Genomic DNA, 72089 nt, shown 5'->3' on the forward strand with positions numbered 1-72089 from the left:
TGCATGTGGGACCCTCTAAACCAGGTCTAACACCACATAACTCTCACAAAAAGACGCAACTTTGCGAGAACAATGCAAGTCCATCTATGACTCCATGCAAAGACCAATCAACTGAAGTAACATGATGTTGCTTTGGTTGGAATCCTAGAGTCAAATGAAAACAGGAACAAGCAATGGACAAAAGAGAATGTGTGTGATTTCCCCATGCATGCTACGTGTTATTTCCACAAAAATGAGAATGTTATGTGATTGACATTAGAGTAATTGTCTACAAGTAGAATCTTCAAAACTCAAGCTAGACACCTCTTCCTCACCTAAGCATCATTGTGCAGTTTAGTGCTGTTGTCCTAATAGAGTTTTATTTGTGCAAGTGTATCCAATGACATCATAATCCCTTTCCATGTAGCAATACGGTGCTGAGCTATTTTCAGGGAAATTGCATAACTCAGTGATGCAGATTTCTGCGCGACAGGAACCTTGGCAAATTTTCTCCTGTGCATTCTTACAGTCATTACAATAATCAAAAAAGACAGTAACCCCTTGAACACCAAGGGGACAGGGTTCAAAAGAACAGGAAAACACGACCACAGAAATGTCCCCGATGTTATGGAGGTGAGAGGTCTCTCACAAATATGGACCTATATGTGGCGGCCCCTTACTTTTGATTCCTGAGACCTTCACCACCTTGCTGGATAGCAATTCAACCCCATCAACACTCACTTCCATATTGGGAAACACAAGGACGCGACTCGCACCTTTCATGTTTAGGACCACGGAGGGTGCAAGTCACCTTCTTGTGTTTCCCAATACGTCGCTGTGGTCGAACCTTTATGATTTTGAACAGTTGGCTTGAGACCAGGTTGGCTTATATGAAACATTACATTCCCAAAATTTGAAAAGGGGAAATATTTTTTATGTGGCCGTTGTGAACACCTACATGAACAATGGTGCTTCATGTATTCATTCCTCACAGCGACTGAATATGATATGAATTGATCATTGGGGAAGTGACATTATTTTGGTCCTGAGGAAGGTGGTTCGAATTTTGAGTTACCACCGAAAGGTGCCGACGATTGACTGACGAAACAACTTACAATGCACTGGCTGTTTTATACATGTGAAATGGAAGCATAGCTAACCTGTGATTTATTAAGTAGAGGTGTCTATTCACAAAGACTAATTGTTTTGTCTACAAATATTTGTCTTGTGTATACTGTGTATACAGAGGCATTTTAATGTTTTGAATTTGTTATGATTTTATGTGAAACATTTGTTTCAAAGGGATCAATTGAGTGTAATATATTGAAAAGCCATGTATTTTCTCTAAGACCTGTGTGGTATATATATATATGCAATTGTGTTAGAACATTGTTGTTGGTTGAGTAATTGGGATTGAGAAGTCTGAGAAGTTTGCATCCTTAAAATACAGGTATCTAGGGGAATCATGTTTTCCTGACCATCATTACATCACATAGGGGCATATTATTAAGAGAGGCGATAAAATGATCGCCGCTTTAGCGTCAGAAAACTGCCGCTAAAACGGAGATAATGGGCTTGATAATATGCTCTATGGAATTCCAATTGAAGCCCATGTTAGATGTGAAGGACATCTAACATGGGCTTCAATTGGAATTCCATAGAGCATATTATCAAGCCCATTATAGCTGTTTTAGCGGCAGTTTTCTGCCGCTAAAGCGGCGACAATTTTATCGCCTGTCTTGATAATATGACCCCTAATCTCCAATAGTCTGCTATTGTGTACACAAAGTTCTGGTGTTTCTTTTTGTTCTGTACATTAAGTAGGGTTTGGACAACATGGCATGTATAAGAGCAGTGTCTGATGTAACAACAGTGAGTTTTTCTTTCTGTCTGTTGTTCAGTAACAGAAGATGGATGCCACTTTGTGCATTCTGTTTCACCTTGCCACTGTTGCTTGATGTTCTGTGTAGGACGTGCTGATTCTTTGCTGTGTGCTCCATGTGATTGGAATGTTGGATGTGATGTTCTTGTCTTTTGAGGACAGGGATTGGGCCAAATAATATCTATTACATCTGGTCAGTAATGAAGGAATATAATAATCCTACATGTGTTAGTGCTAGAGTAAAGAAATTGACATGTAACGACTGTGTTATGTCTCTTCAGTGTGCCTGAGTAAGAGGTCAGTTTCAAATGCAAAACCCTGGGTCTGTGACCGCTTTGGTCTATTGCTCCCCTGCGTACTAATTTAAACCCCAGTCCCTCTAATTTATTGCTCATGGCCTTTTGTTTCAGTGTAGGATTAAATAAATCCTAGGTCAGTGACCCATGCTGCCTATTGCTTCTGTACAGAATGAAGGTCAATGACCCGTCTCGCCTATTGATCTCTGTGAAATGTTAGAAACCCCAAGTCACTGACACCTCTGTTTCAATGCTTTGGCACAGGAATGAGAGCACACTGGTTACTGCACAGACCTGGTCCATTTTTCCAGTTCAGAAAGAAGGTAACCCCAGGTTCTTGACCTCTTCCCTCCCTCAGAGAATGCCCTCTATCAGCTTTGTCATGTTGGGTGGGGTGTGAGCACATCCACACAGCCGTGCCTGAGATAAGAGTTATTTGAACATCCCCATTCTAGTCACTTGCTCTGTGGATAAGGACTGGAAACTGCATGGCTAACAATTCTAATAATTCTACATTTGAGTAGCCTTGCAAAGAGTGAAAATTAAACACGTGTCAAACAGGTCTTTTATTTTTCTTAAATGTTTGAAATGCTGCTAGTTTGGGCTTGGACTATTTGTAGGTTTGGAGGGTAGGGACTAAAAGCAAAGACGGATTAAGTCCCTTTGTTTGCAATAATTTCCCATTCCAGAGTTGAAACAATTTCTTGGGTATTCCAGTGCTACCACCCACGGAACGCCATCTTGACGCAAATTGGTACAGAGCAACACAAAGCGCTATTTGCGCTACTATAAGGGCAACTTTACAGCAGAAACAAAGTTCTATGTGGGAAAGTAAATATTTTATCAAGCCATTGTGCCGCTGTCCCCACTTTGCTTCAGCACAAAGCCTTGAGAAATCTGCCCCATGGTTCTTCAAAATGAATGTCTATCATAAACACCTCGCAGTTTCCCCTTCCTTACTGAATCGTGGTTGATGGATAATACTGCAATATTTATATTTCTGATACAATAATAAAAATGATATGCCAAAGAAATACTGGGGGATATTACCAACAAATGGCGATATTTATCGCATTCCGCGTTCAGCTTGAGTTTTTTCATCACCGTTGAACGCCAGAATCTATCGCCATATTAGCGGCGTATTAGCAACACACCGCTAACAGGGGATAGCTTTCTGTTCCGGCGGAAATGGACGCCGATAGATTTAGCGTGACGGCGATAAAAAATCTCACGCTAACGTAAAAAAAGTGGCGATGGGCCAATGAGCGACAGAATCCGATCGCTAATTGGCACCAGGACTGCATTTCTCACGTTAAATGGGAAAATACACTACAAAGGACCGGCCAAGCAGAAAAAAAAACATGGAAACCAGCAGAGGAGCCAGGGATGAAGCTGGGACCAGTGCAGAGACCACAAACAACCCCACAAATACCCAGGAACACCAGCCAGAGACCCATGTGAAGGCCAAGAGGAAGAGGAATCCCAAGTTCAGCCAGCAGGAAAACCAGGTCCTGATTGCGGAGGTGACTGAACACTAACAAGAACTGTTTGCCACCTCCACAGTGACATTGGCAAGAAAAAAAGAAATATGGCAGGACATTGTGTCCAAGGTAAATGCTGTCGGAGAGAGGAGGAGGACAGTGGACGACTGCAAGAAGCGCTGTCATGATACCAAGCGCAAAACCAAGGAGAAACTAGCAGCCAACCTAAAAGCAGCCAAGCAGACTGGAGGTGGGAGTCCAGCGCCACAGGAGGAGCTGGATGAGTTGGAGGAGCAGGTGTCCCGAGTCATCAGTGAGGAGACGGTGGTCGGAGTTGCGGGCCAGGATACTGCTGAATGGGACCAGACACAACAACAGGGTGAGCAACAACCAGGGACTAGGGGGACGGGGTGGATGGGCCCAATGGTACCCATGTACAATTAAATATTTTGCAGTGCATAGCCACAATTACTGTGGATCATGTACCGGATACCCTTATCCATGGTGGCATAGACACATATCACCCTACTCAAACAATACATTGCAAGACACATATTGGCGGGCACAAAGACTTGGAAATGTGGACAGAAAAGTAAGCCCAATATAGTCCAAGATAAACATCAGACCACAAAATAAGTGCTACATCAAATGGCAAAGTGGCACATTAACTTGAGATGTGGCAGGGTGGTAAAATGCCCCCCTTGCCTCATTACCACGCATACGAATCGTCTGCACAAGGAAGAATCTCTCACTGACGCCAAAATGAGGATGCACTGTGAATGTGACTGATCATGTGCACGAAGAGGCATGCCACCACCAATGTCAGCACACCTGCAACATTGTGCATGTGTGTCTGAGTTGTGTGCAAGGTTGTGTATGCGCAGTAAAGTCCACCTATATGCATATGCACATTCCTGCACACAACTCAGACACATGTGCACAATGTTGCAGGTGTGCTGATATTGGCGGTGGCTTGCCTACTCGTGCACATGATCAGTCACATTCAGAGTGCATCCTCATTCTGGCATCCGAGAGATGTGGCCATGTGCAGATGAATTGGACATGCGTGGGGATGAGGCAAGGGGGAAAATCTGACATCCTCACGCATTTCCAGGCAATCTGCCCCCTTGCCTGTTCATGAGATGCAGTCCTGTGTACACCAAGTGGGGAAGCACCTAGTGAGTCTGCATACCACATACACATGCAATGTCACAACAAAGTAACCATGTAGGCCGCTTGATAAAATATGCACATCCAAAAATGCACACAAACAGCACACTTCACTCAAAGGGCAATGGAATACAATGAGCAGGGGGCTATGCCTACAACACCACAGTACGTGGACAATGCAGATCAGGAATGTGTCACACAAATATGTACTGCATGCCTTGTCTGTGAGACATACTCACAGAACCACAATGTGCCTGTAAAGCAGTATGACAACCAAAGTATGACAACAAGCAAGGATAGCAAAGTCGCAACAATTAATGACAAAGGCCCAAATGGCACACTCAACCCTTAGGTCTAATTGCACCCCTCCACCCCCAAGTGTACACATCTGCCATACTGAAAACAGTATTACACATCAGTCCTGATGTGAGTTGCCCATCACACCATCATGTGCAATTAAACATAACTGTTTGGAAAGTCAACTGTGTCAGTGAACAAATATGCAGTAAGGTAGTTATCACCCACACGCTAATCCAGGCTTTGAATACCAGAACCAGGACAGCATGTATCATCTATGTCAGCAGCTGCATGGCACATACACAAACCACCCGGGCATTTGCAACTCTGGTGAGGGTGGCAATGACAAGGCCTGAGCACCATAAATAGGCATCATGAAATGCACATACTTCAGAAAACTGACCACTTATACACCACACGTGGGGTCAAGCTTGAGGGTAATGGCTGTTGACACTGTCTGTTCAGACAGCGACAACAATAGAAACTCACGCCGAACCATACTCACAACGGTAAGCCAACTGGAGGGCAGTAAGCAATGCATGCAAGATAAAACATGAAGGACGACATGCACACAAGACAAATCACAGTTGACAAAGCTACCTAGATGTCCATGTATACTACATAGTGCAGCACATGTTGAAACAGCAAGTAGGCTGTCATTGCTAATTTGCCTAAAGGGGGCCCTCCTCACACATAACTAATCTTGCACAAAACACATGCACATGTGCAGTACCCTGCAATGCTGCTGGTCGGTAAGCCACATTGACAAGGCAAGTGACAGTGCATGATGAATAGCATGCCTGCAGGCACAACATATTAACATGGTGCAGGCCACCTCACTGAGGTGGCTGAGTGTGGACAACATCCTTAAAGGAGCAGTTCACACCCTGACACATCCTCGTGTACATACAACCCCTGACGTAAACAACACATTTGATGTCAAACAATGCACAAGTCTCCAAACTCTGACCAAGATCCATATTCCACCCAGTTTACAACATCTAATCATTGTAAATGCACAGAAGTTAAAGGATCACTGCCTGAAAGGTGTCACGGGCAGCAAAACCAAAGCTGCAGATGCCACCATCACACAATGCAGTGCACACACATACAAACCTGAGCTCATCAACATTGACTACTATGTGGTACAAACTGCATTACTCACACAAATGAACAGAGGACACAACTGGTGCCGCTTGTGTGTAGAAATTGTACAATCACATTTGTCATAGCTGGAAACTGTGAGATGACATTGTACAACAACAACATCACATCCATGATGTCCTCAAAATTATCACTATCCCTCAACAAATAGGCATCTCCTCAAAAACAGTCTGAATGTACACTGTCCTGCAGTATACTTGTAATGTCATCCAATGCATGATCATACATGAAAAACACTGTTGAACTGTATCACCCCTATCACATTGCAGAGGGAGAAACATCACCTCCTGGATAGCAGACTGGCCCAACCTTCACTGTTGACAAGGATGATTACCCCACCATAAATCAGAATGAACTTCAAAATCTGCTAGACTCCTTCAGCACCCCACCTCCAGAAGCAGGGCAACACAGCAGCATTGCGGCAACCCCACCCCCTGCACAAACCAACCAGCAGCAAGCACCTCCCACCACAGCTGGCTCCCAGGACATTGAGGACCCACATCTGGCCTTCCAATGCCGTGTGCTAGAGGTCCAGCGGGAGATGGCTGAACTGGTGCGGATGGGGTTTGAGAGGCTGGCGGACAAACTTGAGGCCATACGTGGGTGTCTGAGTCCCATCCGGGACCATATACAGAAGATCACGGACACCCACAGCCCGCTCGATGTTCTCCAACGGTCCATGGCTGACATTGCTGGAGTCATGATTTTGAGACAACAACAACTGTCTGGTCAGAGTGGCTCCAGCAATGTCAGCCAGGATTTGGGCAACATCCGTCGGATAATGGAGAGTATGGAGCAGATGCAGGTACAAGATATGGCTGCTAGGGCTGCACACCAGCGCGATGTAGCTGTAATCTATCATGCCCTGCAGCTGCTCATCACTTCATTGCTGCCCCAAGCTCTGGCGCCGATGAATGCTGCTGCTGCTTCCACATCCTCAGCTCCACCACCTGATGTGTCAGTGCCTCACAGTGCTGCACCCACTATACCACCACCCACATGTGAAGCACATGACAGATCAGAGGACGAAGAGGAAGATGATAGTGCATTTGTGCTAAGGAGAAAGCGATAGCATCCATCAACTCCAAAAGGCCTGTTTCTTCTTGGTGCCGGGCTTACTATCATGCCACTGAAATTCATCTGCACTGTCTTCCACTGTCCCCCTACAATCACCTTGGACCTCCACATGAACTGCCATATTATTTTTTCTTACCAATGACACTGCAATCAGACTGCGGACTGAACTCTGCCTCTTCCCTTGGACCTGTTACCACCGAAGGACTCTGTCTGGCCCTCTAACGGGAATCTATTCAATGTTTGCTTGTATGGCCAAGCACTGGTCTAGTCTTCAGCCTTTGAATGTAAATAAAATGATTTAACTCACACAGATGAGTTTTGTCCATGACCAATAAAGTACAGAAGTCTGTAAAAGGTTTATGGACACTGAATCCACCAGAAGGTACACCAAGGGAAATATGAGCAATGTACATGTTTTACCTGACACAGATAGGCAGTGAGATGGCTGGGTATGTGTGAACTAGCTGTGCCCTCATTGCTCCAAAAAAACAATCTAGCAATATACCAACCTAGCCCCACGTCCATTAAGGAAAAGGCATGTGTGCTAATATGTCCAAGTCTGTTGCATGCCACAAGTAGTGTCCCCCTTAACATTTGCAAACAAATATATCTTGGCATATCTACTCACACACTACGGGCTGGTCAAATCCCAAGATGTTGCACACCATATCCACATTGATGAAGGACACGGAAGGGCACATGTCTACCATACACATATGGAACCACAATGTCTGCCTCAGTGAAGTAGAGTTGCAAATAGGGACTCACTCCACAGTGCAAGGCGTCAGTCAGCCCCTCCCTGTAAACAAACTATGCATACCTAATTTTGACCCCTCTCATGCTGTGACCACTGTGAGCATATCGAACAATGTGTCTAGGTATGTGTGGTGCACTGCACTCAGCATATACTCAGATGCAAGGCCAACATTTCAAGGGTGGCATCATTATGAGCCAATGGCAGAAGTAACATCTGGGACAGGTGGCTATGACACTGTCACTACAGGGAGCAATGCAATATTTACACCCTTGAATGCAGCAGAACAGTGTGCCGGCACCAGAACGTAAGATGGGACAAAATCATAACTTGACATGTTAAGTGAGTCACGAAAGGCATATAGGAGAAGTGAAGTCAGTATACCTAACAGCACTACTCCTAAATGCCATTTGTGAATACCGTAAAATGTAAAGTCATTACTTACTCTCAGATGACTTTTGTGAATCAGGAAAACTGTTGTTCCATGTGCTGTTCACAATGGACACAGAAATGTACTAAATCATGCATGGCCCGGAGATTGTGCGTCCATGCACAGGAACATATTTTGCAAAGGAAGCTGACACACTGGCACTATGCAGCAAGTGTGCCAAGGTATGTGCAATGTAGATGGACTCAGCGCCAGGAGCATCTGATATGCCGCTGTGTGATGGAATCTGTGGTACCCGGCGCATACATCCATCTCTCTGATGGATAACAGTAGCTAACTGTATTTACTCTCAATGCCACGTCCCTAGGTTGTGTCGTAAATGGGCAACAATGTGCTGTCCAACTCTGTGAGTCACACTTAAGATGTAGAATGTCACAAACTACTGTCCCTAGACTAGGCCGAAAATCTCACTTGCCACCCTGTCATCTATGCAAGTTCACTGTGCTCACATCAAAGGGATCCTGGCACAATACATCCTGCTGGTTGTTTACCCATTTTGGGAACACTACTACCTTGTTTTGCAATTGAATTTTTAATGGTTACCGGCACTCATTTTCTCTACAGGCGTTATCTGATCACTATTTCTGATCAGTTTGTACCAAAGTATAAATTGTACATTGACAATATGGCAGGATTCAATGACGAAAGGGACAAGTTATTTAACGATATTTTTTCTGGACAGGGAGTTCAAGTAGTTAAAACCTCTACAATAGAGGCCAAACCACATGGCTTGAAACAGCTATTTATAAAACTGGAGAGATTAAGAAAGGCTGAACTCTCCAGATGGTGGGATCTCACTACATTGAAAAAATATATAGAGATCAAATAAGTCCCGAGAGGGTTGAGAGTCATCATCTTTCCAACTTTCGAGGACCTAGATTCTGATCTCTAACAAAAGTGGGAAAATCTTATCTCATCTTCATCATTTGGCATGATGGATCTTTTGGTCCGTCATGCAGAAAGAAAGAGAGCCAAACTATTGGAGGAGATTGAACAAGTAGAGGAGGAGATCAAAAAACTCTATTTGGATCAGGCTACTGAAAAAAACTTTAAAATATTGAGAGAAATACTAAGTGCCCATCAAACTTATATATGGGATAAGAAAATTCGCAAACTGAAAAGGGATGAAAACGACTACAAGAATGGTCGCATTTTCACTTTTGCCAAGAAATTTGATGAACTCAGACCTAGAGCTGGGACTAAGGATTTGGACAAAAAGAGACTGGATTCTGAGGTTACAACCAGTGAGTCAGATCTCTCTAGTATTGCCAGTGATATCAGCGATATTAGAAATGATGGCATTTATATCGCTCCCCAGGTAAATTTAGGGACAATCTTACCAAAAAAGAAAGGATTGCTCTCCTTCAAATTAAAGGTTACTCCCATGTGACGATCAGGGAAGCTGACAAAGGGGGTAATATTGTCCTGATGGACAATGATTACTATCTAAGTGAAATTGACAGCCAACTATCGGACATCAAAGCGTATACTAAGATCATCCACAACCCCATGAAAGAGGTCAACATCTTGATTGAAAAAACATTAAGATATTGGTTAAATGCTGGGCTTCTCTCTGACATTGAATTCAAATACTTGTTCAATGTGACACCCAGAACAGCATATATCTATACCCTGCCCAAGATTCATAAAAACATCGCAGCGCCACCAGGTAGGCCAATTATCTCGGGTATAGGAGGGCCTACTGAGCATATATCTGAATGCATAGACATTTACTTACAACCTATTGTACCGCAGTTACCAGCATTTATTGAGGATACGAAAGATCTCCTTAATAAATCAGAACACTTTTCATGGACTGATGATCTTACTCTTGTCACATTGGATGTCAATGCTCTATACACCAGCATCCCATTGGACAAGGGTATGGAAGCATTAACATACTTTTTGTCCAAACAGGATGCAACTTTGTATGATCACACTAAAATGATCCTGGAACTTACCAAACTAACCCTCGAGAACAACTATTTTAAACACCTCGACACATAGTATAGACAACATTCAGGAGTTGCAATGGGGGCTAAATTTTCGCCTTCATTTGCGAATATCTATATGGGCTTTTATGAATTACATCACATATGGAGATTATGTCCATCCCACTTGACCAATCGCATTGTATATTGGGGTCGCTTCATTGACGACATCCTACTCATATGGGGTGGTGACAGGAAAGATCTGAGTGATTTTATTTGCCATCTGAACACCAATGATTTCAATCTCGTTTTACTTACAATTTTAGCAAGACTGAAATTGACTTTTTGGATGTTACACTCTATGTTGATAATGGGATTTTGGAGACAAAACTGTTCCGTAAAAACACTGCATGTAACTCTATTTTACATGCAAGTAGTACTCATCCTGTCTCCCAAATTCGGGCCATCCCATTTGGGGAGATGTCACGCTTGAGGGGAAATTGCAGTACAGAACAAAACTTTCAAAAGGAGCTGACCAGCCTGAAAGAACGATTTACCATTAGGGGATATGACAGGCCTACTCTGGATAAAGCACATACCAGAATAAATAGAACAAAACGATCTAATTTCCTAAAGACCAATAAGAAGACCAAGGACATTTTCACCAACAAGACAAATTGCGATGATTACGCAATTCCATACTCATAGCAATGAAATATATCGAACTCTTCAAAAGCATTGGCATCTTTTAAAACTTGATCGTGATTTGACTCCATACCTCAGTAATAAACCTCACATTACATATGTGAGAGGGAGGACATTCAAAAACATCCTTAATCAAAAACACAATCAATCACCTGGTTACCTGCAAAACCAAATGGTTTCTTTAAATGCTCCATGTGCAATGAATGCCAATTTGCACAAGATAAGACCACGAGCAATACTGGGCGTGTATACAATATCAATCACTTTATCAATTGCAATACTAAATATGTTGTATATTGTATTGTGTGTCAATGCAACATGATCTATGTTGGTAGCACTATAAGACCATTAAAAGAACGTGTTCAAGAACACATTAGAGCCATCAAGAACAACAATGGCAATTACCCTTTGGCAGTACATTATAATGCTGTACACAGATCATCCGAGATACTGCACATTAAATTCCATGCCATTGACAAAATTGTTGATGATCCCCGAGGCAGAAATAAAATCTTGGCTCTAAGAAAATTGGAATCTAAATGGCTAATCAGATTAAGATCTGTTGATCAGGGGCTCAACATTGATAGAGAATTGCACGTTTTTTTAAAAGATTGATTTCAATGTGGTATGACCACCATATAATTACGATTCATGCTGTGATTGTTAAACAACAAGGTATGCTCTTTTTCAAAATGTTGAACTTTTTTGATGCAATCTAAAATAATGTTGTCTGTGTTTTGAACACATTTATTGGTGGATACATCACTTGGATGTACCGTGTATTGATTCATTCTTTGGTGAATCCTGATAAATATATTAAGTGGTGTTCACGATATTTTATCTAACACAGTCAGCATTCGATGTATAACTTGCTGTTCTGATTCTGTATGGCTTTTAAATTAATCTCGCTTGCCTTCTTCTTCTCTCCATCCTTGTGGTTTTTCTGGTCTTTTCTCCTTTCCTCTGTTAGAGAACACCAATGCATGCAGCTATTAAGATATATACTTGCTGCATTTACATGACGAATGACTGATGAGTCTTATATAAGTACGTGTCTTTAACTGTTTTGAACTTAATGATTCGTTTCACGGGGAGTTACATATATGGCTGATTAATGCTTACATTGACTTGTGACTTGCACAAACATTATAAGGGGTTCTAGACAATAGGCATATTGCCTTGTGAGGGACTCGAACCCGCATCAATGAGGGTTCTTTTACCTATAACTTGCGGACATTTCAAGATGGCGTCCGCGATTTTGGCAACAGTCCTTTGTTTATGTTTATTCATTCTATTCCGTGACGTTCCATTCTCGCGATATAGTTTAGCTATTTTTATGATGGCGACTAGTCACTGCTTTTGGCATTCCCAAATAGCGTTATCAGGCGTGGGCTACTATACGTGATACCTAACTACATGGTAAGATGTTTTACAATACAATACAGAATTGCACATTATCTTTGTGATTTATATATTTATTAAGAGTTTTTGGATATAAGGAATGTTTTTTCACAAGATTATTAGGTGGCATTTTATGCACTGCTCGTTCTAAAACAGTTTGTCATTATTTTTACATTTACATGCAGCTCTAATGAGGGTCGGTGTCTTTGCCGGTTGTTTACTGACTGGTCACACCTTATTTCGAGTGTGATTACAAATACAGGATTGAATTACAGCTAAGAGTTTAAATAACACTGAATTATACAGAATTGCTCTGGGTGAGTGCCTACTATACTGATGCTATACAAATATTTATTTGAATTACATATTTCTAGCCAAATAGTTATCACCCGATAAACAAGGTGTGCCGGTGACATTGTAATAGTAGATCTTGTTTCCACACAGGGTGGATAAATTAGGAATTGGACGTTTACAATAGTTCTTTTTCCGGAAGAAATTCTCATCTAGTCTGGAGGTTGCGTATGTACACTGCACCCTTAGGTTATTTTTGAGAGAATGTATATTATGTATGTATCTTGTGAGGATCAGGGTGGTAATATTGGTGCAATTTTGGGCGGATGCAGTGTGGACGTGGGTTATTGCTGATGTACCATTGGATAACTCTGTTTACTTGTACATAGGAATGCTACCAATAATTTTTAGGTATACGGTATAACACAGATCCATTGTTGAATCAATCTTCCTTACAATTTCCTCAAATTCTATATGATACTTGAATCGTGCGTACATAATTGTTTGACATAGTTATTTGTATACTCTCTCTACCAGAGTTCACGTGACGTTTGTTTGTACACTATGGAGATGTCTCATTGATTTGACATCTCGAGATTGACATCGTGTTTTGAAGTTTGGAAGCAATAATACCAACCTTTAGGTGGGTCCCGATTATATACCTTCGTCCTATATGGTTAGAGTCTACTTCACACAAGGCTATGTCGCATGCTCATACTGCACGCTGATCCGGAACACCATACATAATAATGAACTAGGCAATTCTATATACCCTGCCCCAGCATCACAAGACTCATGGTATGGGTCTTTAGGATAGATTCCGACCTGTCTACTATTATATAACACATCATTATTGGATCATTACATTCTTGTTTTTTTCTTTGGTCTCTCTCTCTCTTTTTTCTGGTGTTTGGTAGTCACTACTTTGGTTGATAGATTTGGTTCACTGTATTTCAGGTCTAAACATTCCAACTGCTTTTGAACATCTTTCTTTACTATTGGTGAGATCTCTTCTTCTCAACTTCTTGAAAACTCGTTTAGTAGGGTTTTATAGTAAAATTGGAGATGTGTTTGCTAATTTTCAATATTGTTTTCTGGAAGTTTTATTACAATATTTATATACTTACTTCTATGTCCACAGCCTTGAGAAAGTCATTGTGCATATCGAGCACGGACGAAACACGTGTTGGCTGCTTGGATATTGGATGGCTATTTGAAATACTGAATATGGGTTTCAAAACCAATAAAAAGAACATTTATTTGAAACTTTGACGAGTACTCTATCCTATCCAGTGGAACTGTGGAACTGTGGAATATTTTGAATCCTCCAAGAACGTTTCTGAAATTGGTTATCTACTTATTAATAATATTGGTCTATATACAATGTACTGTTCTTAGACCTAATTTACTTTAGAAAAGGGTGTGTGTTATTAACTGATTTCTTTTTGTTAATTGTACGGACGAGTTGATTCTTCAACTTGCCAACAACGCTTTTAGGTAGTAAGTGTTTATAGTTATATCAGCACCCCGATATACTGACATCATTTGTAAATTCAAAGACACCACTTACTGGTTTTATGTGACAGGAGATTATATTTGATGTGCGTTTGTTTACCCATTTTGGGAACACTACTACCTTGTTTTGCAATTACATCCTGATAACTAACATGTCATGACCAAACTTACACATTCCAATGGATTGTCCAGTGATGGTATGAGTTGCATACAAGCGAATAAGCCACACTCCCCAACATCATCCCTGACATAAGTGCAAGCAGAAATCCAAATTAGTAAACATTTATTAGAACAGTAAAAAGAATGAACTACCCTAAACTAACACTGATCACTAGAACTACTACTAAAATCTGAAATAACTAGAAATGTTTAACTCATCTAAACTATCTACCCTAACTAATCCTCCACACACAACAACATATCTTAGACATCAACCCCCCTCCCACCTTTAAGGCACACCACGAGACAGGACAAATACATCTAAGCTATACATAAACTAACTACACAGGTAACCTACACAAACACATCTTTTTTTGTATATATATATATATATTTTTTTTTACAACAAATACATCAACCCCCCACCCAAAGGGAAAGGAGACATATTCCCAAATATGGCATAATAATAAATATCTAAAACTTACCTTAAAAGCTAACAGTAACTATAACCTACGCTAAAACTACACTACCTAACAATTAAAATAACTAACATAACACTATCTAATGTTAGAATTTACAAACATTGGGGGAAGGGCCAAGAGGGGGATAGGGTCCAAATTGTCCCGGCATCATGGCAGTCCAAGGGGTTTTTTCGTGTCTGTTATGTGTTTATTCAGATCTGACATTTCTCGCCTGATCTCTGCCAGAAAAACATTGTTGTCGTGCAGGATCCTTCTGTCCCTAACTGTGAAGGGCACCACCTGATCGCTGGGTACAGGTGGGACTGTCCCTTGGGGGTGTGTAGCGATAGGGGGAGGGGACACCTGTCCAGGCTGGGACCCACCACTGACACCAGAGGGGCCTGGGATGGCCTGTGTTCCAGTTGTTGCAAGCTCAGGCACCGCCTTCCATGTACCTTTCTTCCGTTCCTCCTGGTGCCTCTTCGCCATGTTGCGGTACCCTTTTGCCACCTTTTTTACATGCTTGAAGCGGTCCTTCCTCACCTGGGATGCATGTTGTTTGGCTGACGTCATGTTGTCTGAAAGATATCAACAATGGAATTTTTGAGTCCTTTAGACTATGTCAATGTTCTACATTCACATCTGTAATACAAAATCACCTAAACATGGGAGCCTACACTCCAGTGTAACCATGTGATGTCAGAGAGTGACCTGGACAACAAAATGTTGAAGCCTGGATCAGTGACTACATGCAGGGGAGACTGACATGACAGTGCATGTCATGGGACATGTAATGACATAACCAAATGAGACTGACAGTGTCAAATGATGGTGCCACGACATACCCGGTCTGAGGGTGACATGTACAAGCAATCGGAGGAGGCAGGTTTTAGCCCTCCGTGTGTAGCACCACCCTCATCCTCTCCTGTGACACAGCGCAGCTTCATATGTACAATGCCCATATGCAGGCCTGTGTGTCCCCCAAAAACTGTGTGCAGTTCATCAAGTCAGCGCCAACACAGGCACTCTTGCACAAGAGTGCAAGGGTGTCTGTGTGCCACGGGGCTTGTTAATGTTTTGGAAGGTTATCCTACCTGCATAGGAGTAATCCTGGGACAGCCCTACTCACACTTTCAACTATGCTGCATCATGCAGCACACATGGAAACCCATTGTGTGGCTGAACGCTGACTTATACATGAGGCGCTGTCCAGCTCTCCAACATTACTATCAATCAACCAATCAATGTACTTAAAAAGCGCACTACCTACCCGATAGGGTCTCAAGGCACTGAGGGGAAAGGTGTGCCACTACTGGTCGAAGAGCCAGGTCTTGAGGAGTCTTCTGAAGGTGAGTAGGTCTTGGGTCTGCTGTAGGTGGGTAGGGAGGGTGTTCCAGGTCTTGGCCGAGAGAAAGGAGGAGGATCTGCCGCCGTAGGTAGTTTGTTGGATGCGGGGGACCGCGGCAAGGGTGAGGCTGGCGGAGCGGAGCTGGCGGGTGGGGGTGTAGAGGCTGAGTCGGCTTTTGAGGTAGGCTGGTCCGGTGTTATGGAGGGCTTTGTGTGCGTGGGTCAGTAGCTTGAAGGTGATCCTCTTTTCGACGGGGAGCCAGTGTAGGTCTCTCAGGTGAGGGGTGATGTGGCTGTGCGAGGGGCGTTGAGGATCAGTCAGGCGGAGGCGTTTTGAATACGTTGCAGTCATCGTCGGTGCTTGGCCGGGATGCCTGCGTAGAGTGCGTTGCCGTAGTTCAGTCTGTTGCTGACGAGGGCCAGCGTCACTGTTCTTCTTGTTTCGGTGGGGATCCACTTGTAGATCCTGCGAAGCATGCGGAGGGTGTTGTAGCAGGAGGAGGAGACGGCGATGACCTGCTTTGACATGGAGAGGGAGGAGTCGAGGATGAATCCCAGGTTGCGTGCGTGGTCGGTGGGTGTCGGTGCTGTTCCCAGCGTGGTCGGCCACCAGGAGTCGTCCCAGGCTGAGGGGGTGGTTCCGAGGATGAGGACCTCCGTCTTGTCCGAGTTTAGCTACAGTCGGCTGTTCCTCATCCATTAGGCGACGGCCTTCATTCCCTCGTGGACGTTGGTTTTGGCGGTGTGGATCTTTGGTGAGGGAGATGATCAGCTGGGTGTCATTGGCGTAGGAGATGATGTTGAGGTCATACTGGCGGGTGACGTGTGTGAGGGGGGCCATGTAGACGTTGAACAACGTCGGGCTGAGGGATGATCCCTGGGGTACACCGCAGATGATGTTGGTGGCTTCGGAGCGGAAGGTGGGAAGGCGGACGCTCTGGGTTCTGCCGGAGAGGAAGGATGTGGTCCAGTCCAGGGCCTTCTCTTGGATTCCGGCTTCTTGGAGGCATGTCTTTAGTGTGCGGTGGCAGACCGTGTCGAAGGCGGCTGACAGGTCCAGGAGGATGAGGGCTGATGTTTCGCCATTGTCAAGTTGGATCCTGATGTCGTCTGTGGCGGCGATGAGGGCTGTCTCGGTGCTGTGGTTTCTTCGGAATCCGGACTGGGGTGGGTCTAGGATGTTGTTGTCCTCGAGGTAGCGGGTCAGTTGCGCGTTGACGACTTTCTCGATGACCTTCGCCGGAAACGGGAGCAGGGAGATGGGCCAGAAGTTTTTGAGTTCCTTGGGGTCCGCCTTGGATTTCTTGAGAAGTGCGTTGATCTCGGCGCGCTTCCAGCTTTCCGGGAATGTGGCTGTCTCGAAGGAGATGTTGATTACTTTCCGTAGTTGGGGTGCGATGGCTGCGTCTGCTTTGTTGAATATGTGGTGTGGGCAGGGGTCTGACGGTGAACCTGAGTGGATGGAGTACATGATCTTGCGTGTTTCGTCGTCGTTGATGTTGGTCCAGGAGGTCAGGCGGTTGGTGCGGGTGGAGTTCGCAGGGGGGGTGGCGTCTGGCATTGTCGGGGCGGTCAAGAGGTTGAAGCTGTCGTGGATGTCAGCGATCTTGCGATGGAAGAAGGTGGCAAGCGAGTCACACAGTTCTTGTCAGGACGGGATGTCGTTGGTGTTGGCGCTGGGGTTGGAGAGTTCCTTCACGATGCTGAAGAGTTCTTTGCTGTCGTGAGCGTTGTTGTCCAGGCGGGTTTTGAAAGACGATCTCTTGGCTGATCTGATGAGGTGGTGATGTCTGCGGGTGGCGTCCTTGTGGGCTGCGTGGCTGTCCGGTGTTCGTTCGTGGAGCCATTTCTCCTCCAGTTTCCGGCATATTCTGTTGGAGGTCTGGAGCTCTTCGGTGAACCAGGTGGCTTTCTTGCTGGTGCGGCTGTTGGAGGGTTTCTTGAGCGGGGCAAGGGTGTTGGCGCATTCGTCTATCCATTGTCTGAAGTTGCGGGTGGAGTGTCTGGGTTGGTGGGGGCGGTGGATGGTTTCTGGGCGAGGGTAGTGGCTAGCTGGTCTTCGGTGACTTTGCTCCAGCAGCGGCGGGGCAGCTGTTGGGTGCGGTGGTGCGTGCTGGGCTTCTTGTAGCTGAAATGGACGCAGTGGTGGTCGGTCCAGTGGAGTTTGGTGACATGGTCGAAGGAGACGTGGGTGCTTGTGGAGAAGATGGGATCAAGCGTGTGGCCGGCGGTGTGGGTGTGTGCGGTGACGAGTTGTTTGAGGCCGAGGTTGGCGAGGTTGTTGATCAGGGTGGCGGTGTTGGCGTTGTTGTTGTTCTCAAGGTGGAAGTTCAGGTCCCTGAGGAGGATGTAGTCCGTGGAAGCGAGTGCGTGCGTGCTGGTGAGGTCGGCGATGGAGTCGCTGAACTGTGGGCGGGGTCTGGGGGGTCTGTAGATGAGGGTTCCTCTGAGGGTGTTGGGGTCGGTGTGGATCCGGAAGTTCAGGTGTTCGGCGGTGCTGAGGGTGTCGTCTGAGTGTGTGGAGACCTTGAGAGAGGACTTGTGGACGATAGCTATTCCTCCTCCGATTCCGTTGGTGCGGTCTCTGCGGGAGATCTTGTAGCCGTCCGGGATGGCTATGGCGATGTCGGGTGCTGAGGAGTCGTTCCACCAGGTCTCGGTCAGGAAGGCAACGTCTGGGGCGGAAGTGTCGAGCAGGTCCCAGAGCTCGACGGCGTGTTTGCGTGCAGAGTGGGTGTTCAGGAATATGCAGCCGAGATGGTTGGGTTCGTTCTTTAGTGGATTGCCGGTTCTGTCGCAGGTGGAGCTGCAGTTGCGGCAGGTGAAAGGTCCATGGGTGCATTTTGGGGCGGCTTGGAAGCAGGTGGGGTGTGATCCGGCGTTGAGTGTGTGGAGAGTGCTGGCGTCATATCGGAGTCTGGCGTCGTGGCGTACGCGGGGTCCAGGGGGTCTGGCACTAGGTTTGGTCTAGGCGCGGACGGGCGCAGACAGGCTAGCCTCTGGCGCAGCGGCCGCCATTTAAGGCGGGGAGGGAGAGAGGAACAGCTGGGAGGCGGGAGCGGGGCGGGGCCGCAGGGGAGCAGCAGCGGGAAAATGGGCAGAGGGTACAGAAGAGAAAGGGGGAGGGGGAGAGGAGCAGGACGCGAGGGCAAAAGGCAAAAAACAGGTACAGACAAGTACAGAACTTACCAAAATGCACAGATAATCACAATAACAGTGGCAACAATGGGAACAAATACAGGGTCGAGCAGGCAGTCAGCACGATCAGGGGCACAGCAGGATCGAACTAGCGATCAGCGGCAGTGGGGGGTAAGGCGCTGGCAGGCAGGTGGCGCTGTGCGGCAGTAGGGGAGCGACCTGGCCTGCAAGCAGGGTCAGGGGTTGCACTCACTGCCGCGCAGCGGCCGCCATTTAAGGCGGGGAGGCAGGTGGAAGCAGCTGGGAGGCAGGAGCGGGGCGGGCCACAGGGGAGCAGCGGTGGGAAAATGGGCAGAGGGTACAGAAGAGAAAGGGGGGGGGAGAGGAGCAGGACACAAGGGCAAAAGGCAAAAAAACAGGTACAGACAAGTACAGAACTTACCAAAATGCACAGATAATCACAATAACAGTGGCAACAATGGGAACAAATACAGGGTCAAGCAGGCAGTCAGCATGATCAGGGGCACAGCAGGATCAAAATAGCGATCAGCGGCAGCAGGGGGTAAGGCGCTGGCAGACAGGTGGCGCTGTGCGGCAGTAGGGGAGCAATGTGTGCTGCACAAGGCAGCTCACATGTAAAAAGCAAAAATGATGAGAAAAAAGCATTCATCCTCGTTTAGCCAGATTACGCCCAGGATGTCACTGGTGTTAAATTGTGAGCTGCCATCTATCAATGCCGTACTTGTACATAGGGTGCAGCGTCAAATACAATGATTGTTGCTGTGGAATGCCAACCGCAACACCCACTGCACGCCTCTTCATGCTAAACACAGCGTGAAAGGGTGCCTCATTAACAAGGAAGCGTTAATACACGTGAAGTGGATTAACGCTGCCTCGGTCAGGATGCAAGGCCCCTATTGCCAACACAACCTCAATGGAAGTGACGTTGTGTTGGTGATAGGGTTTCGATGATATGCACCTTACTTTCAATGTGTATCACTGACTGTGGATGGGCAAAGTTAGAACTGTGAGACAAATGCATTGCTCGACCTTCTCTTACCGATCTGTGCACACTTCTGACTTCCACAATACATCATCACACTGTAGGCAAGGGACATGTGATACACACCCATACTGCATACTACAACGTTCATCATTTTACCCAGACATCCATGACTCCGCACTATGCCAATATATGATGTCCAAACTCATCAGTGGCGTGTGGGTCCTCAAAGCTGTCGATGTCCCCCTGTGTGATTGGTGGCTGATCATTTGTGAGACAAGAAAATAAATATTTGTTGGTATCAGCCGTTAAATCATGTGTCATATTCCTCATACCAATCATCACCATAACAAAAAATACTACTGGCCTATATGAGTCACAGCTGTTCTTACTCTTACCAGGTTTCAGGATTACAGAAATTGTGACGTCTGCCCACGATTCTGGTTGGGGTGCCCCTTCCATAAAGATCTCATTAAACAACTTGGTTAAAAACAGGGACAGTATGTCCGCTAATGCGCTATAAAATTCCAATGGTAAACTATCTGGGCCAGGTGCTTTCCCCCATTTACCCTTTTTCAAAGCTCTTTGCACTTCCTCTTCCTGAATTTCCAAATTCAGAATCAAGATTGTTTCCTCCTCCAAAACATCCACCAAGCCCTGACTCAACCACCTTTCCCTCTCTTCTTCTGATGTCACTAGGCTTTCTTCATATCATTTTTTTAAGTAGCTATAAAAGGCCCCCTCCACCTCTTTTCTATTCGTTAGTTTCTTCCCTGTACTCTGAGACTTTATTTCCTGTATTAAGTGCTTTACCTGATCCTTCTTAGTTTGCTGGGCTAATAACGTCCCACAGTTTTCAACATATTCAAAATATCTTAGTTTACTTGTTTCCCAACTCTCTCTTACCCTTTTTTGAGGATAGATGCTAGTTTAAGTTTCAGGTCCAACAATTCGAGTTGTCTAGATTCTGTCTGATTACTGCAAGCCACGACTTCTTCCGCTGCTCTTATCTTCTCCTCCACCTCTCTGATTCCTTCTTGAAAGACCTTTCTCTTAGCTGCCGCACAACTTATCAAAATCCCCCTTAAATAGGCTTAATAAGAATCCCATACCACTACTGCAGGGGCCAAGCCCCAATTAACCTTGAAAAAAACTACTGTCTCTTCTTTCAATCGTCTCACTACCTCCTGATCCGGGCCAAAGTCCACCTAGTAGGGGAGCTATCCTTCGTAAGGAACATTTCTAAAACTACAGCTGAATGGTCTGACAAATTAATGCTGATATGCTGAATATTTTTAATTTGTTCCCTCAAACCAGAATCCAACAAAAAATAGTCTATCCTAGACTGATGATGATATTTTCTGTTTGAATATGTCTAACCTCTTTTACCTCCCATTCTCCATCTCCATATATCACACAAACCCAGTTAGTCCATCATTAATTTTACTTGTGTTCGCATTTTATGGTTAACAATCGCCCTACTACTAATTGACCTATCCAGGGTTTTGTCATTTACTACGTTAAAATCCCCTGCCCAAATTATTGGGTCGGGGTAACAAGCCAACTCTACCAACAAGTCTTGTAGCGGAACTACATAATCCTGATTAGGCCCATAGTATCCCACTAAAGTATAACCATGGTCCTCATTTTTCAATTTTGCTATAATCCATTTTCCTCTGCTATCTGAAATACTTTCTATAATTACCACATTTGCCTCTTTTCTTACTAGTATCGCCACTCCTTTGGTAACAAAAGTTTGTTTAGTACACACCAACTGCTGTACTCACCTCCTAGACTCAAAAACCATTTTACACTCCTTCTCCGTCAGATGTAGGGCCGGACTGGTAATTCCGGGCACCGAGCAATCCCCCGGTAGGCTGGATGGGGTGGGGGCCGGTTTTTGCAAAGATCAAGCAATGAAGACGAGGGAAACATATAAATATAAAAATTAGACCCATGATTTGAGCAACAATAAACTCTAAGAAGATCTTAAAACTGGTGGAAACCCCTGCGGCGGCTGACTCATTATTACAATGAAATTATGAAAATGTCACACATAGCAATCTGAAACATTGGCAGCTATGGCACTGATTTAACTATTCTGTGCATTCTGTGAGTTGTGGTCTTGATATGCCCCTCAGTGGACCACTTTGTATAAATACACTTGAAAATAAAGATACCTAAAACGAAAGCCTTGGATTGTTGTTAACATGGTGCAGGTTGTGGTGTCTTGCGCTCTTTTTAATGCAATGGGACACATTTTTCATTATTCAGACTTTACCCAGAGTAAGAGAGAGAAAGGCAGAGAAAGGAAAAAGGAGAGATAGTAAAAAAGTAAAAAAGGGGAAAGCATGAACGAAAAAGAACCTGTAAGAGAATAAAGCTAAAGAGACACGCAGTGCGGGGGTGGTGGAAAATGGCATTAGTTATCCACAAGTCTGGCCACTCCAGCTTTCAGCTGCTCCTGAAGTGGGTCTGTAAGAAAACTTTGGACCCCCTGTGCTTATTATTATTTTTTAAATTAGGCACTGCCTCTATTTTACCTCATTTTCAAGAGTTGACAGTCCATGTCTCCCTAGTTTAGGGCGTCCCTCCCTCGTGGATGATTTGTCCTCACTCACTGGGAGGCTTGGCTTTCACAGGTGCTCTGTGTTAAGGGCTCCACGACTCCTTCCCTTTCCGAGATTATATTGGGCTCCCCTGTCACAGTCTTTGTCGGCTGCTCTTTTAGGTACGATGTGACACGCCTGCGAGTTCAGCGTCCCCTGGGCCGTGGGATTATCCCCCGGTTTCGAAAGGCCTCATTCCCTGGCCTTTCTGCAGCGGCCATCTCGGTCCTCTGCTGTGGGGAACACGTCGTGGTGCTCGTGGCCTCGCTGGTACCATGTACAGACCCACGGTAAATACCCCATCAAAGTCAAGTCACGTGCAATGCCTCAGCAGGACACGTCCTCGATGTGGCGCACAGCCCATGACAGTGACATATTTCACCAGGCCTGTATTTCACAGTCAATGATTGTGCTGCCTGGCACGACTGAGACTGCAGCGTCACAAGACTTTTATAGTAGAAAGTGAATGATCCCATAATAATGCATAACATTCCAGGAAGGTGACAGGGGCTGCCCCTCTAACAACAGATCAAGCACCCGCTTGGTGGCCTGATATATAAAATCAACAAAATAGCAAAAGCCGCTTTCAGTGCCATGGAAGTATTCAGTCAGTATTAAGACTCTTGATGTTACATCAGGGCTCTTGGTCACAATGGTGGACTCCTCCGAAAAAGAGCACAATATATGTGCGGCCTGTTTTGTGCTGCACCACATTGCATTACATCACATTGACCTTTGCACTGGAGTGTAGGCACCCGCAGGAGTTAAAGCAGTGTCAGTGATTGAGCAAAGTGACTGGAGATGGGCCTGAAGAACAGAGTGCTGGTGTGCCCTCTCTTCTGAGTGCCCTGGCTGGGAGCCCAACGGATAGAACTGACAGTTGTTAGTTACTGATAAGCCGTGGTTTGTGTAACTCTCCTGGTAATGTCAATCTGAGGCCCAAGATCAGCCTGTTACTGCACTAGACTAAATATTAATTTGCCGCCCTCAGGGCTATCCATGAGCCATGCGTAGCTGGGTAATGCTACACCACCTCACCCACATTCTTCCAGCAGAGCACGTCATAGTCAATCATGCTAGTCACCCTCCCTTTTAACAACATCAAAGTCCTGCCCAATGATACCAGCCAAGCCCATGCTGTGATGTCGTAGCGCTTGCTCTGAAGCCTCACGTGTGCACAATTGTGATGTATAGATATTTACAGTAAGTCTGCATTGTATGACTTGGAAAGCCAGTACGTGCACTCCAGTACAGCCAGCAGCGACACAGGGACATGCGTACAGCGCCACTAGCAATAGAAGTGGAAGCTGTGAATAGAGAGCATACTGCCTAATGCCAGGCATAATAGTAACCCTGTACATCTGCATTTTGAGAAGACATGAAGTTACTTTGCTGCACAGGGAACCTGCAAGTAGATTGTGCAATGGAAGTACTATGCAGCTTAAGCCATAACTTCTCTCACTCGTGTGCCATCCTGCTGCTGGGGGAACATTCTCATCAGGAAACATACCGATTTAGGCAAGCAAGAGGGAACCTATTTTTATTATTTAATAGGAGGTGGCCTTTGAGGCGAGAGGGGGCCCTTGGGAAGAACCCTAGTTCTACAGTGATAAAGCTGTTGGGCCAAACTCTTACAATCTCCTTCGCAGACATCTTCATCAAAGCTCATTCAATCATCCATCTATCCATTCATTCATCCATCCGTCCATATATCCATCCATCCATTTAAATGGGATCACTCTCCGTAGTCACCTCCATGTTCTTTTGAGATTCAAAAGGCTGCGCCCATGCGATGCACATGTAAAGAACATGCCTGTCATAAAGTGTCCTACTAGTTGTCACACAAGTCACGTGAATTGTCACATAAGTGCCCTTGAGGACAACCTATGCTTCATGTTCATGGTTGGGCTAATTGGTTGGTGGTAGGATCTGTAACTATTTGCTGCTGATACAATGGCAGTGGGATATGCCAATTATTCATTCCTCAAAGTAAATGGGCATACGTATCTGCTAATCTGCTTCACATAACACTCATGTTCAAGAACAATGGGGAAACCCTGTGTCCCTCAGAACCTGGGTATTGAACAGCAAAACCACAGTGGTTCTGTAGGGGATAAGAACAAATTTCTTCACAACATTATGGTATTTTCAATGGGAACACATGTGAATACCACTTCATTCATATTGAGTATAAACAAATTATTTATTGACTCAATTTCACAGGCTGTCAACAATGAAAACGTGACAATTGTGATAAGTGCTCAGTGACTGTTGTGAGGTGAATGCGATATATACAAGTGCCAATAAAATATGTACAAATATTCACAGTAGAGATATACAATTTGATTACAAAAGAGGGGGTCAGTACAACTGTAATCAATGTCTCAGGTAAAGCCCAAAAGCTGCATTATATTTAGAACCAGGAGACTCGATGTTTACATTCTCATGGCGGGTCTTCTTCAAGGCTATAAGATGGATGTGGACAGCCAAAATCTGAGATCTGATTGCCTCAAATACACTCTTCTCCTTGAATTGAATCCGATAGGAATCAGAGACCAGAATAATCCTTGTATGATTCAAGTTTAAGGACTCGGTTATGAATTATCCGTTTTCTTTTTCCAATTTTCAAGACGCACAATTTCGAATTGTACGTCCTCAGCGAAGACATTTCCTGTGTCTGTATCTTCTATGTGTGGATTCCGGGACACGTAGCAGAAGCAGGGTGTAGATACAGGTTACGTCAGACGAAGCACATGCTTCAGTCAGTGGCTACTAAGCGCTACTACTAGAGGGCACATCTGGGCCTTGAAGCCTTGTCAAAATCTAAACACAAGTTTTAGCAGAATACTGCTAGATGGAGTTACCATATGCTATAACAGGCAATATTAAATCAGCCCAAATAGGTGTGGAGCAATGGGGCTCGTGCCAGTGGGGCTAACACTCTTAATCCCAGGGGAAACAGCTATGCTCAGAAAAGTGTGACAATGAATAGTGATACACTACACTATCCATACACTTACAAAAGTAGTTGCACTCGCAGCGCTTTAAAGAATATGCATCCGTAAACCTACTCCTGTGTTAAACATTCAAAATTATACTGGGACATCATGGGGAGATGCTCCTTAAGGATGGTGAGCTGTAGCATTAGTCTTCACAGGCCTCCCTTGTGAAGTGTTTTTCAGATACAAATTGTTCATACCGACTGCTGAGACATGGTTAGGTAAATCCTTGTCGACCTCAGATTCCTCCAAATTAAATTCAGGTAATTTACTATGCTTTAAAAGTTAATACAATCTACTTTGTAATGAAAAATGTGTTGAAAAATGCTTTGTTTTGGCCTTTCTGTCTCCAAAAGTTTCTTGGGGGGAGAACCCCCCAAAGTTCCCCTAGAAGTGGTTGCTCACTGCGCTTGCTTGCTACACACCATATGGGGGCTGGTCTCACTTTTACTTTGTTCTCTCTGATTCGATACTCGTGTCTATTTTTGGTGCTCTCTGTAAGAATGTCTAGGGGTACATATGACCGGGTGGGTAACCTGCTGCTCTTTAAGGTCATCATCTACTATTTACTGTGCTTTAAAAGTTGATACAATTGAATAAGTAATTAAAAATGTGCTGTAAAATTCACCATTTTGGCCTGTATTTTTCCAAAATTTTCTTGGGAGTAGAACCCCCACAACCCCCCCTGCTAGTGGCCAGGCTCGCTCACTGCGCTCGCTTGCAACGCGCCAGATGGGGGCTGGTCTGGCAACATTTGCCAGGGCTGCTTTCAGTTCCCAGTCCAGCCCTGGTCAGATGCGTCTCCTGTAGTATACAGACCTTAATATATTGTATAATACGCTCTCTCCTGGACCTACCCCTCAACCCGTTGACATTCCAAGACAGAAATTTCAATTCTAACTTCCGTCCCATTGCCACACCCCTTTCTTACTGCCTTTCTCTAAAAGTAAATCCGCCGCTTCTGAGGATTTTTTTTATTTCTTTTCACCATAATACCCCTCCACCCAGTGACCCATCCCCACTCCCTCTCCCTCCCCCTGGAGAACTTACCCCCTTAATAATGGTCTTACCCTATGGGTTAACCACCAAGTGTGATTTAACTCCAATTACAATTCTACAGCAGGAGGCCTAACTCTTAAAACAAACACTTATTTTCTTTTTCTTTTTTCCCCTTATTTACAAAATGCTATAAAGTCATCTACTTCACTCACTCCTCTGAAATTGTGCATCTTGTTGTTCATCATGACTTTTAATACAGCCGGAAATCTCATTTGCACCGAAGCCCCTAATTCCTTCTATTGGTCCATTCTCTTCCCCAGCTCTCATTGCCTTTTGGAAGTGATGTATGAAACATCAGATCTAATTTCACAGGAGTCCCCCTCCATCTTCACTGTTTTTAGTTTTAGAGCTCTAGATAAAGCTCTCTCTTTCAGGGAGTAAGTGAGAAAATTCACCATGATCCTCCTAGGTTTGCTTCTGTTAGGGTTAAGCCTAAAGGGGTCCCTATGGACTCTCTGAATGTCCTTATCAATTTCCCGCTCCGACTTCTCCATCTGTAACCCCGTTTTGATCAGCCTAACTACAAAACTTTTCAGATCGTTTCCCTCCACCCCTTCTGGCACATTGAGGATCCGTAAATTATTTCTCCTCCGGTTGTTTTCCATCCTTTCCTGCCAATCCTGGTGCCCCTGTTCTTTCATCATTAACACTTTTATCTCTTCCTTGTTTGCTTGCACAACTCCCTTAAGTTCTTCAACAGTCGCCTCTAGGGTTGTTGTTCTCCTGGCTAAGTCATCAAACTTTTTCTCTAGAACCTCACAAGCTAACTTTATCTCCTTTTGATTCTCCTCTGATACTTTAAATCTGCCCCTAATCTCTAACGTGAGTGCTGCTATTAAATCTCCCAACACTGCTCCCCCAGTATTTCCTTCCACCAGCTCCCCCTGCATCCTATCCTTCTTCCCCTTCGTGGTACAGCTGTATTCTGGGCGGGGCTGTTCAGCTACCTTACTCTTACTTGTCCCCCCCATTTTTTTATTCTAAAGGGGTATTGTCTCTGTCCGTTAATCCATCTGATTTTCCATATGTTCTAATCACTGTGTATCCTCTACCTGAAGTGGTGAGAACCTATTAGGGCTAAGAACATCCCCCCAGTCAGCCGCTACTTTGCCTGCTAGATTTTCTCGCAGCTCCTTCGTGATCTTTCCCTTGTGCACCTCCTTATCTGCCATCCCAGCCTCTCTTAATATTAAAGTCTTTGGAAGCACTTTGAAAAAAGTCCTAAGCGATGGGGTGACTTTGATCTTCCGATCCTTACTCATACACTTCTTAACCGGCCCCTCTTGGCCGCCTGATTTTTCTTCTTTCACAAGAGGTTTCCCAGTTATTGTGGGTCTAGGTGCTGGTGTTCTTTCCACCTTGCCTTCTTCTTTTGCTCCTCCGCTCAGAAAGGGTGTTCCCACTGTACGCTGATCGAACAGGACTTTACCGCTTTGTGCACTCCTTAATGTATATCTCCCCACCCCCTGCAGCTTCTGCTTGTTTTTATTGCTAGCTGCCTTTCTACTATTCCAGCCCTTAAGGTCTTCTGGTCCCTCTCCCGACTTTCCCTCCTCACCCTTCAAATTAACTTCCTGTTTAGGCCCCTGAAATCTTGCTGCGTTTTCCTCTGTATCTTCAGGTACCCCTGTTTTGGTCTGAGTTAGCCCTCTAAAGCTGTCTCCCCCACCTCCTCGGAAGGAAATCCTTGCTGCAGCCTTTTTCCACCTCTTTACTTCCAGCGTGGTTCTGAACCAGCGCTGCTCGATATCCTCCTCCCCCGCCGCCACCAACCCTTTCCACCTCGTGTCACTTTCACTATTCTACCCCTGATCAACTCGGTAACTACAACACCTTCACCCAGATTTAATATCCTCACCGCTCAGTCAGGGACCTCCAATTTTTTCCTCTGTAGACGCTGCAGCTATCTCAGCCAAGTCCTGAGCTTTCACTAACACCGGCACTACATCCGGGTCACAACACATTTATTTTTTTCCTCCCAGCCTACTCCACTACTCCTTTGTAAAACCTCATTATCTTTCATAGAATTATCTCCGATTTAATAAGCGCTCGCACTTACAAATATCGCCTTTTGACTCTGTATCCGTATTAAGAAACTCCAAAAGTGAGGGGAAAAAAACCCAAAACCGGTGGCTACCTCCGGACCGCCGCACCTTCCTTAATCTCTTGTCGCGGCAGCAGCATTCCAACATTTCGAGCTCGGGGCTCGGAGCATCTTGATCCGCCCCGCCCGCTCTTCTCCCTCCTTGGCGCGTGACACCGCTTGACCTGAAACTTGCTTTAATCTCCAGTTATGGCCTCGAGGTAAAGATCTTCCGAACTTCCTTTACGTAACTGTCTGTTTTAAACACGCATTGTCAGCAATATTCCTCCTGCTAAGCACCTCCGTTTGCACCCTTGGCGGAGATCCCACGACCCGCCGCTAGCCGGTCGCCATGTTCTCCTCCAATGAACAGTACAGCTGTGACTCATATAGGCCAGTGTCGCTTCTGAAAAGTTACTATAAAATGTTTTAAACATTTTTAGCAGATAGGCTAAACGGAGTTTTGGAGGATTTGGTGCATGAAGACCAGAAGGGATTTATGCAGGGCAGGTCATTATACGAGCTTACTTATTCCCTCATAGGGGCGATAGATTTAGCTATAGTAAACAGAGTTCCTTTAGCAATGATTTCAATAGACGCTACTAAGGCGTTTGATCAGGTAAACTGGGAATTTATATTATCAGTTATGAACGCTGCTAAGTTGGGGGACAGATTTTGTAGAGCAATAGCAGGATTCTATATGACCCCAAAGGCAAAAATTCTAGTGAATGGGAAATTAACACCAGCTTTTAACATCAGGAGAGGGACGAGACAGGGATGCCCTTTGTCTCCGTTATTGGTTAACCTGTATATGGAGCCTTTTGCAAGGAAGCTGAGGGCAGATCAGAGATCTTAATCTACCAAAGATTCCTTGAAGTCACCTGCTCTTCAATCAGGTCTACAAGAAATTGCTGGTTGGATGCATACTAATAAGTTAAAGTTGAATGGAGGAAAAACAGAGCTTTTAATTTTCGGTGGAAACAAAGCTCTCTAGGGCCCGCAGCACTGGCCTCTGCAAATGGGTGCCCTTCCTCTACCTTTGCAATCTGTTCGCAACCTTGGCATCATTGTTGACGAACAATTGTCCATGCGACAACAAACGGTCAAGGTTGCATCTACTTGCTTTGGAATTTTGAAGTGGCTTAAAAAATTCCTATGGATGCTGCCACTTATGACTCAAAAGATGGTGGTTCAAGCCTTAATCGTATCCAGATTGGACTACGGTAATGTTTTATATCTAGGTGCCAACAAGGATGTAATCAGGAGGCTTCAAGTGGTCCAAAACTCTGCAGCCAGACTTCTTTGTCAGCTACCTCGAATGACTCCCATTACAGGGTCTCTCAGGGATTTACATTGGCTAAAGATTGAAAACCGGTCTACATTCAAAGCCCTTTGCTATATGCACAGAATCAATGCCAGTAGTGCCCCCTGCTACCTTAATGCACTAGTTCAACCGAACACCCCTTCTCGCCTTCTCAGATCATCAAGTCAGGCAAAGTTTGTAGTCCCTAGGTTTAGACTTACCTGCATGGGCGGACGGTCTTTTGCATACTTGGCCACATCTCTATGGAATTCGCTTCCACCCTCACTCCGTTTTGAACAAAATTATGTTAAATTTCGGAAAAGCATCAAAACGTGGTTATTCAATGTCTGAGCTTTGACTTTTGACACGCTGCTTCCCCCTTTTATTCATGTGTCGTCTGAAGGCGCCGGGAAACCTCCGGTTAGCTATCGCGCCATATAAATTTAATTATAATAACAATAATTGTTCCGTTTCAATGTGATGGTTAGGAAAAGAAACTGGCATTGTATGCCGACGACCTGATGATATGTACGACAAACTTGCAAAAAACAGTGGTGTAGGTGGTAAGAATTGCGGAGGATTTTGGGAAAGTTTCTGGGTACGAGATAAAAAGGGGAAAGACGGAGATCATGATTTGGAATTTGGGCAGCGGGTATGGGAGATCCACAACTGAGATGAGATACTTGGGAATTAGAAAAGAAGTATGTGATCTGATGGCAGGTTGGGAACACTTACCTCTTACAATATTTGGGAGAGTGAACTTAGTAAAAATTATTATTCTACCAAAGCTCACTTTCCTATTTAATGCTTTACCTCTGCCATTTAAGGAAGTATGGCTAATAAAATTGCAGGGAAAGATTGGTTCATTCATATGGTCAGCAAAAGGCGCACGTATTTCGTGGAAGAAACTGCGGAGGAGTAGAGAAAAGGGCTGCTTGGCTCTCCCTGATCTCCAAATATATGCATGGGCCTTCCAACTTAAAAATGGCAGGATGCTTTTGAACAAACCGTGGGGATCAGAAATTGGAAAGATAATCTCCGGATTGCTTAAAGGAATAGATGGAGGTGATTCAGGCTTTATGATGAAGTTCTCGGACCCAAAATACTTTAAAAGGGTTAAGTTAAAGATTCTTCAGGGCTTGGCAGAGTTATGGTATAAGATAAGAAGGAAGCTGAAAATGCCATATTAAAGTAATATGGCCTCTATTTGGGATTCACCAGGGTTGCTGGACTGGACGAAGGATAAACTGGCGGGAGCTTTAAGGAATGCGGGTATAGAGAAATGGGAAGATCTTTTAGAGGGAGAGCAAGTGATGTCCTGGGAAAGTTTTCAACGTACAGTTTCACGATTTAAATATATACAAATTCAGAGCTAGTTCCAGTCTTTGGACAGTTGGGAAGGAGGTTCGAGTGACTTTGAAGAAGTTGTGATTTCTGATGGGCCAAAGAAGAAGGCGACATCACAGTGGTATTGGCGAATGATGGAGGAAGTCGAGGGGGACTTTACGATGCCTCAAGAACTGTGGGGGAGATGCTTGCCGGAACCAACGCTGGAGAAATTATGGCAAGTATCTTTTTCCATGCTATAGCAAGTGATCAAACCTGCCTATTTAAGGAGGAACCATCGCTTCTCTATCTACAGGGTTTATTGGACGCCACTTAAATTGTCAAAATTCGGAGACAGAGGATAAGTGGCGTGTCCAAAATGTGGACAGAGGATGGCATATGATTTGCACATGTTTTTGAGATGTCCAAAGATAAAGGTATTCTGGAGCGAGGTGAATAAGGCACTGACAGAAATTTTGAAGATAAAGCTCCAGGTAAGCCCTGAACTTGTTTTCTTTGGTGTGGCTCTGGAAGTGAGCGAACAAGATGAGGATAAGCCGAAGTTAATATTTTATGCAGTGCGGCTGGCACATAGAGAAATATGCAAGAATTAAACTAATTCAAATTCTCCCATATATTTTGAATGGAGAGCATCTTTAGAATATTTTTTCAGGATGGATGTAGTCTCTTTAGAAAAGAAAAGATTCGCCTTGTGGCTCCCAATGGTAGAATGGACGGAACAGAATTGATAGGGATCAGGAAGTGGATAGGAAGGGATGGTCCAATGATTAAGCCCAAACTAAACCTCAGTAAAGCACATATCATTCTCATTCCTTTATTGTCCTACCATCTTCGGTTACCGTTATTTCCGTGGGTGTTCAGTAGGGAGAGTCGAATATAAGGGAAAATGCAGTGAAGTGCAAGTTGAAGGATTTCGGATAAGGGCGGATCAGACTTTCCTGTTCCGGCACAAGGGAATGTTTTTTTTCGGATAGAAGTGCTGTGGATAGTGAATCTGAGGCTAATGAGGACAAAAAAAAAAGAAAATGCTACGGAACTGTGGATTTGCGTTTCATGTTGGCTACATGATTGGGTCCACTGTGACTGCCATTCACACCAGACCTGTGAATGCTGAGGCGGGACAAAAAAGACTGTAATGCTAGCTAACATGCACATAATAGTAGTGTGAGACCTATACAAGGCACCATTACCACATGCATCTTGATGTTATACATGCTCTTTGTAGGATTGCATCAGGTTTTTGGTGTATAACAATCTGGAGATGTCCGATTTCCTTTGACCATTTGTTCCTATAAAATACATTGTCACACATCAACTATGTTCACAGGGCAGTGTCGCTAACGTACCACAATTCATGAGGACATCATTTTAACACTACCTTTAGGCCAGCACACAGCTCACATAAACAATACCTTGCATAGTTAATGTACAGTCACCCCTGCTGTACAAAAACAATATTCTGCCTGCACGCACTTTTTGCGCAGGTGTGGCAGCTATGGCACTACAGTGCTAAGTGTTGCTCCAGCGCAGTGGGTAACACAGACTAGCACCCTATGCTTGTCAATATGATGCAGCATTGTGTTTCGGATGTGCCAATATTATGCGTGAGTGCATTACATCTCCCACCTCACTGAGCAACCTTTTTTCACTGTGACACCAGTGTCAAACATGTTCTAATTGTTTTTGTTAAAGCATTCACGATTAAATGTGGAATTTGTACTTACAACCCTGTAGGCCAGTCATGATTCACACGTAGTCCAGGAGGTTAGATTCACGGGCCAGCAGATCCTGCCAGCGGTGCTTCCACTGGCCCACTCCAAAGAACTGGAGTATCTGTACCCACACACACTCCCACCTCATCTTCCACACACTTACATTGTATCCTTGAAGGATACGGCCTCCCCTCTCCAATATCAAGCGCAGGCAGAATTTTATTATCCACAGGAAGCCCCCAATTGCTCTCTTGGGCATCCTGCCCTCCCTGCCCCCAGCCGGCATCGCCCTGCCCACCTGTGAGCCCACAGCCAAAAAAATAGAACCCTCTAAAATATCACCAACAACAACAAAGAAAGTTAACTACCCCAGACAAACACTCGATGAGATTGAGTACAAGAGAAAATAAAACACAAAAAATAAGTACACAACACTTCACAGACACTATCAACAGGACACAGCAACACTCTCCAAATCTCAAAAATGTAGCACACACCACCAAACACCTCCAACACTCTCCCAAATCACCAGCAATGTGCTCAAAAGAGAAAGTGAAAGTGCAAAACACTACTCCAGTATACAGGAAGCATGCAGACATCACTTCCTGTCTATTTGCAGCCCGTTTTTGAGAAAGTGGTGAAAATCTGCACGCAGATTGGCTCATGAGTAATATTTTGTATAGTACAATGTGTTCAGCGATGTATTTTTCCATCGGGCGAATGAAAAAAGCATTGCGTTATCGTTTTAGCGGCCAGATCTTCACGCTAACAGCAAGTTCATACACAGATGTACAGTCTTAGAGCTAAATTCATTTTAGAGACCTATAACAACATGAAATGCTTGATTAGCATATGATGCAGCGCAAGGGCAAAATTTTCATACTCTCCTTATGTCACAAATTTGTAATCACAACAACTCTTTCATACACTCATTCATTGGTGGGGCCCATAACACCAACATGCACTCGCCATTCAATAAATCTCACTTGAATCTGTACACAGGAGAAAAGCGCGGGACATGTGGGTACCTTATTACCTATCAGGACTAATTTGCTTTACATTATATACATTTTATACATATACATCTTCAGAGTCCTGACCTTAACATCAAGGCACTCCACCACTTGGTCGATGGACCAATTAGTTGGACTGGTTGATGGTGAATTAGAACCAGCTAAAACACAATTAAAGCCTAGGAAACATTTGATATTTTTCTGTAATTAATTAAAGAACCACAAACTCATTTCTTATTATTTCAATAATTGTTTATCTAATAATAAAATTCTCTGCATTAGCATTTATTCACTACAGCTCATAATATAAATTTAGTTTTATTTAAAAGTGAAATCAGACATTTAGTAAATAAACATGAATTTAGAAAACCCAATCAATTATTTACCAATTTGCCAACGATGATGGATTCTGATCAAACAGAGAGTCATCCGCATTCTCAGGTACAACTCCCAGAACAGGCTGTCTGATTCACAGCAACGGATCAAACCGTTAGATGAGCTATTGGATGCACCGCAAACTTCTCTCCCAAGAGCCAAATAAACCCAAGGCAAACCATTAAATCGCCACCAGCTCAATGCAGACCCAACGCCATGAAAGATCAAGCCGGATGACCACGCCCCAATGGCAGATGAGGGCTTTATATACCCTTTTCCCCTCTTACTTCATATTAACATGCAACATTTTAGGGATAGAGAAAATGTTCTGATTGGACAGTTCGGGGTTATCTGTAAGGTTTTCAAAGTTTCCCAGGGCAAACTGGTTCTTCATGATGACTTGGCATAGGAAGGCGCAAATTAGTAAGTTTCATTTATCTCCCAGGCGAGAGTAGCGAATGTAACAGTTCGAGGAAAAAGAAATAATCTTTCACAGGTTCAGTATTGTCCTTCCTGCTGTTCCCACATAGACAACTATTGGCAGGCGAACAAGTCCCTATCCTTGACAGGGAAAATGGTGTCAAAAGTTCGGGTCACCTGGTGATCTCCAGAGCCATTCGGTCATGCGCAGAAGTCATCGCGCTCACATGTTGGCTTCTGTTTCAGAGAACGCCATCTTGGGTACTGCGGCCTAGTAGGCCCGAATGCCAATTTAAGCAAAAACAGACATAACAGTAATTAAAATATAGAAGTGACGATTCTAATGTTTAAACCCACACTAATCCAAATGTATATTAGTATTTCCCTAGCTGTAGCAACATTTAAAGTGATAATACTCACAATTTAATGATTTTCAAAGGCACAAACAATCACAAAGCAACATAAATCATGCAATTTTCCATTTCACCACAGTCTATGATTAGTTTGCGTACCATAATTAATGAATTAATTGCTCTGCCATGCAATTAGCATTTTAGTCCCAAGTGTATCTGATGTTTATCAAGGTGCAAAAAGTTGGTTTATAATTTTCACTGCAAACAGGTTATTGGAATTAAAATTAAGAATGATTGCGTAATTTGTTTCATACAATTTAGAGGAGGTATACAACATTTTGTTTTACCTGCTCCATCACACACAAATGACACCCTAAATATAATATTTCACAACACATGACACCCTGAATTGCAACTTTCACCTCAGGTGACACCATAATTGCCTATTTCACAACAAATCAATCAATCAATCATGGGAATTGTAAGTGTGCTACTCACCCGTGGGGGTCACTAGGCACTGGGGGGGGGGGGGGTGCGCAGATCTGTTGGCCAAAGAGCGAGCTCTTGAGGGGCTTCATGAAGGTGTTCAGGGAGGGGGCATGTCTGATGTCTGTCTGTAGATCAGTCCAGGTCTTGTTTGCAATTTGGGAGAAGGATCTTCCACATGCTCTGGCTGTGTGGATGGGAGGGGTTTCGGCCAGTGAGAGTTCTGTAAATTGTAGTTTTCTTTTGGGTACGTGTAAGTTGATTCAGTCATTGAGGTATTTGTGTCTGTTGTTGTGTAGGCATTTGTAGGCGTGAGATGAGGATGTGGAAGCTGACTGTTTTCTCCTCTGTGAGCTGGTGGAGTCATGGTAGGTGTTGGCTGATGAGTTTGTGCCAGGAGATGACGATGACGAGTCTGGGGGCAGTGTTCTGTATTGTCTTGAGTTTGCAGAGTATGGACTTGCTGATGCTGTCCTAGAGTGACTTTCCGTAGTACAGTCTTCTGGTGATGAGTGCGTGGGTGACTGTCTTCCTTGACTCAAGGGAGATCCATTTGAAGGACTTGCAGAGGATGCGGAGTGTGTTCAAGCAGCTGTAGGTGACGGCGTTGACCTGTTGGTTCATGTTGAGTGATGAGTCAAGTATGATGCGGAGGTTTTTACCGTGGACTGCTGGTGGTCTCCTGAGGCCCGTCAGCCAGCAGGTGTTGTCCCATGCTGGAGGGCTGGTTACATTGACAAGGTCTTCTGTCTTCTCGGGGTTGAGCTTCAAGCAGCTGTTGGTCATCCAGACTGCGCCGTGTTGCATTCCTTTCTGGAAGTTGGTTTAGGTGGTGGTGTGGTCTTTGGTGTGGTAGAGGATGAGCTGGGTGTCATCAGCATGGGATAGGATGTTGAGGCCGTGTTGTTGGACGATATCTGCGAGGGGGGCCACGTATATTTTGAAGAGGCTCAGGCTTAGTGATGACTCCTGTGGGACTCTGCAAGTGATTGTCATGGGATCGGGGATGAAGTGTGACAGTCTGATCCTTTGCCTTCTCACAGTGAGGAATGATCAGATCCAGTCCAGGGCTGTACCTTAAATACCTGCGTCATGTCTTCTATTTACTAATATGTGGTGGGAGACGGTGTTGAAGGCTGCTGAAAGGACGAGTAGGATGAGGTCTGCGTAGTGTCCTTGGTCCAGGAGGGTGTTGATGTCATCTGTGGCGGCAAGTAGTACGGTCTCAGTGCTGTGCTTGCTTTGGAATCCGGATTGTGACTGGTTGAGGATGGCGTTTTCTTTGATGAATCTTGTCAGTTCCCTGTTGACTCTTTTCTCTGTGACTTTGGCTGCAAAGGTGAGGAGCGAGATGGTCCGATAGTTCTTGAGGTCTGTGGGGTCAGCTGTGTGGTTCTTGAGCAGGAGCATGACTTCTGCACGCTTCCAGTTGTCTGTGAAGTTGCATGTTTTGAAGGTGGTGTTGATGTTACTTAGTGGTTCGTGTGCGATGGCAGATGCGGCTCGGTGGTAGTTGTGGGGGGGTCCAGTGGTCTGTGTGGGCCCCCGAGTGGATGCCTTTCATGCTGCAGGTGGTGTCTTCTTCTGTTCCTGGTGTCCATTTGGAGATGGTGGGCTGGTTGGTGTCTCAGGGGTGCTGGTGGTCCGGCTGCTGCATCCAGTGTGTGTCCACAAATTTGTCTTAGTGGTTTATGAATTTGCAGGGGAAGTGGGTTCCAAGCTAATTGCAGATGACACCCTAAAAAGCATCTTTTACCCCATTTCACGGCCATTTTTCATCTTTTACCCTATTTTACGCCCATTTTTCATCTTTGATCCAATTTAACACCCATGTTTCATATTCTACCCCTTTTTACGCCCATTTTGCTTCTTTTACCCCATTTCACACCCATTTTTTATCTTTTACCCCATTTCACGCCCATTTTTCTTCTTTTACCCCATTTAATACCCATTTTTCATCTTTTACCCCATTTAACACCCTAAATTTCATTAATCAACACAACGGACACACTCTAATAACTTGTTGACCCAAAATGACACCCTACAATTTAGATTTTTGCACAGAGGACAACCTATATTTCATGATTTACACAAAAGGACACGCAAAATATTTCAGTTTGGTAGCACAATTTACACCATGAAAAGTCTACTTTTGCATATTTGAGACACTGAAGAGAATCGCTGTACTGAGGAGACATTCCCACCATTAATTGAGTATTGTGATGTAATTTGCACTCATTGTGCAACGTACTCTTTTCAGAGTGATGTACTTATGCAGGACAGTAACATGCAGACAGGGTATGTGGGTAGTGTATTTTTATTGACACAAACCTTGATTGGGGTCATTTTGCACTGATATACATTTGATGGGGACTGTCACAATGTGACGTGCTCAGTTGAAGAAATTGTTTATTACTCGGTTCCTTCGGGAAGTTCCTGCAGCATTAACTGTGGGGTGTGCTCCACCTGCCTCATCTTTATCTTCATCCTGGTCATCGTCCGGTGCAGCAGGCACTTGGATCCATGGAGCACTGGTGTGCACACATATATTGTGCAATACACAACATGTTAGGATGATTTTGTTCACCATTTCAGGGCTGTAAAGCAGTCTGCCACCTGTGATATCCAGGCTACGGAAACGTGACTTTAGCACGCCCAATGTGCGCTCCACAATGGACCGGGTGCATCTGTGGGCCGAATTATACTGCCTCTGTGCCTGGGTGGTGGGGTTTCAGAGGGGTGTCATCATCCACGGGCAGAGTGCATATCCTTGATCACCTGTAACATGTGATGGAGAGACGTGTCCATTATTGGTTATGCAGGCTGTGTTAGTATTGATGGGTTTGTGTTGTGTGATTTGTGCTATACTGGATTTCATGTTAGCCATGTGTCGCTTCTGACTGATTACCAGCATCAATGCAAATTACGTTGCATCACAGTTGATCCTCCCTCCCCCGGGTCAATTTGATTGTGTGCACTGCGCGGTTGCATCACTGGCGCTCCTACTGTGCAACAATGTTAAGGTCATCTGCACATGTCCGCAGGCCTAACACACACATCAACAGGTACCCTGGCTCTCCTACCGTCTAGTGATATCACTCATCCGCCCTCCTCAAAGTCAATGCCATAAGAACTTTTAAATGGCCATAGGGCACACCAGACACGGATCACGTTCAGTTCTGATGCTGCCGCTGCCGCCAGACCTGCCCCACCGCACAACACATGCTGTTTCATGTCCAGAGCTGCCACAAAGCAACACTCAGCAGCCCCCTCACCTGCAGGGCCCACTGAGGGCAGGAACGCTTCACCCACACCATCGACATCATCAGATGCCACACCATCCACTCCCTGGACTACGTACTCATTCCTGAGCGGAGCCTCCAACTCACATACCACGACTACTCAAGATCCATTACAATCTGGGAAATGTTTACTGACATCAGACTGTCCCTAATCTTCAACACACTGAGCCACAAGGCAGGGCACACCTTTGACACCTTCTTTGCATGCGTAAACTTTGAATAGTTCATCAAACCACTAAACGCACATGCAGTGACCACAAACACATACACTTACTCGCCGGTCGACCCCAAGCCACTCTAGACCACATTCGGACCCACACAACGTTAGTGGAGCTCTGTCACCGAGGAGATGCTACACACCACCATCAACAGCAACACCCACAACGCTGCAGTCGTCACCAATGGCGCTAGATCGCATTTTACAGACATGTATCTCCAACTGCGAATACACACTTGCACCATTATGCAACTGTAACATACAGCGTGCAATAAATGCCACCTCAATCACCAACAGCCTCAAAGATGGCAGATGCATCTGCTGACACATGGAGAAGAACTTTTGCAAGATTGAGGATATCATTAAACATCACCACCTGCAAGGACACAAAGCTCATATTCTCCATCAACAATACGCCCACACACCAAACTGGGCTTCCAGGAAGGATTGCTGTCAGTTGCAACATGGATGATCAACAGCTGGGGGTGCTATACGCAGAGGAGACTTGAGTCCTCATCCTCATAACGAAAGCATCTGGCATCACCTGATGGGACAACAGCTTCTGCAGCCCCCCCCCAGCCTAGGTATCTAGGCACCGTATTTGACTCCTCCCTCTCCATGACCCAACAGGTCTATGCATTGGCCTGCAGCTGCTTCAACTGCCTCTGCATCCTCCATGCAACCTTCACATGGATCCCCCATTGTCAGATAAGACAGTCACCCACACAGTTCTTGCCATCAGGCTGGACTACGGAAACACACTATATGCCCACATGGGCAGGTCTGCACTCAACTTAGTCCCGACTGTCCAGCACAACACCGACACACTGGGCCTTGTGTACATACTTTCCTTATGTATCAAGTCCCTCCGCCGCACATACTTGGTTCCCGCCTCTCCCCACATTTTCAAATGATTTGCGGAGGGGCTAAGCCTTTGGGGAGGGTTTGTCCACATTGCTAGCCACAGTTCCCACAGTTCCTTTTATTGTTAGGTCTGGTAAGTGGGCATGTTGATTGCCAGGTTGTATGTGGGATTGTAACATGTACATTCTAACAATTGTGAGTTGCATGTATGTGGGGTTGAGGCGTGTGGTGTGTTAAGTTAGTACTTACCTACATGAACTGCATTTCCGTATGTGCCATCCTGGAAGCGCTGGTTTATGATGGACTGTCGTAAGATGTAGGAATCATGCACACTCCCTAGAAACTTGACTATAATATTGGTGAACAGTCCCCGGTAGTCCACTATTGCCTGCACAGTCATAGAATGTGTGTACTTTCTGTTGTGGTATATGTGTGCGATGCCCGCAGGGGGCACAAAAAGGACATGTGTGCAGTCAGTTGCCCCCAACACCTGCGGGAATCCGGCTATGGCGTGAAAGCCTTGATTGGTCTCAATCTGTTCCTGCACAGTGTTGGAGAAGTGAAGGTGCTGGGGTATCATGGCTGAGTATGCGATCCAAGACAGACACCAGGAAGATTGAAAAGGCTGCCTGTGAAACTGTGCCAACTTTGGCCATTGTCGGTTGAAAGGTCCCAGAGGCAAAGATGTGCAGCACAGCCAGCAGCTTTGTCTGCGGAGGGATGTTGGTTATCCGCTGTGTTGGTGCCATCAGCCTGTGGGCTATAAGGTTCAGGATGTGGTGGATGGATGTCCTTTTGAGCCTGTAGTGGGCAATGACATCCTCTGGCGTTAGGTCTGCAAGGCAGAGACGTCTGCGCAGGGCCCGCTGTCTTCTTTGGCGCTGCCTCGGTGGTGGTCCTTTAGGAGGTGGCAGTGGTGTTTGTTGCCTTTGCGGAGCTCCAAGCTGAATTATTAGCACTTCCATGGCGTCAGTGGGTCTTCAGATGGGGCTCTGAGCTACTCTCCCTTATATACCTCCCTTTATCACCATTTTTAGACTAGCTTTTTTCTGGTCTTAATTTCCTGCAGCTAAAGGGCCTTAGCGTGACTTTTTTTATCGCTTCACGATAGTCCGGGCCATCAGTACTAATTGTGCAATGTGGTGTTAGCGACATTTTTGAGAGGGAACACCTACTTTGATTATCATTAGCCAAAACTATCGCTGGCATGCACGGCGATAAAAAAAACATCCGCGATCACCAGAAAGCTGTCGCTAATGCTTGTTAGCGACAGCTTGATATTAGAGCGATAAATTTCCTGATTTCGCTCAACCTCTCTAAAAATTCCATTTAGGAACCAAGACAAACCCCATTGTGGGAGCCTAGCTGTGTCTATAAAGAACATTTGGGGGCTTAAAGAATTGAGGTCCTAGAATCTCCCCATTGCAGATCTATTTTTTTTACTACTCAGCTTCTACTAAACTTCTCTTTTGATTGTTGTCGGTGTATTGACCTCAAGAAACAAATAGCTCATTTGCAGGTGCCTTTGCTGATGTAAAATAATCTTGTTAAATGTAACGATTTTAAAACACGGGCTTAACCAGACCTAGTTATCGAAACTGCCCTCAGAATCACATGATTTTAAATGAGGGCCTCATTAGGACACCCCTCTTGCACCCTGTAGCTCCACCCCACAGAGTTACTAATCACGAGCCCAAAGTGATGCGGGTAAAATTACTGGGAATTAGAAGTGGGACTGTGAAGGTCCTCTTAATAATGAGGAATTACCGGGGGATCTGTAAACCTCTCTCCTATTCCCCAAGTAGGTCATTTCCCCCTGTAATTCCCGAAGAGACTGCGCCTGCCCCATCTGGCTCCAGGAGACACACCACAGACCTGCAGAGTTGTGGGGGTTGTAACCCTGATTCAGCCGGTTTCCTCGTTCAACCGACCAAAATGGGATGACCAGGGACCTCGATTTGATTAAGATGCTTGCATGGTGACCCACGCACCCTCAGGAACATAGGGTAGGCTTCATTTTCTCACGGATCCTGATTGGTCAGAGCACTCAACCACTCTTCGTTTAATTGTGCGGACCATTCAGCCCATAAAATGCGTAATATAAAGAAGTAGCAAAACGGGCAAACGAGCGTCTAACGCCTCTCTCACCCTGCTTAGATAATATTGATATCAATGTGAAGGAATATAAGAGGCTAATGTAAACAAAGCATCTTAAATTCTCTTAAACCCTTTCACCTTCAACCCCGACCCTCCAAAACTACAATGGCGCAGCCCGGAACTCGCTGCATAGAGCACTTAAGAAAGGTAACAGACTTTTATAACATATTTCCAATTTCACTCTGTTCATGATTGCTGAAGGGGCGAATGAGTAAAATTGGTAGCCATGCAGTGGCAACTCCCTCCCCTCAGAACAAGTGACTAGTGTGGGGGCCCCTGCACGCACTCTTATCTCAGGCACGGCTGTGTAGATGGCCTCAGACCCACCACTGCTCACGCCCCACCCAACATGCCAAAGCTGATAGGGGGTCTTCTCTGAGGGAGGGAAGATGTCAACAGCCTGGGGTTACCTTCTTCCAGCATGCGGTGGAATGGCGGTGGGGAGGGGGTGGGTGTAAAACGACGAAGTTAAGCAGCCTCCTAAAGGGCTGCGACCAGGTGCTGTGAGAGCGCGGGACAGAGTCCCGCACTCCCCAGCCTTTTAACCTCGTACCTGGGGTCAGAGCAGTTCTAACTGGTCTGACCCCCAGCCCCCCTACTCCCCCATGACCCGGAAGCGCCTTAACCGCTTCCGGGCCATGGGTCACCATTGTGAGCCAATCCAACGCACGGCGCGCCCACTGCGTCATGATGACGCGGTGGTCAGCGCCGCCTGACGGACACACAAGGGCGAGGGGAGGAGGGGGTCGGTGCCCCGCCATATTTGCGGCGGGGCCGATACCGGCCCGCCTTTCGAGGGGGTGGGTGTAAAACGATCACAGCTTCTTCACTCCTGCACCAGTCTGGTGATCTACAAACATTGCCAGACCTGGCTTTGTATCAAACAATAAAGCCTCTTTGAGGCAGGCACAGAGTCAGAAAGATGCTGTTATTTCTCCTGACATATTACACATTGCATGTGGTCTTCACTGTGCAGCACACATCCAATGGTTGACATGTTCCAGTAAAAAAGTTATACAAACAGCACGCGCACAGACACCGCTCCAGTATAGTGCAAAGGTGTGTGCGTCGTGCTAGGCCGCCTATGTGTGTGCCAGCGCAGGGGAAGAGCGCAGCACCCGGCCATTTATTTTTAATTTTTACCAAAGATGACTTTGAGCTGCAGTCTCTCCCTGTAATGCAATGGTCTCCAACAGCGTTGGCTGCTGCGCTACATTGTGCTATTTTAAATAAATCTGTTTCATAATGAGGAATTTGTCTCCCATTTCATAAGCTGATTTGACATCTTGTCTCTGTCCGGATCTATATACCATGTGCACTGCCTGGAGCTATCAAGATGTTCATTGTGTATAGATCTACCCATGCAATAATTTTTTTGTTACCTGTAGTTTTCAATTTGCGTGGGAGAAATACAAAGCCACAAGTATCATAGTCCTGAGGTAAAAAAATAGGGCTTGATGTATCACTAACACTTAATATGGCACAACAAGGCCTTTACTGTACGTCAGTGGTACTTACTATGTGATCAAGGGACACCCAGGGGTTCGTGGTACTTACTCAGGGGGTCCACTACTGCTAGAGAATTAAATATTATTAAAAGATGTATAAATTCTATATAAATAAAATAGCGAAATTAAAAATTGAAAATCTTAAAATATTCCGTAAATTTTAAGGGATTTGAAAGTGGAGGCTAAAAATTAAGATGATGTCCTCAGATTGATTTTTGGGAGTCGTGCAAATGCACCAAACAAAATATAGTATTGATGAGGGGGGGCCTCTGTTACAATTAAAAATGCCCTAACCCCCCCAAAAAATGACAATTTGATTTTTTTATATTTGTTTATGAATTAAATTAAATATTTCGTCTTTTGGGTGTTTGGTGGATAAATGCTTGTTTCTGCATATGTATGTATTGCTTTGAGGTTCAAATCGTTGAAACTGCTTAAGTCACAGTCCTGGCTTCCATTAATGACACAGTGGGTGTGCCTGGATTCCAATAATGAGTTAGTTGGGTTCCAAGATTTCAGTAATGGTTCAGTGCATGTCCACAGAAGTCAAAAGGTTCAGATTCACTTCTGTATATTATTTAAGCCTTTAGTACGCTGAGAACTTTGTGGTTACACCTCTGTAATACTTGGACCAGACTGTCTATTATCACAGCAGTCACGGCATTTAATACTCTAACCGCCTCATAACATGCACAAGAAGGGGCCTACCTATCAATGGGGCAGCAGGGGCACTGATACCCATGGGTCTGAGTGGCACACTGCACCCCAATTGTGGTTGGGTTTTACTTTGAAACTATGGAGTAGGGTGTCATTTTTTTCTTACTTGCATTAGACCCTATGGTGCCCTTGCCACTCCGCTCTATACATGAAGTTACTTTTGTATGTTGCACTTACACTTAGATTTGGATTTCTGAAGCCACTGAATACATGGGTATTTAAACATATCTAACGTCTTTATTACTGTCTATTTGTGACATCATTATTACCAAATAATTTGTAAAGTTGAGTAATGCAATGTCTGCCAGTGCTAGCAGAATGTTGCTACCCCGTTTGTGAAACTATGCCTTGAAAAGGACTAGTATACCACCCATATCATGGCTTTCCTAATAAACTGATAAAAGTACTGTCCCTTAACTTAGCAGCAGATTTGCTAACAAATGTTATTAATGAAAAATTGTCAGTTATTCTTATGCAAAATAAATCCACCTTGGATCTAGTATTACCACTCATCTGTCTACTAATATCAAGAATCTCTGGTCACATCAGAAGAAGTAGCAGCAGTTCAAGTACAAGCCTACATAGAGCTGACAATATTTGGGGTGAACTATAATGTGAGGCAGGGTCCTTGCAAAGAGAGAGAAGTTGGGGCATTTAGACCCCAAACCAACTCTTTTCAGGGCACCACCCTCTCGCTTTTAAACAAACATATGTCTCTCAAAACAGATCTGGTCTGCTTTTGTGATAAAGTCATGTGGACGCAGGCTGCATCAGCTACCATGAGGTGGCACCTTAAGAGGACACTGCCTCAAAATGTGTCCCTAGATATTGGTTTTATTGATATTTTTTTAGTACTCTTTTCAGGCTACCAGAACACAAGGGCCCTGCATGATGTTTGTGACTCAGGCATCACAAAAAAATTACAATCTTGGGAGGTGAAGATTTAGGTTGATGCAAGGCACAAAGTCATCTTTGTTGGTAGTTCTCCCTGGAAACTCATGACTATGGTCACATGCATTACAATATCCTGGAGTCCGGGTTCTGGGATCACTTATTTTACTTGTATTTGCATGCACGCATTCTTCTTTGCCTCTGCTATGAGAAACCTTGATGGAAGAGTTGTAAAATCGGTGAATGTAGGGAGGACTCCATGTTATCAGTCATCATGTTTTTAGAAATCCTTTTATCAAGTGACTGACGCCCTGATGCACTTAGTCCCATTCACAACCAGAAGTGAGTGTGCCAGTAAGTAAATACGGCGAGCTGAGTCAGAGCCAAGCCATGGGTCTGAATTGGCTCTAAGAAAGACTCCATGCACGAGTTGAGCCCTAAAAATGTTGAACCTGTATATCATGCGACAAACCTAATGTAAAAATATGATAGCCTCTTCAAAATTCATAAAAATTTATTTCTTTAACATGCGGAAGCGTTTCACCTTAGTACATCAAATTATATAACAGCACAGATAGACATTTATTAAAAGTGATTGTTTTTAAACGTGAACTTAAAAACATTCATGTCGCGTCCCCCAGCAACAATACCATTAGTGAACTAAAAGGAAGGTAATAGGTAAACTCTATACGAGACCTACATTCTTACAATGGATGGAGCAATATATAGTGCATTAAGTTAAACATAAAAGGTGCTTCTACAGCGCACATCCTGAACTTAACCATTTTAAAAATGCTTTTATATGTGATACTAAAGAAAAATGAGGCTCTGTAAAATGAAACGTTTGCCTAGGATCACACAGTTTGGAGAAGCTGGGAAGCTGGTATTGATTCCAGATTACTTGGTTTCAACGTTTTGAAATGCAGCCATCAGATGGATATTATTGCCTCTGATCTTTCTCTCTCATTTACCATCAAAGGTCACTGTTTGTCTTATGTTCTCGGTGCAGACTAAAATCAGACACAGACAGAGAAGACCCGATTCAGTGCCCCAGACCCAACTCATGAGGCAAGAAAGCATTTATTTGGGGGTTGTCACACCCCAACCTCATCCAGAACCCTTGGAGCTACGCCCCTGCTTCAGGGAAATTGGATCTTTGTTCTTAGAACAACAAGCTCTGAGAATTGTAATAATAGGTTATGTTGTGGAATCTTGACAGAGTATTTCAGCGTCTGGGTGAGTTAGAGGTAATAATGTGTGGTTGAATAGTCTGAAGTATTGGGGGTGTGGGTGGTGGGCACTTTAGGAGTAGATGATCTAATGAGGTGTAGCGGAGTGGGGTTGGAACAGCAGTAACTGGGACACTTGTGGGACAAAAATATGTTAAGCGTGGTTTGCAGACTTTGTATCATGTATCATCTCACACAAGTCATGCACCTTGAACCTCTTGTCAAGCACTTCAATTTGAGAAATAGGTAGATTTGTGCTCTGAACTGTAGAAAGTGGCTGTAATGAAGTATACAGTGCTTAATTTGAACCAGTAGTTTCCAGTGCTCCACACCAGTACTCCGCACCAGTACTCCACTGTCTACACCAGCACTTATGACAGTCTGCCACATGGTGGCACTGTTTGTTTAATTTAGAGATGAGCACAACAGTTGTTTATTAGTTTAACATACATTAAAATGACTAATACCATCCTCCCAAGCCAATCTTATTGCTTTGAGGGCCTGGAATAGTTTGAATTGTCACTTTGTAGGAGTGCGATTGTTAGTAGTTGTGTTGGTACTGTCATTAGCAGCACTGGCAGTAGCAATGGGAGTTGCAAGCTGCAGTGGCCTCCTGACAAGAGCCTTGGCACTTATGTTTTTGACAAATTAAGCACTGGAATCATGAGGTAAGTAAAGGCTCCTCACATTTCAATTATGCCTAAAGAAGGTTGCGTCTTTCTGTGGAGAGTCAATTTGTGGACTGGTATTTTGGTTTAGCTGGTTTGGGAGATTCAAAGTTGAAAAATAACTTTATTCGGTTACAAGAACCATCAATGTTTGACACAAATGCATTGCAAAGATAATATTAACCTATCATGGTTACAGAAGCATAGATAACAAGCATTGGAAATGCAATAGGTCTCGCTTTTGTTCAAGTTAAAGCAATTTGCTTTGCTAATGGTATTATTTGATATATTTTTATTAATCAGTGTATGTTTGTGATATGTTGTGATTTTATGTTTTTAGAATTGTATTTGTTAGCTGTCTAGTAGTTTAAAGCATAGTTTAGTAGGAGAGGAGCAGTGCTTAAGATTTGGGTAGGAGAATTATTAGAAGAATAGCATGAGGGTTAATGAAGTATAGTGAGGATTAGAATACTATGTGGCAAGGTGCGCGGGTATTAAATAGGGAGAAGGAATGAAGTGTGAATGAGTTTAGTGTTGTTTTGAATGTAGGCAAGTGCCTAAAAAGCAAGGGACTAAACTCATTACATGAATCTACTTTCAAGTCCACCCAATCAATTATGGACAAATACATAAGAAGACAGCTTTCTAGCTTCTCTATTAATCCATGGCACCTGCTTTTTATATAGAACTTCTTTCAGTCAACCAGATGTGATGTTTCGTACATTTGGTCTTACAGTAGAGGCCAGTACCTCTTCCTTCAGTAGGTGCCACATTCTAACTTACCTATGCTAGAGCAGGTGTTCCTCTGTCCAAAACACATCCACCAATGACATTCCCTCACCTTGGGCAGCTTTCAAGGGTGCTTCTTTGAAGGATATTTGTGCATCTGAAACCTGTGCTTGCTCTAACGCCTTCATTTCCCATCGTAGACTGCAAATGAGGGACGTTTTATCCTCATCTTTTAGTGAAGCAGTGTTATCTACAGTCACATGATTTATTTCTATAGTTTAATACATAGCACTGGATGTTGCAGTAATTTATGTGTACATGTCTTTTTTTCAGCCCAAAGCAACTGTATTCAGCTAGTGTCTTCCTCATCACATCTTGCTTCCTGCCCTAAGGTCTCAATTGGGTTGGGATAACATTGCTTCTTTATATTTGTAGCTTGTTTTTTGGTATTTCAGGATTCACCCAAACTTCGTAGGCTGACAAAAGAACTTATTGTTCCAGCCATATTGGGAAGGATGAACAATGTTTTAACTAGTATAGGTAGGACCACTGGAATTATGTGCTTGTGTGGCAATTTTTGCATAATTTAAGATTTGCCACATTTGCCACAAAACCCATCATCTTGCGCATAATCTGCAGACGTTAACAAAAAAAGATATTTGTTACAAAATGTGCCGCAGTATGCTGCATAATTTGGCTTTTCTTGCCGCATAATTTACTCTGCCCTGCCACATACTTTGGCCCTCTCCTGCTGCATACTTCCAGTGGCCCTGAGTATAGGGGACGTTTGTAGAGTAAAAAGTGGCGCTCATGTGGTGAAAGACTATGATGAATAAAATGACTCGGCATACTGTCCTTTACCGGTAAGTAGACCAACAAGATCCCCAGATTCCAGCTTAATCACTACACTACATCTCGTTAGAACTGGAATCTAGCAGGCCTAGGGGTAGAGAGAGTGAATGAACAGCACTGAATGATTCATAAACCTGCGAGGCTGCTGCCATTCCCACCGCCCGACATTGTAATAGACCCCATAGTGTTAACAATCAATAAAAAAGTACATACATTTTAAAAGGAGATATGAGCCCTAATGTCAAATACCCTAGACATCCAACTCTAGCATCACCCATACAGTATAAACTGTGTAACTAATTTGTGGAAAACGATTACTCAGAATTTCATCAGCTATAATAGTTCATAGCGTTTTCTTATAGACATTGCAACTCTAATAAAATTTGTGACAGCGGTGCAGATAGTCAACGTAGACAAAAACAGTAGAATATTAAAACCGACAATAAAAGTAGATGCCTTATTTCCCTTAATAATGGGATTAAAAATTGCCCCCTCTGCTCCTTATAAAGGGGACAAAATAGAATAAAGTGCAGCGTGCTTTGTGCTGTCAAATTGTCACATGGACAGGATGATATACCATGAGCCCAGCCTGATTGTTTAGGAAATGCCACTAAATAGTGCAATGTATTTAATCGAAACCTAGTCAAATAAAATTGTGCTTGAACATTAGTGGTAAAAGTTAGGTAAAATTTCTGTTCTCCAGGGGATGAACATAGGGATCTGGTGCTACCAATTGTGCACGGCGCAGATGGGCCCTGGCATAGAATGCCTCTTTTATTTCATCTTTTGCATTTATGATAATGCTTCAAGGATTATCATAATAATGCCCCAAACCTAACTCATATACATTTTCCTTCACAAAGTGAAGCCAGGGGATGGACAGTGCGCTATCCAAGTTGGTACAATCTAAGATAACGTCACGTGAGAACATTAGGTCCTCAGATAACCAAATCTTGGCCCATAGAAGCAATGGGGCAATGGCAATTTGGTCTTCAAGGTAGGCCAGCCCCAGCACCTGGTGGCAAAAATATGTGGGGGCACTATTAGAAGTCAGTAATAATCTCTTTATAAAATTGTTTTCAAGGACCTGCAGCGGACGGGTGTTATAGTAGCCCCAGACTCCCGCCCCTTATGATGCCACCGACAAACATTTTGCTTTGTAGAGGGCAACTAGTTTTGTCAATGGTTTATGGCCTAGCTTGTGAGCAAATCAAAATAGTCCTTCCACAACCCGGCTGGTCTGTTGTGCCCTAGCTGCAATGAGATGATCCTAAGTAATAGTTTCATTAAAAATATTCCCTAAGTATGTAAAAAATTATTATTTTTTTTTTGGGAGGGAGAGATTGGTTGACAAAATGAGGTTGCATTGAGGGATGGTGGTGGCTACTGGGAGGCTTGTAATTGTGGTTGTTGGCGGTATTTCAGTTTGAGTCAGTGTAGTAGCAGCTTTGTTACAGGTTATGCCTCCATCATAGCTTTTACAGCCTTCAGGGCATCAAACAATGTGGCGAAGATTAGAAGGCTGATATGAGAGGACTGGATCATAACATGTGATCATAACCTGAGATCGAATGTTTCTTCTGTAAGCCATGTGTTCTTTGAGACTAAGCAGAAAAAATAGTGTATTGGTCCAGAAAGGAATGTCTTTACTGAAACAAAGACTAGGCCAGTTATGATGGAGCCCAGTCTGAGGCTATTATATTTGTCACTGATTAAGGTTCCCATGTTGGTCACCACTGCTCAGTGTTCATGGTATTTTTGGGTTATTTTGGATAGGCAAGAAGTAAGATTTCTGATGTGTTGTTATACGATTCTTGGAGCCTGCCCTGATATGAAGTTCTTTTTCTTTGGTGGCCATAATGAGATAAAGAAAACATTCTAGGGTATTGACCTTCAGAAGCAGTATGGGATAGCTGCGAATTGCAGTCTTGTGGTAACACTCTGTCTGCAGGGAAAATGTGCTAGTAAGATCTCACGTTGACTGTAAAAGACACAAATTGGTATGACATTGAATGAAGTTGACAGCACATTGATGTGCAAAATCGTCTGTGGTGGAACATCAGCCTAGTGCAAAACCTTTTAGGAACAAAAGTCACATTATGTGTAAAATCACTTTTAGGTGCAAAAATCACATAACAGCAAAAAACAACCTTAGTGGAAAGTACAATTTACTGTGGGATCGTAATACAGAGCAAAATCACCCTTGGTGCAAAATCAGCTATGGTGTGAAAATCTATTTAATAGCAGAAATCATATTTGGGAGAAAAACACAATTAGGAGCAAAATCTGCCTAGCTGTGACATTAGTGCCTATATTGGCAACCCTTCCCACCTTTGCAGCACATAACATGCACTTGGAATAAATAATCATGCAGCACAATTTTGTTGGGAAAAGTTTGTTGCAGGTTGATTCCATACAAAAGTATGCCAACGTGGTGAGTTAACTTACAGGTGATTCAAGGGCAGGCAGCGGTGCCTGACCTACACCCTGCCCGACTGAAGAGCCAAATTGCACCGTGGCCAACCCAACCGGTGCTACCAGTTATGAGGGTATTCCCCCCTTGAATACCATTTTACTCACGCCCTTTCAAGGGTGGAGAGTTTCAAGGCAAGCCCCCAGTTGCTCAGGCTTCCAACCGTCCGAAGGACTGGAGGGCGCCGGCGATTTTTCTCCTGGGTCCTGGCATACAGACTCCTGAGGTTTGGCACAGCACATCTGTTGTGCTCCTGTAGAGGTACCCTTCCCTACCCTTCCACCTTCGGATCGCACTGTAACTTTGCCTGCAACACAAATGAAAACATTAAACAGTCCTACCTAGCTGTGGTCACCAGCCGACACGCTGGGTATGCGGTAGGGCGGGAGATGGCGTGTCCCGAGCCAAAGAGGGTGCCAGATGGGCAGGGGCCAGGTATAAATACCTCACCCATGCCCTCTGTGCACTGGAAGTGACGCGGCCGGCGCGCCCGGCTGGGGGACTCCTCCCCGGTTCCCCTCAACTAGATGGGTGATGGTGTGCCTAATGTGGCACTAAGGTGGCCGCCCTCTTGAGGTGGCCCACTGCGTGAGCCGTGGGCAGCCTCATAACATGAGTAGGAAAACCCTTTGGTTTGAGTACACTTGGGAAAGTATTAAAGCCCGCTAGCCACGGTTGCAGGGACAATTACAGGAACTCCGAAGCCCGGAACAGAAATAGCAGTTGCTTAGTATGCAAATGGAGCACGGTCTCAATGTTTTTCTTTGGAGCCCAGTGTCTGTTCTACTAAATGCTGACTATCAAAGCTACCTTACCTTGATTCTATCTCATGCATCTTTCTTTTATCACTCTACATCTCCTGCATCTTTATCTCACCCTTACTGGTTTTTTTCTTCCTGCTTTATCTCTTTGTTACTGTCTTCCTATCAGTCTCTTACTTCTTATTTCTTCGTTTTCGGCCTTCTTCTCTTTCTCTGATTCAACATCTGATGATGAGAAAATAAGTTGCGGTCACCAGGAAGGAGAGCCCATGCCCACCACTGATGACCTCTAATTGAAGTTTAAGGCTGACAGCGACATTTGCCCAATTCAGCAAATGTACACAGGGAAACGTGACCTTGCCTTCAACGGGTACCTGAGTCTCTATTCTGCAGCCCACGGTGCCATGAACAGCCTCTTCCCAGTGGCCGAGTGCATTTCCTTTGCAAGGGAAAAAAAGTTAAAAAGAAATGACAAGATATATATATATATATATTCACAGAAAAAACCATAGGTTTCAGGAACGTTATAGTTAGTTGGACATTTGACTCATATAAAACCAGAGAAATTTGCCTGATATAGTTAGTTGAGCTAACTATAACTCATGCCACGCAATGCACTGCTGATGACGTCACATATTACATCACTCATGACATGGTCAGTGACACCACTGATGACATCACTGATGACATCTCAAATGACATCACTGATGACATCACTGATGACATCATCCAGTGAATGTGTGTTTCTGTAAAGTTTAAATATGTTTTATAAATATATATATGCCAAGGTGTATTGAAGAATGAATGAGTGTATAAGACTCAGGATGGATGATTAAGTAGGTGTGTGACTAACTGTATAAGTGACTAATGAATTGTGTCTTGCTAAATGCATGTGTTAGCGACTGATATAGACATTCACACAGTTTAGGTTGTTAGTTGGTGTGTAAGCAGTTCCATGGTTTGATTAGCAACAAAATGAGGATCTATATGAGCTATTCATTGCTTGTCTGAGTACCTGTATGAGTACCTGAGTGTCTGCGTGGGTGGGTGGGGGTATGACTCTCTGCATAGATGTGTGAGTGGCTAATTCACTAGGTATATGTGTTGAAGTCTGTATCTGTGAAGGTCTGTATAGCTGAGTGAGTGTGTGTATGAGTGTCTTGGTGAGTGAATGGATGCCTCAGTGGTACATGTGAATAACTCCATATGTGAAAGGCAGTATATATGAGTGTTGGACTTTATAAATGACTATATGTGAGAATGAGTGATTGTGAGAGTGCCTGTATGGATCAGTGTGTCCTTGTATTAGTTATTGTATTAGAGTGTAAGTATGTGTTAGTATATGTTTAAATATGTGACGGGGTATGTGTATAACTGTACAGGTAAGTAAATGAAAGTGTTAGTGATAATTTCCATTACTGACTAGGTGTGTGAATAACTCTAAGAATGAGAGGCAGTGTGTGAGTGTCTGTATAGAGATGTGACTGGATATCATAATGCTGTATTGATAGCTGACTGTATGTATGAGCGAGTGTATAGGTGAATGAATGGATGTGTGTAGACCTACAAATTAGAGAGTGGATATGCACTAACTGGTATTGGTGTATTCACGGTTTCGAAAATTATAATCTCTATTTTAGACTGGGTGTATCAAGTGTTATATTAGGGTCTGATCAGGTGCATCTGATTTTCACGTGGATGATGTCATCAGTGATGTCATCAGTGATATCATTTGAGATGTCATCAGTGATGTCACTGACCATGTCATGAGTGATGTAATATGTGACGTCATCAGCAGTGCATTGCGGGGGCGCGAGTTATAGTTAGCACAACTAACTATAACAGACAAATTTCTCTGGTTTTATATGAGTCAAATATCCAACTAACTATAACGTCCCTGAAACCTATTTTTTTCAGTGAATTTCTAAGGTTTTTTTAAATGCTAATTCCTAACTATAATGTCCCTGAAACCTATGGTTTTTTCAGTGAATTTCAAAGGTTTTTTAAATGCTAATTTCTAACTATAACGTGCCTGAAACCTATGTTTTTTTCAGTGAATTTCAAAAGTTTATTAAATGCTAATTTCTATTTATAACGTTCATTAAACCTATCTTTTTTTCTGTGTTTTTTAATTATCATCCCATTCTCAACTTGGTGAAAACTGCAAATCTCACCACTCTTCCATCAATACCTTACACCAACAAATTCGCCACAAACAAGAGCCACATCTAACGCTAATGAAATGCACAGTAGGGGTTCCCATGCAAAAAAAACACGAAAACACCTCTTCCCCATATTTTCAATGACCAGCCAAATCTACAATGCGATCCAAAAAGCAGGCGATAAGCCGAGTTAGCAGTAACAAATTAACATCAACCTTTAACTGGTGTAAGGAGGTCGACTATCTACTCCGTTATTTTGACCCAACTCACAGCCACATCTAAAGACCAACACGTGATACAGCTACTGATCATGCAGCTCCGACACCCAACAATGCCACAACACCCAGCCCCACCACCACCAGAACGTCCCCCACGGACCACCCCCTCTACTACCACCAAGGCAGCACAAAACAGAACAACGGACCTTCCCAAAACGCCATGCCCCTCAGCCACACAATAGCTGAATGTTGGGAGATGAGCAACCAACTATATTTGAAGGAGGCAAGGCACCCATCACTGATAAAGCACACAATGCCAAGTGTAACGCTCATGTGCTGCACAGACCTCACTATGCAAAGCACAATCCTCTACATGTGGAGATATACTATTGATACTTGTAGTGTAGTGCTCAGTGGACGCAACCATGGTACCTCAGGCAGTGGGGAAGATCTCGGTCATGTAGCTGTGTTGTCCCACCCTGGAAGCGGAAGCGGAGTTGGCTGCTCCAACGTACGCCACTCCAGCGTATGAGTATGAATAAATAGACCAGGCCCTAGGCGTGGTTCACTTGTGGGAAGACCAACGAGTCTGTCAGAACGGCAGCCCTCACCCTGGCACGTGGCAGCCACCATAACCGCGGGCCTCCTCAACACAGGGCCCCTGCGTACCCAGAGGCACAGCACCGCAGACTTATGTCTGTACCGACTACTGCCTTCGATCTACACTACGGGTAGCACGGCTCACAATTCAGATGTAGGGGCGATTGCAGATATTGCAGTCCAGTTCGCAAGACACGTTGCTCCCAGTGTGGCCCACCCAGACCACGCATCATCGCAGGGTGCGCACACGCTGTGTGCTTCAGGTACTACTAGCTCACTGCACCATAACTCTTGCCACGTGGCCTTATCAACGCAGAATTTATTAGACAAAACACATTGCTCCCAGTGCGGCCCACCGGGACCACGTCTCATTGCAGGGTGCGCACACGCTGAGTACTCCAGGTGCCACTAACTGTGTAGCTCAACTCAATGCCACGTGGCTGTGCGCCCATCCTGACCGCTGCCTCCGCCCTACACTGTAGTTACATGGTTCACAATTCAACATTAGTAGCGACGCAAATTGTGTAAGAGACTATAATGGGTTAAGAAGACCAAATGCTCCCAATCTGTGCAGCTCAAGTCAATGTCACCTGCCTGTGGGCCTTTGCTGACCGCTGCCTCCGGCCTAAACTGTGGAAGACCGGCGACATGTGGTGCCAACTAACCCTGTTCAACACAAGCCGATCTCACATGTGTAACTGTGTCCTGAGTCCTCAATGGCAGCGACCACAGCACCAGACTCCCTTCGATCACCAAGGGGTATTTCCACATGGAAGACTGCTGACACGTGGTGCCACTTAACCTGTACTGCACAAGGTTTGTTTGGGTCACCAACATATGCATGTGGCTGTGGACCATAGCTCACCACTACCTCTGCCCTACACTGTGGGCGACCGGCGACAAATGGTACCACTAACCGTCTTCAACACAATCTGATCCCACATGTGGAACTGTGTCCTGAGTCCTGAATGGCAGTGATCCCAACTTGCCAGCGACCACAGCACCAGACTCCCTCCGATTAGTGTGGCGTATTTGCATATCAAAGTGGAAAGTATTGCCGATGAAAAGATAACGCAAAAGATAAATTTTACACAAACTGTCGATTTCCCTTTCCTCGTCCAGTTATTTCCAAATAAAGAGTGAACAGTTTTATGTCAGCAATGTAGTCCCACTACCCCTCTTTAACACAAGCCGATCCCACATGTGTAACTGTGTCCTGTGTCCTGAATGGCAGTGACCCCAACCCCGTACCACCACACTCCCACTGATCAGTGAGGGGTATTTCCATATGCAGCTACAGACTCCAGTAGGCAAGTAAGTATCACAGTCCTACACCCTACAAATTATCCTTTTAGTATCCTTGCTTCAAGAACTTTTTAAATATCAGTTATAGCTTTACTACAATGACCAAATTTATCTTAAAATGAAAACTAAAATGGAATAGCAGTCTACACTGCAGGCAGTACAGCTCGCAATTCCATTTTTAAATGCTAATTTCTAACAACAAGATTGTATTCAGAAAATACAACACTTCGTCAGTGTATTCTATACTTATTTAATCTTTTCATCATACGCCTACACTGCACTCACTAGGGCTCCCAATGGAAATTATTTCTTCATTCATTAACTACAGAGTCCACTAGGCAAGTAACTATTACAGTCCTCAAATCTACATAATATCCTTTTAGTATCCTTTCTTCTTGAACATTTTTTATATCAGTTATACCTTTAGTACAATCACCAAATTCCTTTTCAAGTACAAACGAACACTCAGCAGTCTACACTGCGGGCAGCAGACCTCGCAATTTGAATTTTGGACACGTGGTGCCAACTAACACTGTCCAACACAAGCCGATCCCACATGTGTAACTGTGTCCTGAGTCCTGAATGGCAGTGACCCCAAGTCCATGGCAGCCACCACAGCAGCAAACTCTCTTTGATCAGTTAGACATATTTCCATATGCAGTGACCCAAAACTTCATGGCAGCGACCACACCACCACACTCCCTTCGATTAGTGAGCAGTATTTTCATATTGAAGGCTGGCGACAAGTGGTGCCACTGAACTTGCACTACGCAGGCCGGTGAGGTCACCAACGTATGCACGTGGCTGTGGGCCCTTGCTCACTGCTACCTCTGGCCTACTCCACGATCAGCAGGCCTCACAATTCAGATAGAGTTGTGATTCCACATGACGCAGCCCTTTAGCCAAGACACATTGCTCTCAGTGCAGCCCGTCCACACCAAGCATCGTCACAGGCTCATACACTCTCAATACTTCTGGTGCCACTAACCCTCTTTAACAGAAGCCGATCCCACATGTGTAACTGTGTCCTGAGTCCTAAATGGCAGTGACCCCAAGTCCGAGGCAGCAACCACACAACATACTCCCTTCAATTTGTGAGGCATATTTCGATATGCAAGGCCGGCGACACGTAGTCCCACTTACCCTCTTTAACACAAACCGATCCCACATGTGTAACTGTGTCCTGAATCTTGAATGGCAGTCACCCCAAATTCGTGGCAGCGACCACAGCACCAGACTCCCTTCAGTCTTATTTGTTGTTCTTTTCTTTAAATAGTTTTTTTTATAAGTAAATCTATACATGTCTATGACTCTTCTTTGTCCAACCGCACAGGGACACTTCCGGGCCCAACAAGGTTATTGGGGGTATGATGGTAATGTGGGAAGAGGGTGCGTTACCTGCTGATGTGGGAAGAGGCAGCATCAAAGGGGTATCTATCACAGAAAGAACTCCGATATGTTTTCACAAATACCTCGGACAAATGCCAGCTGACGGACTGAATCACAAAATGATTTTTCAATACTTATGTAGTGTGAGTTATGAACAGTTCGCACCCAGGCTCACAGAGGGACAGTTGCGGCCCGTCCACTCCACTCACAGACACAGTACAACGAGCTGTCCGTGCCATTGTAGTTATCCCTGCCCTGTTCCATCGTATGCCACGCCACTTAGATTACGTTCCAACGATGGCCCCACATACCTACCTGTCGCGGGCCTACTCGCTGTTCCTGTGCAGGTCAGTGGTCTAGTTCTCCACATCTCCCACCCACTCCCTGAGGGCAGTTTTACCCACACACCACACCTGTCTGGCACATGCGTCACAGGCCATGTGACCACGCAAATATAATAGATCGACAACGTCACATCCTTTATTGCCGGTGCTGACTAGATGCCGGACGCTCCATGTGTCTCAACCATAAAGAGTCTTTCAAAACTTGCACAGAAGGTTACTCGCACCCTAATCTGTATAGCCCTCAGGGGCCTAACACCCCTTTGGCGCGGAATTCAGATGCACAGGGTTAGTGCCACCCGAAGCTCATATGGCCATCTGGAGCCTACCACCACATGGCACGAACTTAACTTCCACAGGCTTAGCGGCCCCAAAAGCTGATGTGGTCTCCGCCATTGATGAGTCAGGACTTATCGACATGTGTGAGATCTGCCGGGCCGTGGAGAAGATGATGTGGTCTCCGCCATTCATGACTCAGGACTCAGAGACATATCTGGGATGAGTTTTGACGGGCACATAGAGTGCCCACTGCTGCACACTCCGGTGGCACCAGGTAATTATTTGCTCATGGATGCGCAGGGGCGGCAGTGTGTGTCTCTCTCTCTCTCTCTCTCTCCCCTCTCTCTCTCTCCCCCTCTCTCTCCCTCTCTCTCTCTCTCTCCCTTCTTTTCCTTCTATCTCTCTAACTCTCTCTCTTCCTTCTCCCTTTCTCACTCCCTTTCTTTACTTCCCTCTCTTTTTCTCTCTGGCTTTTTTTTCCTTCTCTTTTTCTCTATGTCTCTCTCCTTTGATATGCGCATTACACACATCCTTATTTTGTGCTTTATTTTCCAGGCTCTGTCGTCCACATCCATGGTCCCCACAGCAGTGTTCCACCTTGTTATTTTGTATTTTGTTTATTACTTTATCGTTGATATATGTTAATAAAAAAATAAAGTTTGAAAAAAAAAATTAATAACGTTTCTAGTTGTTTTCTTAACTGCTGTGTAACTCTTTCTTGTTCTTATTACTGTTATTTGATGAAGTCCACCATGGTCTTAAATTTTGGAGGACTTATTGCGGGAATACTGGTGATGTCTGCAGTTTCCACCAACTCCTGACTAGTGTGTTAGATTTTTCTCAACTTTACTTCCATTAATGTTCTGATAATGTAATGCAGACTAGCTGTTCCCGTGCAAAAAGACACGAGGTGCACCTTTGCGATTTATTCTAAATACTAAAATCCTGTATTGAATTGCACTGACGTAGTGGCTGCAACTCACAGTATACACACAAAATCATTTACGAAACCTCATTGTATTTATATTGATTGGGAATCGGTCGTCAGGTGCTGGATCTTGACGAGATACACTGCCCAGTTTGTATATTGTCCTGCACACGCAAAAAATCACATCACAACTTTCACACCAACTGCAATGCAAAACAAATTCTGGCGATATGCCATGTTAGCACCAGGGATTTTACACCTGCTTTCCGATGGTGTTGAGCAGGACGACTACCTGCACCAAGAAAGAGAACACAGCCAAGACCAAACCAGAACACCCACAGATGCCATTGAATAAATGAGCATGATACAGGGATACCCATATAGGCCACAAGACTCTTCAGAACAACTCCGGGACTGCCATCGCCCCCCAAACCCGCATCTGAGCAAGTGTGTCCCTCTGGTCATTGTGCTAGCATGATAAGCACCAGCCCTGCAACATCACAGTGTGCTATCACCTCAGCGTTGGCAGTGAGCCTGGACATGTAGTTATGCACGCATCCTCCTGCATGCACAACCGGCGTGTACTCGTCTGGAGTACACAGGTCAGCGCAGGGGTGTGCCTATCTGACAACGGGAACGGGGTGTCTCAGACATCTCCGTGTACCAGAAGTGCGGTAAGTGTGTCTCTGTGTTCTGGTGTGGCCTGCCACAAGGGCCGCAGCAGTCGAAGTTGTAAAGTGGCTTGCACCACCTCCAAACGGCACTGTGATGGTGTAGTTGGAATGCAGCAGCACATGCGCAAATAGGCATTACAATGGTGTGCCTTACGAGTGAACGAGATACAACAGCACACCGTACAAAAGTGTGGGAGCTCGTGGGAGGGCGGAGCAGATGTTTGCAACGTAACAGACAGTGAACTCGCCCATGTGCCACGTGCTGGGCATCTCATCCATGATGACCACGGTCGCAGACATCCCACAACACCAACGACCCGCCTTTGTACACATCCTCTATGAATGCAGCGTGGTTTTCACTTCTATGCTCATTCACTGGTGTGATGTTGGCGAGTTGTGTGACTTGTGCTCCTTGTTGGTGTGTTTCATTTTGGCCATTCTTTGTCTATACTTGTGCTATACTTAATTGTGCATGTCTGCCATTCTGCCCATCTCCCACCGTCCCCCCACTCCCTGCTTCTTCCTCTTCCTGGTGCTGTTCTGTCTATAATTTTGCTGCTCCACACATAAATACATGTAAAGAACAAATTAGAATAGGTCCTTGATTCTTTTAGGTTTCAAAACTTTTCTCTCTTGGTTTCTTTTTAATTTTCCATATAAACAGTTTGTTTAAATATTCAACAATACATAGAAGTCAGAAGTGCAGCGTATTCTATCAACACACTTTCTAGAACATTCTACAACACGTGCAGGTTAAAAGTTCATGAATCTTTTTAAACTTGCCACATTTTCTCAAACATTTAACGGCACGTGCAGGTTAAAAGTTCATGATTGTTTCAAGTTCGAACAGTGCCTACCAAATGCAAGTAGCAGGTGTGGTTGAGTTAACAACTTTTATCCTATGATATGTACTCCATGTTGAAACTATTTTTTCTTAACCAATCACAAAGATGCCTTTCCACAAAACGAATGTGCACCCTACTTTTAAAAAAGAATGCTTTTCATCTCCCAATCACGTATCGTTTTGTATGGCAATAAAAAGTAGTTCCCCATCTTTAAACATATCTCTTATTCTACCAAGGAACTGCATGAGCTACATACATCTTTACATACCTTCCAGCCATACCTTCAAAATGCTAGTGTGGATCGTAGGACATAGCTATATTTTCTGGTGCAAGAGGTATGCAGAACCGAGACGTATTGACTTAGACCAAGGTTTACAAAATGTGGACATTAAATGGTTTGCACAGAGAGGATTGAAGTGGCACCAATTGTTGCCTTTGGTTAAAACCTATTTGCATCTCCAACACCCTGACCTCATGATTGTGCACTGTGGTGGAAACGACCTAGGCACTTGACATGGGTAGGTTTGGAAATGCTTATGAAGGACACCTTTGGACAATTGATGTTACTTTTCCCTCAAACTGTCTTTGTATATTCCAATATATGCTAAAGACAGAAGTGGAAATGGTCAAAACTATTTTATCCTCAGATTGAAAAATCTAGGAAGAAACTCAACAAAGCTGTGTCTGCATACTTCAGAGTCCATAAAATGGGGTCCATCTACAATAACAACATACGTTTTGATATGACTGATATCTACAGAAGTGATGGAGTACACTTCATAGATCACGGAAATCGAGTTTTCCTGAATAACTTGAAGCTGTGCATCCGCACTTATATGTAGCTCCAACTAATCAACACAAGGGCTCTTTTTAGAGCCACCCTATAACTGACAACTTAGGCCCGCTATTTTAGGGCCAGGTAACGACAACTCCCGGACCCTCGCCAAAATGTATTCTCCACACAGCTGTGACGCAGCGGCCAGACCGTCTGACTTTGCAGCACAGAGCTCTCGCTTTGATCACCACCTCTACTCCCCCATAGGGGTGAGTAGATTGCGCTTTACAAATACCGTATTCACAGCATAAGACACACAATTTGGGCTTGCGCTTTAATTCCCAACTCCCGCACCAGCTCACCTTAGCAGCATCAGACTTTAGGCAATACCTCACTTAGTTTCCGTAGCCCAGCACTTTCACACCGCTAGGGGTGAACACTTCGCTTCACACCCCGTCACAGCCTAAACACCCCACAGAGGTTACAGTGCTCCTACCCTCCTCTTTCCCACTTTTTTCACCCTTTTTTCCCCTTACTCGCTTCGATGGAATCACAAAATGGCGGCCAACACTTCCTTGTTGCAACTGCCATGAGTGATGTAATATGTGACGTCATCAGCAGTGCATTGCAGTGGCGCGAGTTATAGTTAGCTGAACTAACTATAACAGGGGAATTTCTAGGGTTTTGTACGAGGGAAATGTCCAGCTAACTATAACGCCCCTGAAACCTATGTTTTTTTTAGTGAATGTCTAAGGTTTTTTAAATGCCAATTCCTAACTATAACACCCCTGAAACCTTTGGTTTTCTCAGTGAATTTCAAAGGTTTTTTAAATGCTAATTCCTATCTATAACTTATCTCTAAAGATATCATGTTTAATGATTTTCATTGGATTTCTATATTTTTCTAATTCAGTGTGTCAATTTCATTAATTATTTTTTTTTAAAATTCTTTTTTATCACCATTTTTTAAATTTATTTTTTTAATTCATTCTTTTAAAAATTAAAAAATATTATTTGTTTTTATTGGGGTTTTCAAACATTTTTTTATATTTTTAAAAATATTTCTTTAACTATATGATCAAAACTTTATTTTATATATTTTTTTTCCATGTTGTTGGATCCGCGCACCCTATGCGCACCGTTCTCGATCCCTACGCGTTAACATCCGCGCATGGTATGCGTTGGGTACGTGTTTAGTGCGCGATCGCAATGCGACAGGTATGCGACTCCCAGCCTATACGCGACACGTTCGATGAACGTAACGCGACGTTTACACGCTTCCGCGATGCGTCATCTACGTCTATGACGCGGTAGGTGCGCGGATCCCGCGAAATATTTAACATTTAAAAAAATATATATATATGTATTTCATGTGAATATTAATTGAAGACAAACTCTAAACTAGTCTTAAAACTAATATATTTTTACATCTAATCCTATAATTTTTTTAAATTCAATTTCGCGGATGCGCGCTGGGTGCGTGCTGCGTATGCGCAGGGTGCGCGGATCCCATGTGACCTGCAAAAAAAGAGATTTGATTGGTTCATTACACTTCCTGTTCTAACTATTGAAAGACCTCACCCAATTCAATCATTCTTCTTTGACCTTCTTTGGAGGAGCATCTCTTTGCAGAGAAGATTTTTTAGACTAAGTTTACACTTAGCTCTAACTTTTTTCAACTAAAAATGGCTTCAGGGCAGCAGGCATCACCTGGATCTCCTCATACATCTGAGGATGAATTTTTGGAGGAGGCACCACGCAAAGAACGTTTTTCTTCAGTGGTGTGGACATTTTTTACTTTTCCCGAGGGGCAGAATAAGACCAATGCCACCTTGGTCACACGCAAGATTTGCAAAAGAGTGCTGTCACGAGGGGATCCTAACAAGAAATACTCGTGCGGCACGGCTAGTATGATGAAGCACCTAAGGACCTTTCATCCAAACAATCTTGCACGAGAAGAGTGCAAACGGATGAGAAACACTCCTGCGCCTGCGCCTTCCACCTCAGCGCAGCCGAGCACTTCAAGAGTGCATCCATCAGCCCAAAACTTGGACATCCGTCCTCAATTTCAATTTTTAAAAGTGCTCTGCACTAAGTGCAATGCGACTTTGTGCTACGGTGAGCAGTCAATCGATCTGATCTGCCGCCGGCAAGAAAGTCACATTTGCTCGTTTTTTTTTTTTTATTGTTCCCTGAAGTTCATTGTTTGGTTCCTCCTGGTTTTTTTTCCCCAAAAAATCACAAAATTGTTGGAAAAACCCCCCCCAAAAAAAGAAGAAAAAAAGTTCTTGTAAGAGCTAACTTTCCTGGTTTAAAAAAAGAGCTACATTTCTTTGTTAGTGTGTGAAAGTTTAGATGAATGTATGTGTAGTATGTAATTGACTGAATGAATGCATTAGTAGCGTATGGTGAATGTATAAGTGCAGAACTATGAGGAAGTGCTGCAGCATCACACAGTAACCTCTTTAACTGCAGTGTGATGTAGTACTTCCAAAGCACAGGGATGCAACACATGTACATAAATATGTTGCAAATCTATGCCTCTCTCTGCACGGCTGCTTAAACTGCAGCCATGTGGTGACACAGGCACCCTTGCACCATAGTGCAAGGATATCTGTGTCATGTGCTGTTTGTTTTTGTTCAGGAAGACACACCTTCCTGCACAAAAACAATCAGTAAAGGCATTTTTCTCCTTCAATGTATGCTGAGCATTGTAGCATGCATTGAAGATATAAAAATGTGGAGAAATGAAAACAATTCTCCTTGTTGTGCTTTCCTACACCAATTTTATAATGGTGCAGCATTCACACACATATCGAGATTTAGGATTTCTGATCAATCTAGACATGTGTCTTGTTTTATGAGTATTCAGTGCAATCACGCACAACAACACTTATAGAACACCCTTTCAACGCAAAGTGGTGTGCATAATGAGGTTGTATTTACATGGAGTATAAAAAGTGCACAGAGTGCCTTTTCCTCTCTTTGTAAATATGAAAGAGTGTCTTGTTACAAAAAGTGACATATTTCCGGTTTTAAAATTCCTTGCGAAAGATAGAAGGTAAGCACAGAGTTTTGTCTGCAAAGATGTTCAAAGAAGAATGATTGAAATGATTGTGGTCCTTCAATAGGTACAATGGGAAATATTATGAACCCCTCAAATCTCTTTTTTTGCAGGTCACATGATATCTGATTATGGTCAGATTTCAAAACGACATAGGTATAAACAGAGTGTTTTTAGAAACGTGTTTCAACTTTGTAGCTTCTTGCAGACCTCCTCATTCTGCATATTGAGACTTAGTTAAACTTACCTTCACAGTAATAGGAATAAAAAATGGTATACATTTTTTTCAGATTTTCATTCCAATCTAAATTCATATAAATTGCTTATTTTAAAATTTGGATCTGTGAAAGAAAAGGAAAAACAAATTATAACATGTAATAATACATTTTTTACAACACAGCATAATTTCCACAAAGTAATTTGTTTGCCTTTTTTGCTGTTCTCAGAATATATTGAATTTCACTAAAAATAGTGATTTCAATCGTACTCATCACTTAACAGCGGGCACAAAAAAACAATCAGAAAGATTGTTGAAAAAAACCCAATATGCTATTCTCAGCAAAATACCACAAGATACAAATCACAGATATATAAAATGCTTACGGCTAACAAAATTTTATAAGTTTAACTTACAAAAACTGTAAATGTTGCCGCTTTAAAATATTCACCGAATCTGAGGATACATTTTTGGAGAAGGCACCACGCCCACAACGTTTTTCTTCAGTGGTGTGGAAATGTTTTACTTTTCCCGAGGGGCAAACAAAGACCAATGCCACCTTAGTCACATGCAAGATTTGCAAAAGAGTTCTGTCGCGAGGGGATCCTAACAAGAAATACTCGTACGGCACGGCAAGTATGATGAAACACCTAAGGACCCTTCATCCGAACAATCTTGCACGAGAAGAGTGCAAACGGATGAGAAACACTCCTGTTCCTGCGCCTTTCTGAGTTTCTTTTCTTTTTCTTTTTTTTTCTGGCATGATTTCTCTATTTTTACATTGAAAAACAGTATCTGTAAAAAAGAATCACAAATAAATGTATATTAATAACTTTCACATTTATACTATTCCATTACTGTACAAACACATTTTATATAAAAACTGACTAAGAGACTATAGCCCTGAACCACAAGTGTGACGATGGTTAAAACACTACATGCATAGTGCATACTACTTTGAAGCAGTTCATGCCCTAAAGCCTACCTCACTTAAAGACTACATGCTACCTGACTGAATGATTACAGTACTATAAGGAGACACACTGGGTGAGTGACAGGGTGTTTGCTAGAAGTGTATGAATACTGCTTGGGGAATTGACGGTGTGAAAGACAACTGTGTAGGTGATTAGAGGACTGCATCCATAGTGAATAGGCATTTGAAGCAGTCTATGTGCTAAGGCCTGGCTCACTGCATGAGTACTTGGGTACTGACGGAATGATTAGAGTACAGCAAGGAGAGTGCCTGGGTGAATTTATAAGTGGTTGGCTTTTGACACAGTGAATGGATTACTACTTGGTACTGAATGGGTCACTAGAGGAGTGCAAAGGGAGTGACAGGATGTTTGCTGGACTGTATGGATACTGACTAGGGAATTGAAGGTGTGAAAGACAAGTGTATAGTATGTTAGAAGACTGCATGCATACTGCATAGACATTTGAAGCAGTCTATCTGGTAATGTATGGTTCACAACATGAGAACTTGGAAACTGACTATATCATCAGACTACTGCTAGGAGAGTGCCTGGGTAAAACTTTTAAATTTTCAGTTCTGGCACAGTGAAGAGAATAGTACATGGTACTGCACTTTAGTGTCAAACCCTGACTCATTTTATCAATGCATAAGCAAAGAATATCTTCTAAAGCTACTAAAACTTGACAACATGACCGGTTGTAAAACAGTTATCTGTCAGCAAATACACGATGTTACCAAATGCTTCTATCAAAATCCTTACCCAAATGCACACAGACTCACAGTGTGATTTTAGACAAGCAACACTATCCTAGGAGTTTACCAAAACTCATTCACTAGTCTAGAAGAGGTAAGGGTACTGCACACAATCTACATATTTAAGTACAGCACATTAGTGTCAAAGCATGACTCATTTAATCAACGCATAAGCAAAGACTGGCTTCTAATACTACTAAAACTTGACAACATGACAGGTTTTAAAAGAGTTATCTGCCAGAAAATACACGATGTTACCAAATGCTTCTCTCACAGTGGTTCCCAAATGCACACAGACTCACAGTGTGATTCTAGACAACAACCACTATACCTAGGAGTTTACCAAAAATCATTCACTACTGTGGAAGTGGTAAGGGAATGCACACAATCTACATATTTCGGGACTGCACTTTTGTGTCAAAGCCTAACTCATTTAATCAACGCATAAGCAAAGACTGGCTTCTAATGCTACTAAAACTTGACAACATGACAGGTTTTAAAAAAGTTATCTGTCAGAAAATTCACGATGTTACCAAATGCTTACTTCACAGTGGTTCCCAAATGCACACAGACTCACAGTGCGATTCTAGACAAGCACCACTATCCCTAGGAGTTTACCAAAACTCATTCACTACAGTGGAAGTGATAAGGGAACTGCACACAATCTACATATTTCAGGACTGCACTTTTGTGTCAAAGCCTGACTCATTTAATCAAAGCATAAGCAAAAACTGCCTTCTAATGCTTCTAAAACTTGACAACAAAACAGTTATCTGTCATCAAATTCACGATGTTACCAAATACTTCTCTCACAGTGGTTCCCAAATGCACACAGACTCACAGTGTGATTCTAGACAAGCAACACTATCCCTGGCTGCTTACAAAAAACGAATTCACTACTGTGCAAGGGGTAGACAGGGCTGTCCGCTGTCACCCCTCCTGTTTGCGCTTGCGATGGAGCCATTAGCGGCGATGATTCGCAGGGAGCTGGCGGATGGCATCCCACTGGGAGATGCGACACACCAGGTGTCCCTCTATGCAGATGATCTCCTGGTGTTTGTCAGAGACGTGTCCTGTGTTCCTGCTGGGCTGGAAAGCATCCTGTCCGAATTTGAAGTGCTCTCGGGGCTGCGAGTTAACGCGGCGAAGTCCTGCCTATACGCATTTCGAGCAGACGTTCGGGACCCTGGTTACTGCCTTGGAGGAGTGCAGGTACAGTGGCAACCGGACACCTTTCGCTATCTGGGAATCCAGATATATCGTCAGCCAGTTGATCTGGTTGAGGGCAATCTGGGAAGAGCCGTATCTGCGATCAGGACTCAGATGAAGTTCTGGAGCACGCTCTCCCTCTCGGTCACCGGCCGAATAGCACTGGTTAAGATGGTAATCTTACCTCGTCTGCTGTACTATTTCGCCAATCTGCTGTGTACGTCCCGGCGTCCTTTTTCATAGGCTTGACACGCTCCCTCCGAGACTTCATATGGGGAATGGCGCGACACAGGGTCGCATTACCCAAATTGTATCTCCCCGTAGGCCAGGGTGGGCTTGCAATGCCATGTTTTGAGCATTATTATTTGGCGGCGCAGCTGCAATGGGTAGCTCACTGGCTGGCAGATAGAGGCCGTGATGACACGGCGACGGCAGCGGACCCCCCGCTGTCGTTGACTGAGCTACTTAGGATTTTTCATCCCGCGGCAGGCGCGATGAGACCGGTGCCGCTGCTGCTAGTGGTGGCCTGTAAATGTTATCGTAGATCAGCGTTTCCCAAACTGTGGTCCGCGGACCCCCAGGGGTCCGTGACACATTCCCAGGGGGTCCGCGAACTGGAGTGCCTTCGAGTCAGCTATTTTTAAATATTTAGAAGCATTGAAGCGCATACAAGCACTGTGAATGACAGCGCAGGGGCGGCGGGACCAAAAAAAAGCGGGCCAATCACCATTTCAGCTTAGGCCGGGGAAGCTGAAGGGTGATTGGCTTATTTTTTTATAGACGCGCACGCTCCCACGGTAGTGCGTCTTCCCTCGCGTCTGCAGCCAGCCCAGGAGCATTTTGCCGCCCAATGCCCTGTCTCCGCTTCGCCTCGCTAAATACCTGCATTCCGGCACCACTACTACAGCACGTGAGTGTTTATCTATTTATAGTTAATTTAAACATTTTTGCATTTAATCCTGTTGGGCAAAGGCCAGGGGAATTAGGACGCCGTGTGTAGGCCGGGTGTACCAGTCGCGCAACACCGATTGTACTCCCGTTGTGTGTGTCGGCCCTCAGCCCGGAATGAGACTTCACCCGAGCACTTCAGAGGTATGTAAAAGCCCATTTGTACGTTATTGAGGCCTTACTGTTTCACCCCTTCTAAGAGCCCCGCAGCTGCGCGGGGCTCTTAGAAGGGGTGAAACAGTAAGGCTTCAATAACGTGCAAATGGGCTTTTAAATACCTCTGAAGTGCTCGGGTGAAGTCTCATTCCGGGCTGAGGGCCGACACACACAACGGGAGTACAATGGGTGTTACGCGACATTTATGTGAGGCCTAGTAATTGCCGGCGGAAAGAAACGCTGCAGCAGGTGCTTCTAATGTCTAAAAAGCATAAAAAACTTTCAAAAACGGACCCAGGAAGCCAGCGGCCGGTGGGCTTTAGGGCGGTGCGACCGGTGCCACCGCACCGGCCGCTGGCTTCCTGGGTCCGTGTTTGAAAGTTTATTATGCTTTTTAGATTAGAAGCACCTGCTGCAGCGTTTATTTCCGCCGGCAATTACCAGGCCTCACATAAATGTCAAGAAAACTCCTGTGATTAATTATCTTCCTGGAGAGAGATGAGCATTTTGTATAGTTGAGGTTTTGTCTTCTGTGAAGTTAGTGCAGACGAGGGTTAATATGCCTGCTGCAAAGAACGTGTGCCAAGTAGATTACAGAGTGGGTATGATAAACAGATCAAATATTACTGCTTTCAAAAGAGACATCCTTTTGTTACTTGCAATTTATAACTTAAATTCCTAACATAGAATAGTGAGCTTTTAACTTTCACCCTGCACTGCATACACACTGCAAAGTATACAATATTAGAACATTGATTAATGTTGCAAAAAGGGTTAATTTGGCTAGAAATCGATTCTTATTATTAAAGAAAACTCCCAACTATGCTGTTTATTTTTCGACTCTGAGTTTGTGCTTCTCCACACCAAGCACTCTTAAACTATACTGCCTACCAGTATGGATGACATGTGACTCCTACACTTTCAGTCCTTTGGCTCTTATGTAATATTTCCTATACACTGATTTACACACGTATGATTGATTGTCTCTGTGTAATGTGTGTGTGATGGAAAGTGCTCGGACACCCGGGCCTACACTCATATTAATTCAATGCATCTGAGAGTGTGTGGTTATGGAGACTTGGTCACTGTTAAAGGGTGCTGGTGAGAGAATCCGTGGTGGAGGTGGTCATTGGGGGGGGCGTCAACAAACATTGTCGCACAGGGCGCCACCAGCACTAAAGCCGGCCCTGTGCAGCTCCACTCTGCCGTCTGCTTAAACTAGATTCAGCCACCCCCCCCCCCCCCGAAATCAGCCCCACTCTGCCTATGTCGTGTGTGTCAGCCCTCAGCCCGGGATGAGACCGCAGCCGAGCACTTCACAGGTCTTTAAAAGACCATTTGCACGTTAATGAGGCCTTACTGTTGTTTCACCCCTTCTAAGAGCCCCTGCAGCTCCACTCTGACTTTTGCTTAAACTAGATTCAGCCACCCCCAAATCAGCTCCACTCTGCCTATGTCGTGTGTGTGTCAGCCTGGGATGCGACCGCACCTGAGCACTTGACAGGTCTTTAAAAGACTATTTACACGTTAATGAGGCCTTACTGTTGTTTCACCCCTTCTAATAGACCCTGCAGCTCCACTCTGCCTTTTGCTTAACATTCAGCCCCCCCCCCCCAAATGTTTTCTTAGCCCCCTGCCCCCCACGAAATTTGGCTCCAGTTGCGCCTCTGGTACTTACTAAATACATTACAATTTGGCTGGAATTGTCCCACCTCTGGGTAAGCCCTGTTTGCGCAGTGATTGGGTGGTATTCACTGAGTATGTAATTACCAGGTATGTTAAATATTGCACCCTTCTTAAAATTTAGGACGGTCAAACCTGCCGTAAACTTACAGGGGAAAAGTGTGCTATTTATAGTACCAAAGTACCACAGTCTGCATGTTAGCCTCCAAAAACTCAAAACAGATGCTATTTATCGTGCCCCATTTTTCTTGCTTGATTTAAATTTCGTCTCAGATTGAGGATACTAACAAATAAGGTTTTATTCAGGACAGATTTGGAAAAAAGGCCTCTCAGACGTTCCTGCAGGTCAAGCTGCTGGCGGATTCTGCCCTCTCTCATTAGATCTGTTTGAGAGGGTTCTGTTTCTAGCTTATGATCACTCAGTCTGGGTTTGGTGACCATTTGCGTATGCCTGGTAACTTGTACCTATTTGCACTTTATGACTTGTCTGCTTGCTCCTCAGTCAGTGCAATGTGTACAGACTGCTATTGTGCTGCTGCTCTCAACGTCTGTTTACTTTAATGTTGGCATATTCATGCACTCCTTTTGTAGAATGTTGAGAGTGATATTATCATGATCTGAATATTTCAAACACAGTAAATCTGCAGGCGCAGGGCAGCTCAGTGTTTTAGTGTTACAAGTGAAATGACTAACTGCTAGCATGAAAATGTAATATGCATTTGGTTAAAACGCTATTCTGGCTGGAAAAGTAAAACGCAACAGAAAAAAGTTGGGAATTAATGTGGTCTGATAAATGAATTGTTTCTTATGCTTTGAAGCAGTTAACTTAGCCTGTCTTGTTGCTCAAATTGGTGTATTTTCTGGTATTTATGTTTCCCTCATCTTCATTGCTTTATTTTGCTGGTGAGCAAGTGTCACTCATAGTCACTGAAATGTCACTCATA

The sequence above is a fragment of the Triturus cristatus genome, chromosome 7 (assembly GCF_964204655.1).
Source record: "Triturus cristatus chromosome 7, aTriCri1.1, whole genome shotgun sequence".
Taxonomy (NCBI): Eukaryota; Metazoa; Chordata; class Amphibia; order Caudata; family Salamandridae; genus Triturus; species Triturus cristatus.